At 39.4% G+C, this 60948-nt stretch overlaps 3 protein-coding genes across 6 annotated transcripts; all 3 read right to left on the reverse strand.

Annotated features, from left to right (window-relative positions):
• Positions 1-3819: 3819 nt before the first annotated feature.
• Positions 3820-12795, reverse strand: TMEM267 (transmembrane protein 267). 2 transcript variants are annotated; one of them, XM_014071402.2, is made up of 3 exons: positions 12740-12795; positions 8514-8901; positions 3820-6337 (listed from the first exon to the last, which is right to left on the reverse strand). In XM_014071402.2, exons 2-3 carry the CDS (start codon positions 8835-8837, stop codon positions 6002-6004), a joined length of 660 nt encoding a protein of 219 aa, XP_013926877.1. In that variant the 5' UTR covers positions 8838-8901; positions 12740-12795; the 3' UTR covers positions 3820-6001. The 2 variants fall into 2 exon arrangements, with proteins under 2 accessions (XP_013926877.1, XP_013926878.1); XM_014071403.2 differs by having other exon boundaries at positions 8514-8960; positions 12740-12785.
• Positions 12796-15117: 2322 nt separating this feature from the next.
• CUNH5orf34 (chromosome unknown C5orf34 homolog) lies at positions 15118-33048 on the reverse strand. Of its 3 annotated transcripts, none has more exons than XM_087715073.1 (13): positions 32964-33048; positions 29998-30234; positions 27601-27690; positions 25735-26372; positions 24174-24275; positions 21393-21513; positions 20065-20156; positions 18819-18888; positions 18558-18728; positions 17407-17501; positions 16296-16388; positions 15919-15959; positions 15118-15464 (listed from the first exon to the last, which is right to left on the reverse strand). In XM_087715073.1, the coding sequence occupies exons 2-13, from the start codon at positions 30190-30192 to the stop codon at positions 15223-15225; spliced, it is 1950 nt and encodes a 649-aa protein (XP_087571199.1). In that variant the 5' UTR covers positions 30193-30234; positions 32964-33048; the 3' UTR covers positions 15118-15222. The 3 variants fall into 3 exon arrangements, with proteins under 3 accessions (XP_087571199.1, XP_087571200.1, XP_087571201.1); XM_087715074.1 differs by having other exon boundaries at positions 32821-33039; XM_087715075.1 differs by lacking the exons at positions 15118-15464; positions 15919-15959; positions 16296-16388 and adding an exon at positions 16851-17213.
• Positions 33049-35094: 2046 nt separating this feature from the next.
• PAIP1 (poly(A) binding protein interacting protein 1) lies at positions 35095-60093 on the reverse strand. Its single transcript, XM_087715471.1, has 11 exons — positions 59739-60093; positions 52346-52494; positions 51883-52071; positions 46362-46474; positions 44037-44148; positions 43061-43186; positions 40954-41060; positions 38760-38877; positions 38574-38628; positions 37334-37418; positions 35095-36673 (listed from the first exon to the last, which is right to left on the reverse strand). The coding sequence occupies exons 1-11, from the start codon at positions 59953-59955 to the stop codon at positions 36562-36564; spliced, it is 1383 nt and encodes a 460-aa protein (XP_087571597.1). The 5' UTR covers positions 59956-60093; the 3' UTR covers positions 35095-36561.
• Positions 60094-60948: the final 855 nt, after the last annotated feature.

Here is a 60948-nt window from a genome sequence, read left to right on the forward strand (position 1 = left end):
GGCGTACGAGGGATGTGATGCTGTCCCTTCACTCCTGTGTGAAGAAAACTCTGCAGGTTCTGGAGTCAATCAAAGTGCCCAGGTGTTGAATCCTGGAGGTCGGCTCCAAATGGCTCTTCTCCAAATTGACGGAGAACCCGTGTTGCTGTAGTGCATGATGGTAGCATTGAGATCCTGGCACGTCCTCTGTCTGGACGCCGACATTAACAGGATGTCGTCCAGGTAACAAACGATCCTCACTGGATGAGTTCTGAGTGTGCAGCGACAGCAACCAGGAGTTTGGTGAAATCCTGGGGGCCAATGATAGGCCAAAGGGAAGATCCTTGTATTGATAATGCTGGTTTGCAAACTGGAACCTCAGGAACTTGTGATGCGCTGGATGAATGGGGACATGCAGGTACGCTTCCTTCAGGTCGATTGAAGTCAGGAAATCGCCCTGCCTGATGCAACCCAAGATGGTCTGGAGCAGGAGTGGGTGCCTACCAGTCCTTGCCAGTCCTTGCGGACCGGTTGGTCGGTGAACCCGGAAGTAATTAACTTCCAGGAATGCCGGTACCGGTCCTGGCTCCTATCGCTGCAAAGCGCCCTTGCCGACAAGGCAGCACGATCCGCTCGGCATGTAGAAGCAGCAAAAGAAGGAACAGGGAAGGAGTTCCAAGCGGGGCTTTTCAAACAGCCGAACTCCTCTCCTGTCCCTTCTTTTGTTGTTTGAACAAGCCATGTGGGTTGCGCTCACTTTTCTTTCATAGCCAGCTTGTTTCCAATTGGGGGAGGGGGGAAGAAATTGATTTTTTCCATCCCTCTCCATGGATCCCCACCCCAATTGGAAACGAGCTGGCTATGAAAGACAAGGGAATGCGACCTGCATTGCATGTAGAAACAGCAAAAGAAGGAACAGGAGAGGAGTTCCAAGCGGCGCTTTTCAAACAGCCGAACTCCTCTCCTGTCCCTTCTTTTGCTGTTTGAACAAGCCGTGCGGGTTGTGCTCCCTTGTCTTTCATAGCCAGCTCATTTCCAATTGGGGTGGGGACCCTCCTCGAAAGGACCTGTGGTTCCCCTGTTGTCTGGATTTGTCCCTGAAGGATACCCTATCCTGGGTGCAGTCCTGTGATTGGGAATAGGACCTGGTAAAACTCCCCGAAGTGGAAGGGGAATCATTGTTGCGAAAGGGCTGCCTATGAAAATAGGAGCGGCCTTTGCGGTCCAGTTTCTTGGTGACCGCCGATAAGATCTTTAGTTTGTCCTTGGACTCAATCAAGACAGAGTCCAAGACCTCCCCAAATAGCTTGTCACCCTTGAAGGGAGCCGAAGCCAACTTCCATTTAGCCTTCATGTCTGCCTGCCATTGGTGTAGCCACAGCAAGTGGCAAGTGGTCATATTAGAAGCTATAGCCCTTGATGAAAATTTGGTGGTGTTAATTGAAGCGTCAGCCAAGTATTCGACTGCTGCAATAATCTTGTTCATGTCTTGGCATGACCTAGTATCCCCAGCAGGAAGGTTGGCTAACAGCTTGAGAAGCCAAAATAGGGCTGCCCTGCTGAAGTAGGAAGAGGAGGAGGAAGCTTTCATGGCCCACGCAATGGCCATGTGAGTTTTATGACAGTTTTATGAAACCTTCCAGTAGGTCGGCTGGGAGAACCAATTTGGAAGTTAGCGCCACTATGGGATCATCCACTTGCAGCAGCTTCAAAAGCTCCTCCATGGTGGTCTCCACAGAGTAGAGCTTTTTATCCACCCCACTAGGATTGGCCATTGACCCAGGTTGAACCCATTTTCGCTGGATGACATCCAGGAACAGCTGTGGCACCAGAACCAACCCCCGAGGGGGAGTGATTTCCTTAAAGAGGCCTGCGCCTGTATCCCCTGGTCCTATAGTCTCCTTGTTACCCTGATCAGTGGTAGTCTTGTCAGATTGGGCAGGAAGTCCCATTTGAATGGATGAAGCTCTAGCCTTGGTCAGAATGGCCTTGAACATTGTAGGCTTAAATAAGCCAGAGAATGCGGGGGCGCCGGGGGTCGGGTTCTCGTCCTCCGGCAGATCAGGGGCATCCTGTCTACCCTCTTCCTCATCAGACACCTCGCTGACAGCTGAGGAAACAGGAGGGGAGGCCCCGGAAGATTGAGGGAGAACCCCAGTGTTTTGTCCTCTGGGCTTGGCTTTGCTCAAGAGGGGCAAGAATAAACCGTTGTTGGATGCCATTAGCAATCCCCTGTGATATTGCCTGTTGAACAACCTCCTGCATCGTTGGGACAACTCAGGAGCCTCCCCAGAAATAGGGCCAGTGGGAGGAGCCTCCTCCCCCATTAGAGAACAAGCCTCTTCCATGTCTACCTCCTCCAGAGAGGAAATAGGAGATCTGAGGGATGCCGTGGAAGAGTTGGGAGAAAATCCAAAATCCCCTTCATCCACCAGAGATGGAGAGCCCTCTCGTGGAGTCTCCACCAAGGGAATGTCCGTAGGGACTGGTGGTGGAGGTGGTTCCCTGGCTTGCATAGTTTGTGCCTGGGCACTAACTGCCTTTTGAAACTGTCTCTCTTCTGTCTCCTTTCAGCCAACCTTTCTGCAGCTTTTGAGACCTTCTTGGCTTGGGGCTGTTTCCCTTTTGCAGGGCAGCCTGCACTGTTCCCCTTAGCAGCAGGGTTGGGACTGCTGCGCTTGTGAGCGGGAGGTTCAGCTTGATCCCAGGCTTCAGACACAATCTTGCTGGCCATGGCACACTTCTATCACAGTCACAGCTTAGTTGTAATATTCCCAGTATATGAAATAGTTCTGGAAGTATGCCCCTTTAATTCAGTCCAACTTGCTGTTCAAGGACTGGAGCTCCCCAACTGCATCCTTTTAGGGCGACTGAGTTTTTAAAACTGAGCTTCTATGGGGAGCAGGAGGCCTGGCTACACAAAATTTGAACTCAGTCCTTGGGCAGCAAGCTGAAGTTAACCCATGCTTGGACACTCCAAGCAGTGCCTAGGAGAACCTTGTGGTTTTGGGCTTTTGACATAAGGACATTTACTGGAACTTTTACTGGACTTCTGTGGTTGAAGGCTGATGACATTTTCCTGTCTTTTTACAAGCAAGCTTTTTTATCTGTCCCTTTTGCCATGTCTTCTTATATTTTAGTTCACATTTTATCCTGCTTTATTATAAAACTTGAATTGTTCTAAGGGAGTATTCTGAGTTGGTCTATTTTTTGTTTTGTTTAGGACAAAATATGTTTTGTTTGATGCAATTTCGTATTGTTAACATGTAATGTGTGGGAAAGAGAACAAATGAAACCTATGAAATCTTTGGTTGCGTCTCTCTCAGTCCAACCCACTTCATGGATAGTTATGCAAAAAGCAAGATGCAGGTGTAGATAGTGCTCTCAACTTACAACTATAATTGAGTCCACAATTTTGATTGCTAAGTTGGGGGATGAGACTGTGCCCTATTTTACTTTTTTTCCCCCCAGAGGTCATTAAGCAAACATGGCAATCATTAAGTGAACATGCTGGCTGTTAAGCATGGGGCAGTTTTTGCTAGAAACTGGAAGTAAATCACCGTTTCTGATGAAAATGTCGTAAATTGCGGTCATGTGAATATGTAGCACTGCAGACAGCCCTAAATGTGGGCTGAATGCTAATTGCCCAAATTGGGTCATGTGACTGCAGGAGGGGAGATCCTCCTACACATTGGAACTATGAATCTGGATCATGAGTCTCATTTTTGGGGTCCGTCATAATTTGGAATGTTTGCTAAGTGTCCGGCCACAAGCCAAGAACTACCTGTATTAAGTATACTTGCTGCCTTGAGTTGAAAGAAAGGCTATTTCAACAGCAGGTATTTAAAGCAGTTTTAATGCAAAAGGAGTATTATTGTAAAACATTCACAGGAATTACTGTTCCCGATTCCACTTTCTTATGTATTTTTCAAGACAGGCAAATATGTGTGCATTTATATAAATAAAACAGAAGCAAACAGCAAAACAACAACAAAAGACAATGAGCAGTTGTGGATGCTCCATTACTGGAGGTTTTTAAGAAGAGACTGGACTGAGCAGGGAGTTAGACTAGAAGACCTCCACAATCCCTTCCAACTGTTATTCTGTTAGAAACTATTTATCAAGATTGCTTAGAAGTTCTTGATAGTTTGCAATATTGCACATTTCAATATTCTTTTGCAAACAAAAAGGAATACTAACATTCAATAAAAGCAGAAAATATTTTAATTGGCACCAACTCTTCCAGGAATGTTAATTCTGTTATGATTTCAGTGAAAATCCTGAAAGCAAATGCATTTGTGTTCATACCAGAATGTTACAGGCAATACAATACATTCTTCATTTTAGCTGTTTTATATTCTTTATAAAATGGAAACCATTTCATTTCAAAATGAGAACATCTCTCCAGTGTTCTGAATGTTAAGCAACCTCTCTGCAAGTGGCAAAAGAATATTCTGCCTGTTACTACATAATATTCCACTCATCTACCCCAACTTATATCACTCGTACTTAAGAAATTAAGAGGCATAAAGGAGGACAGTACAAAATATTCAAAGTCAGTATTAGTTTGCACGTTGTGTCATTCATGAGAACATGAATGAAGCACCATTCTTCAAATTGCTAAGGCAGCTACGTCTTTTGCAATATAGATGCAGCCACTTTAAAACCTGTTCCTGGTTATTCTCCAAATGTATCTGCATGCCCAGCCACTTTGCCCACTATTACTGTGTTTCCCCCAAAATAAGACCCTTTCTTATATATATTTTTTGGCACCAAAAAAGGCACCAGGTCTTCTTTTTTGGGGGGAGGGGTTGTTGTTCACTGACTCACCTCACTTGCGGGCAGCAAGGCTTTTTTTATGCAGCCGATAACAGAGCTCGGAATCAATCCAAAACTGTTACCAGCTGCAGAGGCCTTCAGGAAAGCTTGCTGGCTGCAGAAGAAATGGGCCAGCAAGGCAGGTGCCAGACTGTGCAAGGCCTGGCAGCAACTGTCCCAAGGTAAGTAGTAGGGCAGCTCCACCCCCACCCCCACCCTAGCTTAATCTTTACCTGTGCACCCTGGAGTGGGTGGAGTCTTAATCAGGGCTCATTGTGGGGGATAGGGCTTATATTGAGCACACGTGTAAAAATCAAGCTAGGATTTACTTTCACGGTAGGTCGTATTTTCAGGGAAACACAGTAGTATTGTCTGTAAATGCATATAGACACACAGAAATACCGTAGCTTTTGATGTACAAGCCTTGCAAAACATGTGACTGTTTTCATGATTTTTTTTTAATCCCTTCTTTTGTATACCTACCTGTTGGCAAATAATTTCTTCTGATTACTTTGCATAACCCAACCAAAATATAGATTTTTAGGGAGCTGGCATTAACTCCAAAGACCCCTATTTCTTGCCATTTCTTAAAGTGCAGTGTCACTACTGTTATATTTTCCTAAATAACGTACAGTGTTGAATTTTAAACTTTTTATCAGTGATGTTGTTCATATATTAAAAATGGTGCAGATACATCTGACAATATCTATGGCAAATACCTAAAGCAGAAGATACAGGAGAACATCTAAGTAATGCGGAGACAGATAGCATTTTATCCATTTTTCCCCATCTTTCAAGGGAAGCAGCGGGCATCAGCTGTCTAGAAATCTACAGTAACAACTTCTATACAGTAAGCCCTTTAGTCCCGATATTAAACAGATGCCGAATCAGAGGAAATGTATTTTGTTTGCTTTCTGAAACTAGAATCCATTTATTAAAAGGGGTTTTAGCCACTATGTTCAGGCAAGAAAAACAATGATTGGGACCAGCATCTATTTACAGACACTTAAAACAGATAACAATAAAATCTAAAAAAAAGGAGCTACCAATAAATAAAATGTCCCTTACCAGTCACACAAATACCTTGTGCAGCAGTGACTGCAGGAAATCAACGTCATTTCATTAGGCTATGCAACATTAACTTTGACCTAATTCAATAATCAGGAAAAAAATATTTTCAAGAACAGAACCATCTTCAATACCTTTACACATCAATATGAATCCCATGTTTTATTGACATCAGTTCTCTTGTTCCGGTTAAATACAAAAGAAAAGAACAGAGATGAGGTAAAGTTGCGGTGATGGCCACATAAAGCCAGTAAGGCAGGGGAACAGTCTTTCCAAAGGGGCAGAGCCACAGGCCATGGCGTATTCCATCTCGAACATGGTGCGAAGTCCAGGAGATGAACATCATCCAAGGAAGAAAGCACCAGGAATCCTTCAGCTTGAGGAGGTGCATAACAAACTTTAACATCAGACACACAACTGGAATCACAGTAGAACAGTGAAGAAATGGTCTATGTGGGAGAGTCAGGGCAGCCTGAGAGGGAGAAGAAAAAAAAAGGTACAAAAGCTAACATAACGTAACAGCTGCACCAAATTACTTGATTTTCATTTTATGCCCAGGATTATCAAAAGACAATAAAAAATGAGTGTATTAAAAACTTGCTCCTTCTGGGTTTTTTAAGCAGATTGTCCTTAAAGCTCCAGTTCTAGACCAGATGGATATTTTCCTTTATTAAATAAGGCAACTACTATATTTAGTCTGTTTCACCTGTAGTTGGTATCTTATGTGAACCAGAAGTGAGGAGTATAAATTATGATGATCAGAATGAATGGATAAGCCTTCAGTACTTCCATCTATCTATCAAACTTAAAAAACCAAGTTACTTAAATACAACATTAAACCTACTGAATCAAAATTTGTAAATAAGAGTTAAATGAGAATTAGAAATCCTACATACAAAATCAATATATTCAAATTCTTTTTCAAGTATGCCATCTACTGGAAAGGTGTAATAAAACAACTTGATTACTACCTGTTTTAAAATGTTGGAGGGCAGATCTTTAAAAAAATATCAAAATTGAATGCTAAGTTATTTCCCTCTGCTCTGTGGTGATAATTGTTATTTCAAATATATCTTTTCCTCTTAAATACACTATCCAAAAAGAGGGAATACAAACCACAAACTAAATCTTCTTGTGATGGAATTTTAAATTCTTTCAACTATATTTTAACTGGGCACACTTTAATAATAGTTTTCTATCAGGCATTCTTAATAAACTATAATTTTACTATAGCAGTATATTTTTTTACCTATGGAAATTACAAGATTAAAAAGACTGCATATTAAGCCTGATTTCGTGGTTGGCCAATCTGCCTATTAAACAGCATAACAATCCTTGCTATTATTCCAAGGATCTTGAAGTATCTGAAGTGTGTGGAATGGGACAAACAGAGCAGCATTATCAGAGGATTATGCTTGGTTGATTACAGAGTTCTTATATCGAATGTCATGTCAGTTTCCCCCTATTAGCTAAGGAACCAACCAACCTGCCAACCACAACACTGAACCAAGGTGTTTAAGGTCAAATAGTGTTTGGCTTAAGGTATTTACGGTCAAATAAGGACAAGGGTGTCACTCACAAAACAAAAGCAATATAATGCACAGTTTTTGCAAACAATCAGATTGGACTGTTTTTATGGATTCTCAATCTTAATATCCCCACCACTTTTTAGAAAGCTTTCCATTTTTTAAGCTATGGCATTCAACTTGGAAGATGGAAAAGTTGATAAACAATGAGCTTTCATCCTCTCCAGTTTAAATACAGGTGATAATGAAGATATGGTAGTTCTGGAGAATAAAATCCTTTACAGCAGGAGTCTCCAACATTGGCAACTTTAAGACTTGGACTTCAACTCTGGGAGTTGAAGTCCACAAATGTTAAAGTTGCCAAGATTGGAAACCCCTGTTTTTACAGTTATCCCTTGCCCCCAATTTCACTGTGAATTTTTTTTATTGTTTGTTCACCTATGGATCCCTCCACATAATGTACTAAGGCAGGATAAAAGAAAGATATCTAATTAATAAATAAACAAATAAATAAACAAACAAACAAAGCATAATGTTTTTTGTGCAAAGCCAACCAATGTGGTATGAAATTTTAACCGTTGCTTAGCATTATGACTGAACCAGGCAATTCAATAAACTACTATGAAAAATAATCAAGGTTAATGTGTGCTCTCCATGAAACAAATATAAACTCCAGAATTTCCTCTAGAAAAACCTGGGAAGATCTGCCTCTGGGATTAGACAAGCTATGCTATTTCTTTTCATAGAAAATACATCTAATAAAGCTATAAAACTTTGTATATCTATCAATAATATGAATGAGAGATTTCACCCTAAAATCAAATGTAAATTGCTTCCTAGCCTTGGACAGCAAACAACATGAAAAGCTGCCCAAGTTTCTCTTTAATCAAATTCAACACAGGCAAGAAATGTCATATCAAGGTGGCCCCCCAAAAATACTATTTTTATTCTGCAATAAAAGTTGTAATTTAGTCTACTAAATAGATTTGCTAAAACTTGAATTCATGATATTAATGAAGTTGTAAACTAATTTTTGCAACATTTATTCTTTAAAGTATCTTCAGATTTATTTTCTCATAAATATACTGGAAATTTCAGGTGAATAAACTTATGTTTACTTACCTTTAGTGAAAAGGAGCCAGCTAGAATAAAGTGATCCATATCAATCACGGAGGACAGGAAACCAGCTAAAATTACTTCTGTAAAGTCACTTTTTTTCTTGAGTCCAATCACTATGGCCCATGACCACAGTCCTATAATACCATGCACCATATTATCGGACAATGCCCGCAGCCAGTAAGTTTGCTGAATGAAAGGAAATTGCAGAAGTCTATCTGCTAAATAACAGAAAATCCCCAGTCCTAGACTTGAAATAACAGACGCTGTGCTGAACAACTGGAGAAGAGCATTGGCTTTTTCAGTCTCAGACGCCATAGCAAGCAACATGTCTCCATGCACAAAATCTCATTAGGGTATACACAGCCCATTTTCTGTAAAATCTTCAGGCATTCTGTAATTATCACAAAGAAAGCTTAATGAGAAGCCTTGCCAATTCTGATACTCTTCTTCCTTAAATAAGCAAAAATATAACAGAAATCAGTGAACTAATTGTAAATTTTTTAGGTCACACTCCCATAGAAAGAAAACTATGCACCCTGGATACAGTTTGTAACATTTTTCATGTTTTGACATCACCGTATTATTTTCAAAAGTAGGCAATTATATTATTTTCAAATATTGGTAATGAAACATCTCAGAGAGCATCAAACCCCCTCGTCTCATTTTTATTTTACTTTTCTCTCTTAAGCCCTCTTAAATATCTTTAAATGTTTGTTTGTCTAACCTTCCTCTCCTAGCAAAAGGACATATGGTTATATACACGTATTTGCAATTGATAAATTTATCTTCAAAAGGAAAAAAAACCACACTTTTCAATTATTCTTTTGAAGATAAACACAACATATGTGGATGAATTCTTAAACAGAATTGCAAGACTAGTTATAAAGGGAACAATAATTATTAAAATAACATTAATATATTATTATTGAATTATATTTAATAGTATTTGTTAATTTTATAACATGTTTATAATGTCCATATTCACATTATCCAGGCCTTGTCACAAAATGGGATGATACTTTCTGAATGCTGGGTACAAACTACATTTCAGGAGGAAATGATTTTGAAATTTGATTTTATCCTGCATTTAGCATTGGATGATGATATTAAAATAATTATAGTTGCTCTTCTGGAAAGTTCATTTGGCCATAATTAGAAAATGAGGAATCTACAGTATATGGCAAAGTAAAGTTTTAAAAATGAAGGGTTGCTGTGCTTGTGCTTTGGTTAGGAAATTTGATATCTTAGGTTAAAAAAGTAATTAAAGATCCATTTAGAATCATGCAACTAAATCTAACATAGATTGTCATACAAATTTTTAAATGTAAGTGGAAACAGTAACAGAAGGAAACATGAGACTCTGTAAAAAAAAACAGAATTATAGAACAGTACGATCTAATATGTTACTGCTTATTCAGAGTTTTTCATGCACCCCATCTTCCAGCACTCTCAACTGGAGGATTGGGATCAATCAATTCAATGTATTTATAATTGTGATTTTTATACGAATTCATAAAATAGTTTACCAGTTACACTAAATTGCTAGAGATTATATAAAACATTTAAAAAGCCAAGCTTACTGATTTATTCATAGAAACTTTGTCTTTATAGCCATAGTTTTAAAAGTGGCTATTACCACTGTAGCATTAAGTGTTTTTATCTGAGAGCAAATTTTTAACATACTGATAATATGTTGGCCTGTTCTAACTTTCAAAAGAATTGCGTTTTAGTGAATTTAAGAACTATAGCAAATGTACATCTCCAAGGAAAGCTTAACACTATACTTCAAAAACACAGTGTACCTGATAACTGTTATGATAACAGCTTAACTAAAAAGTATGTTTTACTACTGAACAATCACTCACAATAAAAGCAAATTTTCAACTTATGTTCACTTTTCAAATTGCGATATTCCGCTATGCTGATTTTTTTTAAAAGTTATGTAACTACTTTAGAGACCTGTTGCTGTCTAACAGCACAAACTGAACCTGAGATTTTATAGAAGCTGTAAATATCTACAGGATGGGATGCAAAAACCATCATTTTTAAAGATAGCATTTTGATATTTTTTTTATGACTAAAACCAGAAAAAATTACATGCAAACTTCAGCCTAAAAATGTGTGGACTTATTTGTATGGCTATTCTATTCTTTCCAATCTTCCTTTTTACTTCTCTCAATTGTGTTTAGTTATATAATTACTGCTATATATAATCTGTGATCTACCTTAAAACCCAATCCTATTATTGTTATTGTTTTAACATCTCATTTAAAACATATTCCTGTTTTTTGCTACCTTCATTTCTACCCATTAAATCATTTTATACTGTATATACTGTATTTTCTCCTCCTATGCAATAATTGTATTGTTTCTAAATTTAAAAAGTAGTTATCTTTCATCATGACTGTTTACAGCAGTGTTTTTATCTATGTAAAATACCTCCCCAAATGTCTTTTCCAGCTCCTGTTACATGTTAACTTTTATCAATTTCTGATGTTGGTAGCTTCCATTTCCTTTAATGTTGCTCTTACCCATTGATTAATTTCATAGTAATCATACATGCCAATGATTTTCAAACTTTGCAGCTTTAAGACATCAACTCCCTTGTGTGGATTTCATTTCTGGGAGTTGAAGTCCCAGTATCTTAAAACTGTCAAGTTTGGGAAAACACTGCTTTACACAATACAATAAATGAGTATTGAGTTTGAGAACTTATGATGCTCATCATCTAAAATTTGACAGGAGAGAAGGTAAGATAGGAATCCACAGCAGAATTAAACATCCTTTCACTTATGCTGGAAGCACTCATCACATTGCCTTCCAGATGTTGTATATCCCATCCAGTGGTTGGCCCGGGGGCATCCACATGGACATGCCCAGCGCGCGCATGCGTCTTAGAGCCTCCATGATGCTTCAGAGCGTCACATAGGCGCTGTATGTGCCATGTGTGTCACGGAAGCCTTAAAATACAGGTCAGGAGCTCGAGCGGGTGGGTGGAACAGTATCCGGTGCTCCGAGCAGGCTCCGGTATGCCTGTACCAGGGCATACCGCCTGCAACTCACCATTGATCCCATCTCACCCATTCCCATGCTGGCTGTGAATTGAAATCCAAGAAATCCGCAGAGCAAATATATATAACAGAAATAGCAGAGTTGGAAGGGGCCTTGGAGGTCTTCTAGTCCAACCCCCTGCTCAGGCAGGAAAGCCTATATACCATTTCAGATAAATGTTATCTAATCTCTTCTTAAAAACATCCAGTGTTGGAGCATTCACAACTTCTGGGGGCCAGTCATTCCAGGGATTAATTATTCTGTCAATTTACTGCATTCTTGGGCCAAGATGGACTCCTGTTATTTTATGATTATTGTCCAGGTAGCTTTTGTGGCAAACCATTCAAATGGTTTTTGCTTTTGCCTTTTATTTTCTTTTTAAAGCTTTCCAATCTAGTCCAGAGCCCCGGAGACCACTGTCTTCAGTTGTGGGAGCTTCATCACTTGAGACTTTCAAGAAGAGATTGGGCTGCAATGTGTCAGTAATGGTGTAGGTAGGGCCTTCTGCTTGAGGGGGCTGTGTGGGTTGGACTAGATGACCTACAGGTCCCTTCCAACTCTGTTAATCCGTTAAATCCCACCTCGCTGCATCCATGATTTAGTTCCGAGATGAAACCGAATCAATCACAGCCGGCTGGCTGCTCTTCCCATGGTTCCCCCTAAGATGTAAACAGCCACACCATTAACCCCACACAGCCTTAATCACTCTTCCCCGAAGGCCTCGCCTGCCAGAACGGCAGCCGGTCCACAAAGGAGGCTTAGCTGCCCAGGCTTTATCCAAGTGCCGAAGATGCAGGGATGGAGAGGGGGTGGGCGGACTTCGTAGCCATGGCTGACCGTTGCCCGTCTGTCTACGCTCTCTTGCCGTTGAGCGCAGCGAGGACTTCGTTCCCCTGTTGCATTTCTGCCTGGGAAAAAAAAGGGCAGGGACACCCCCCCCCCCCCCCATCTTCTCCTGTCACCCCCGGCATGTGAGAGCCGAGCTCCACACTCGCATCCCTCCCTCTCGCCCACGAGACGCTCCTCCGTTGTCAGCCGCTTCTGCCCCAGCGCCCTTCCGGATGGCCCCAAAAGGGATAACGGCTTCAGGGGATTTGGGAAGAGGGGGGGGGAAGGCGTTCTTTGGCCCCGCGGCCGCGGCATCCACCCCCCTCCTCTGGCCCAGTCGCTTCGCTCACCTCACACCGGCCCCAGCTGAGGCGCCCATTGACCGGCAACGCGCGCGCGGAGCATTCTGGGACGGCCGCCGGGCTGCGGAGATCACAAGTCCCGCCCATCCACCTTCACTCCATCACTGGTGTTTCCCCATCCCCGCCCGCTGGCATCAAGCATCCGTGTGCGGCAAGTTGGGGCTAGCTGAAAAATGAGGCGTTTTTTTAAAAGGCCCGGGAACTAACAGGGATACTCGCTGTTGTTAAGTCTATTTGGGCTTCGTGTTTAGTTTTACGAAAAATTCGTTTTTTAAAAAAAACAAGAGATATGAAAATTCGAGATTTTTAGATGGAAATGGGCAGTAGCTGCCAACACAGTTCTAGGCTGCGTAAACAGAGGGAAAGAATCAAGATCATGTGAAGTGTTAATACCACTTTATAATGCCTTGGTAAGGCCACACTTGGAATACTGCATTCAGTTTTGGTCACCACGATGTAGAAAAAATGTGGAGACTAGAAAGAGTGCAGAGAAGAGCAACAAAGATGATTAGGGGACTGGAGACTAAAACATATGAAGAACGGTTGCAGGAACTGGGTATGTTTAGTTTAATGAAAAGGGGGAGTAGGAGAGACATGATAGCAGCATTCCAATATCTCAGGGGTTGCCACAAAGAAAGAAGGAGTCAAACTATTCTCCAAAGCACCTGAGGGCAGGACAAGAAGCAATGGGTGGAAACTAATCAAGGAGAGAAGCAACTTAGAACTAAGGAGAAATTTCCTGAGTTACAATTATTAAGTGGAACAACTTGTCTCCAGAAGTTTTGAATGCTTCAACACTGGAAGTTTTTAAGATGTCGGATAACCATTTGTCTGAAATGGTATAGGGTTTCCTGCCTGAGCAGGGGGTTGGACTAGAAGACCTCCAAGGTCCCTTCCAACTCTGCTATTGTAAATTGTCATGCAGCTTTCTTGGCAATGTTATTGAAGGGATTTGGCACAGCCTTTTAACAGGATGTAAGGGGTTTTTTGGTCTTATTTTCAAGGCAAACTTGCAACCCTGGGATTTCCTTGTTTTCCCATCCAAGGACCAATCCAGCCTGACTCTGCTTAGATCCACCAGAAAACTTGTTGTGCCACCTGAGACCAGAGGCTATTTGACAAAGACAGTAGGCACCATGGTCTGGGACCTGATTGACTGATTAACATGCCATCAAGACTTTTAGTAACCCCATACATTTCCCCCCATGCTTCAGCTACTCCAACTGTGAACCCATCCACCTTGTTGCTAACCATCCGCTTCTCTTTCCTTCCACCTTTCCCAGCATGACAGACTTCTTAAGAGAGCAAGGTCTTCAGATATCTGAAGTAGGATAATTTGAGCCTGGTCAGTTGTGTCTTCAATTAGAGTTCTGGGGTTTTTTTTTTGGCTAGTTGCTGGTTTTCTTGGTTATTCATGTTCAAAAGCTTTAATATGTTCCTATTCTGCTTCTTCAGCGACCAACTTTCACTTCCGTAATGTCACAGGGAAAAACCATTTCCAGAACAATTCTGTGTTTGCAGGCTTAGATATATTCCGGCATCTGAATATTTTCTCTAAGGCCTTCATGGCAGCTCTACTGAATTCTGGTCTGAGGGGTATTTCTTGACTGCTGATTTCTTTATGTTGAAGGTTGATCCTTCTCACTTCTTTTTGAATCTGTTATGATTAATTACAGGTAGATCTTATCTATATTTAACTTTAGTCCCATTTCCCAATGCCATCCATCCATTTCACCTAAGCGATTCACAGTGGTTTAGAGGAAAGTGATAGTGCAACGTTAATAAAGGCACAGGCCATAAATAAGGCTTTGCTCCTATTTAGATCATTTATTTACTTAAAACATTTATAGTTCAGGAATATATTTTGGATAGTTTATTCAAGAAAAAGGGCCATCAAACCAGTGGTGGGTTTCGGATCCCGTTGCAACCGGTAGGGTTGCAACAGGGCCCAGCGTCCTCCACATGAATGCATGTGGTGTGCGCGCGCACACGTGTGCGTATGCATCTTACCATACAGCGACGCCTCCACAATACTCCAGTTCTCCCGCAGAGCATCCTGCAGGTGCTGTACGCGCCACATGTCTAAGCGCCGAAGGTAAGGAGTGCGGGCGGGCCCTCCGGAACACCATACTGGAACCCGGTGCTTCAGTACGCCCCTACCAGTGCGTACTGCCTACAACCCACCACTGCATCAAACCTATTAAGTCTGAATATAACATTCATTGAAATGCTAAACATCCTAAGGATGTTTCTTAATATAATGTAAAATCTGTGTGTTCCTTGTAACTACCAGTACCAACAAATACTAATATGACTGCAGTTTACTTCTCAAACAATAAAGCATCTCAGTGAAGACACATTTCACATTTATTTGTAATTTAATATTTAATCCTTAAAAAATATTTGTCATAATTTATATAAATTTTATACAATCATCTTTGAAGTTAGCGACCTTTACTTTTTCAGTCAAATTAAAGACGGACAACCTTCCTTGAAATATTTTTGACACCAGGATTTTTTATGGAAGAAGCCAGAAGAGAGTCAATATCATTTATAACTTTTGAAGTTTTTTCCAGAGACTCAGTTATGTTCTTGATACTGATATCCTCTGCCAAAAAGACTTCTTTCTGTACACTTTCTGTATCTAGGCCAGATGACAATTTTCTTCCCACAGTTGAAAACCTACCTGGAATATTGCTGTTGTCAACTAAAACTATAGTAGGTAGTTAAGGAGAAACAAGATACTAAAAACAGCCACTTCTCGCTTTTCTTATTCAAATTAGAAGGAACTTGTTGAGTTGCTTTTCACTGTATCCTATTCTGCAATGCGATATATACATGTATATACAATTTTACAAAAACTTCCCTTTGACTGTGTCTCTGTGATCTTAGAACACAACTAAACATGCACATCACAATTTAGAATTTTCTTTGGGGTATTTCATTACATAAGAATGCAAATCCAGTTAATGATAACTATGGCATAACAAACATTGTCACAAGAAAGTCTGTACCATATGGATGTTATTGTTCCCAGCTATTTTACTGATGCTTTGACTGGAAAACTGAATTAGAGTTCCCAATAGGGCAATTATTGGATGTCTCAAACCAAGAATTATCTATTTTAAAAAGTGTTGTGGGGATTGAAAAGGTATAGAAAAGGATACAATTGAATCGTCTTATTTTTTCAAGCTCAGCCTCAACTGACCTGGGGGAAAAAAGAGAAGCTTAATTAAAACAAACATTTGTTTTATTGGTTAGTATAATATTAGCAAAATCTGATAGAATAGAATGTCCCTCTAAAAACATTAAAAGTTTGTTTCATTGCTTCCTTTTAATATACTTTGGGGTGGGTGGGGGGAGGAATTACTGAAAAGTGAATGTATGTTTTGCTACTAATTTGCAGAACAAACTATACTTTTAATTAAAATGGGGGAAAAAGATCCTTGAGATATCAAGGCCAAGATAATAAATCCAATGAATGGCTTTTACAAAGCATCACTACAGATTTGAGAATATTCAGGGTTGTTTTAGTTAAGAATACCAGCTTTGTTCTTGAATGGATACTTTTGTATTGGTACATGTCCCTCTGTCCTTGTTCAGGCTTTGGCACCATTCCACCACTGTTGTGATATATCTGCATTAAAGAAAAAGGTTTTGTTACATCTGGTGTAAATGGGAAGCAGCTTTTCAGGAGTCCCGTCAAATGTGGAACATCTTATGAGCACCAATTAAGTTAGTAAAAGGTAATAAAAAATAAAGAGCAGAACAAAAGTGCAGGACAGTCAGTAACTTCGATGGGCTTATCAGCAGAATGTATGAGGGTTGCATGTAAGTGATGATGATATAAGAGATAGGAGGGACTTGAGTTTTTAATTGTGGAAACCATTTTGGCAGCAGTAGGACATATTCTTCTTTAAAAAATTGTTTTTTAATTGAATAAACATTAAAAACATTGGACATAGAGTAATCTTTCTGGCTTTGTCATCCCAAACATATTTTAACACAACAACAAATACACTTTCTACTTATTGTACATAACTACATTAATTTTATTAACACATTCCCTATCCTCCTTTATATATTTATCTATGTATTATCCAGTTCCAATTTTACGGTCCTCAAAATGTTCTGTTCCGACTCCTTTTCCTCATTTCCAACCATTGTTACATTTTATTCCAAATTTCATAATATTCTGTCTCGTCTCTATTTTTGATTTCTAGTGTCAATCTGTCCATTTCTGAACAGATCAAACTTTTATTTATTACCTCTTTTTCGGTTGGCCATCTCTGCTTTTCCAATTTTGTGCATATACCAATCTTGCTGCGGTTATCACATGCAGCATTAAATATGTAGAGGGACATATTCCTTGTACCGCTGCATATAATCATTTTTCCTGTGGTTATCAGCTAACTTAAAAGATTGCATACATCTTAATAGTTGTGTCATGACACACAGAATTCTGGAGAAAAAAAATGTAATTCTTGAAAAACTACTCCAGCCATCTATCAACCAACAACTATACAGCTACTTTTAACATCTGCCGTATTTTAAAAAAGGCTTTTTTGCTAAAAGTAATTTATAAAACAACTTCCACCATCTTGGTTTTAGAGAAGTTGAACTGGAGCAAGGCTCCTAAAATTCTCCACAAGTACCTCTCATAGGGCCCAGGATGATCAATCTGGAACAGCTGCTGTGCTCCTCCAGGACAAGTCAGTTTACACCAACCTGCGTTGTTCTGTTGAGGATTCTTGAACAAAAAATAAAATAGGAAAGAATGTCTACTATCCCCGTCCACCGTAATTTATTTTAGGTCATGTTGATTTCCTAGTCTAAACTAGGAGACCAGGTAGCTTTCTGGATCTTCTGCAAGATGGAAGAGTTAAAGACATTAAACCTCACATGGGAAGACACTGAACTACTCGCTCAAGACTGAAAATGCATGCTGTCTGACATGCTATTGGAATGGGAGGAATCCAGAGATGGGATTCAGCCGGTTCGGATTGGTTCGGGCAAACCGGTAGCTCTGATAATCAGCTGAGAGCAAACCAGTTTGCTCCAATGATCCGCTGGCATGCACTCTCTACTGACCTATATTTCCTTTGTTTGAAGCCCAGCTGATAGGCGTGGCAGAGTGGATTGCTATGCCTCAGTTGTTTTACTCACCAGAACTGCAGAAGGTAAGTTTTTGAGCTGTTTTCAAATATACTGTGCGCATGTGGAGTGACGCGCATTTAGCGAACTGGTTGTTACACCAGTTGAATCCCACCACTGGAAGGATCTAATGCTAATGCTAACCTTCTTAAAACTATTTTTTTGTATTTACAGTGTTCCTGCAACATGCATGTGTGTATAAATAAAACATAAAATCAAATCATCACTGGAGGCTTTCAAGAAGAGATTGGACTGCCACATGTCAGAAGTGGTGTAGGGTCTCCTGCTTGGGTGGGGTTGGACTAGATGACCTACAAGACTCCTTCCAACTTTGTTAATCTAATCTTATCTAAAAAAATCTATCCTGGCAGTGTTGAACACAGGGCAAGCATTGGACTTTTTTATGTGTCCATCCAGTCCTCTCTCCCCCCCCCTCCATTAGTTTCCATCCATGCATCTTAAAGTTGCCAAGATTGAGAAACACTGTTTTACAATGTCATATGTTAAATAGCCAATCTTAAAAGTTGTCAAGGATTGTTTATAGTATGGGCACTTGGGGACTTATTCTGATCTGATTCAGTTTATCCATATTTCTTTAAATGATATGTCTTTAAATATGAAATAAACATAATTAACTTTACCTATTGCTCACCTGTGATCTTCCAGAGTGAGTACTGAAATCCCATTCCATATTCAGGACTATCCCATCACAAAATACAGCATGTATTTTCTTATCTGAATATGCAAAGAATCTTCCTACATTAGGAACAAATGTTTCAGCCACAGGGAATGGTAAAACTTCTCTTCCACCTGTCTCAGAAGACTATTGAAAAACAAGTGAAATCAAATAAGTTACATTTTAGTTGTATTAACTTATCTTATGCTAGTATTTGATTATCACATTCATACCTACCAATTTCCAGCAGCAAACATTATAATTATGTGTCAAGGAAAGCATATTCTCAAGATCATGTTGAAGAACTCTAATTAGAAAAATAAAAAAAGACCCAAATTTCATTTTATGTTGCAAGCCTTTAAAACATTTAAATGTATTATTCATACTGTCCATTGCTGTTAATTATTGCATATTAACTTGATCTTAATAATGGTTTGAAGTTCTAAATCAACAGAATATTTTACTACATGTTAACTCACTAACTTTGAAAAAATATTTATTGTTATAATGTTTCTAACCCTCTACCCTATTTATTTTTAGTTTTCCATTTTTTTCTGGTTTTCTTGTTGACTGTTGACTTTCTTGTTATCTGATGAAATAAAAATGCTTGGGAAAAAATAATAGCTACCATCTATGCCCAGCGCCTTATGCTAGAACAGTGTTTCTCAACCTTGGCAACTTGAAGATGTCCGGACTTCAACTCCCAGAATTCCCCAGCCAGCATTCGCTGGCTGGGGAATTCTGGGAGTTGAAGTCCAGACATCTTCAAGTTGCTAAGGTTGAGAAACACTGTGCTAGAATGAGCAGTAGGAGGAGGGGTCTAACGCACAATAACTTGATGATTTACAGTAAAGCTTGGCAACATTTTTAAATTCCTAGCTATTCTTCTTTAGAATCAAGATAGATTTATTTTATATGTGATTCATATACAGGTAGTCCTCGGCCAGCAAGCATTCATTTAGTGACTGTTCAGTTACAACGACACTGAAAAAAGTGACTTATGACCAGTTTTTGCACTTATGACTGTCACAGCATGCCCAGAATTAATCTAGGTCCGTGATGGCGAACCTATGGCTTGCGTGCCAGAGGTGGCACGCAGCGTCCTCTCTGATGGCACTCAAGACATCAGCTCTGCCTCCCACACCTGCACACCTCCCGCCAGCCAGCTGGTCTTTGGATCTCTGTCACGCATGAGCGAGGGTGTGTGTGTGTGTAGCGTGTGCATGGGGGCATGTGCATGCGCAGGGGGAGGCGTGCAAATGCACGGGGGTGTGGTGCATGTGCAGGGCACATTCGTCTGGAAAAGGTTAGCCATCACTGATCTAGGTTCAGGGATTTTGGTACTTTGAACAGTTTTCATTAACTGTTGTCCTTTTTTCAATGTTACTGAAAGTGATTAAACGTTATTTCAAATTACCTAGAAAACTGAGTGGTATAAGCTAAATAAATGAACAAATACTTAAAAGAAAGCAAAGTACCTCACCTTACTGACTGTGTTATTATTGCCCCTAGAGAGTAGAGATTCCCGGGGACATCTGGTGGTAGGCTGCTTACAGAATACATAGTTTCTTCTATCTAAAAGATGAATGTAAAAGAAAAAAAATAACTATTTACAAAAGCGCTAACCAACAAAGTAAGTGCAACAGATCATTAAACTACTGGACTCCAAGTCAACAGTTGTTCATTATACAGTTTAAAAGCAGTTTGTTCCTTTGGTGTTAAATTGATCTCATCTCTTGTTTTTCTGACATATGCCACAGATAATTGTAAGTCTGATGCAGCTCTGTCAAAACTAAAAATTAAAAGTGCAATACTGCCTATAAGACTGTTGATAGGTGTAGGGATTTCAACATGAACATAAAGCATCTCGGTTCTTACAGTAAATCCAGGAATTAATGTGGAAGTAGGATTATCTGCTTGGAAAAAAAAACTGATATTCTAGGAAGATGGGAAGATGGATAATGTAAGAAGGAACCATATTAACCGTTTCCTGTTTTTTTGGAAAAGGTGTTTGGTCACAGACTATGGATAAACACGTTTCTTAAAATAAGAGTTAAGGGTCATCATGTTAGAAGCAGCCAGGAGAACTTGCTCTTTGTTATTTTCTGTTTCATGAAAGGAAAACCAAACATTTAAACCATGATTGCAGATCTAGACATCAAAAATCTCACATCTGATTTAAATAATTGTAAGAACCCTAGGTACAAAGAATTTGATATACAGTATATGAATAAATAAGTTTTAAAAAATCAGTAAATGCACTAACAGTCTATACCTGTGATGGCGAACTTATGGCACGTGTGCCAGAGGTGGCTATGCAGCGCCCTGCAAATCATCGCCCCAGCTCAGCTCCACCATGCATGCACGCCTGCCGCCAGCCAGATGGTCTTTAGGTCTCTACCGCACAAATGCTGGGTTCATGCACGGGGCCCATGTGTGCATGGGCGTGGCGCATGCTGGGGCCGCGTGCTTATGCATGGGGGCCGCATGCACATTGTATTTTGGGGTTTGGGGTATGCATGCTTGCATACGCACGCTTTGGGCGCTCGGTCGGTCTGCCATCACTGGTCTATACATTCTCCTCTTTGTTATCTGCAAAGGGGCAAGAAAAGTACACTGTGTGGTTGCGTGTGCACGCGCCCACACACACACACACACAGTCCCTCTCCTTCCCCCTCTTTCTCTCACTAATTTGTTAGCCATAATTCTTAATCTATCACAATCCTCATTTTAAATGGGCTAGTTCTACTGCATTCCTGAAAAACAGCTATCATAAAATATCCAAGAAAAGGTTTACTTGCAGTTATTTACCTGTTTGGTTTGTGGGTTAATACAATAACGAGTGAAGTATTTCCCCAAAAAGAAACCTTCCGATTTAAGAAGGGATCCATCACCAGGATAAATTTCTATGCTTCTAAGTCCAAGAGAAAACCTAATAGAAAATATGGGTCATTAGCTCCACTATGTTTTGATTATCTCAATAGGCTATGTAGATTAATTGTAAATAAATCTAAGATCTGATACTGGAAGAAGGCTAACAGATTTTAAAAAATCTCTCATAGTCTATCGAGCCATGGAAGAAAGAATTACAATCTACAATTAAATACTGAAATTAAAGAAACCTTAAAAAGTTAAGCAAGTTTTTCCGTTCTCCTGAACAAATAATTAATAAATTAAAGTATTACAAAAAAAAAAACAGGGTTAAGAATAGGAAAAATGTATGCTAAATGTTTTAAACTAGTGGTTGCCAACCTTTTGGGCACCCGGAGCCAATTCCGTGGGGAGAAGTTTTTTTGGTTGGGCACCCTGGCTGGTTCCGTGGTTTCATGTGCTACCTGTACCCCATGGATGGGGCTTTGCTTCTTTGTGCAGCCCACTTTCTGGCATGCTGTGGCGCAGTGCTGGGCCACAGACCAGAGGTGGGGGAGGCATGTTTTAAACCATGAGATCTTAATTTGAAGTGATGGTTTCAGATGGTATTCTAAAGGCAGTGTGATATGTTGTAGGTATAAGATTTCAGATATATTTATTTAAATAAAGTTGTTTTTTTTAAAAAGAAATACTGTATTTTTCGGAGTATAAGATGCACTTTTTTCCCTCAAAAAGGAGTGCGTCTTATACACTGAATGCAGCATTTTTTGCCTCCAAAACCCCGCCTCTTCACCAAAATGGCCGTACATAGCCTCTAGAGAGCTTTTAGAAGGCCAGTTTTTTTGCTCAATTTTAACCCCCCCACCCCCAGCCTCCAGCACTCTATAAGCTTTCTAAAGGCTATCCATGCTTTTTTTTTCTTCTTCAGAAAATGGGACATTTTTTGCTCATTTTGCCTCCCCATCCCCCAGGAGCACTCTGCAAGCCCCCTTAAGGCTATTCATGCCTTTTTGGGGGGGGGAAAGGGCCCATTTTTGCAAAAAAACGGGTCATTTTCGGGAGGTTTGCAGAGTGCTGCAAACTTTTTTTTTAAAATTTGCCTCTTCAATACCTCGGTGCGTCTTAACTCCAGTGCATCTTATACTCTGAAAAATACGGTACTATTGTGCCTCGCCGGCGGCCTGCGGAGGTGGCAGCAGAGTCAGACAGTGAGGAAGTTGGGGAGGAACATGGGCCAGTCCTGGGGACTGAGGAAAGCTCAGAGGAGGGCTCTACATTGGAGGTAGAGAGGGAGCTAGACAGCAGTGAGGCAGAGGAACAGCTGGAGCCTGTTCCCAGTATGCTAATGCGCAGAGCTGCCAGAACACAAGAACAACTAAGAAAGCAGGGTTGACTTAAGAGTAAAGCTACACCTTGGAGGTGATTGGCCCCTCGCATAGGAAACAAAAGAGGGCGTAGGCTTTTGCAGGAAACCATTTGTTCCTTTGGTTGTTTCAAGAGTGGAAAGCTCTGTTTGTGACTGTAAGAGATTCTGTGCCAAATGTTGCATTGCCCTGCATTTGGAAACTAGTTATCTGGCAACTCTCCGAGCAAGATAACGTTTGTGTTGATAACTATTCCTCTGAAACACTGTTTGCCTAGGGTGAAACCCTGCCAAACCAAACCATACCTGACAGGGTCTCAAGACCTTCTTACCCCAAGCCTGGGAAAATTACCAAGTTTTCAATGATTTTCCAGAATGTTATTGGGGTGGACAATGGGAAATAGTTGTCCAGCTAGTCCCCATTGCCATCATAATCCAAGATATGTGGATCATTAAGCGGGAAGTGGATAAGATCCCAAGTAAACAGCAGGGGCGCTACCAGGGGCTAGGGGAAGGCCTGGTGTAGGCACTGTGTAAGTGGAGTAGGGGGTGCTGTGATGTGGCAGCTGAAGGAGGAGGAAGCAGGTGTGTTCAAGCAGAGGGAAGAGGAGGGAAGCAGGATATGCCATGCAGGAAGGCCTGAGATGCTTGTGTGTGGGAGGTGTTACCTGTTCTGACCTAGGCTTCCTAAGAGCATGAAGCAAACTCCTTGTCAAGACAAACCCCTTTTAATAATTTACTGTGAATTCTGCTCATTCACATCCAATAAAGTCTTTCGAGAAAGGATTTACAATCACAGACCTTATCTGGCTTGGAGAGCTGACAGGCCGATATCTGCAAAACTTGTCAAAAGTCGTAGAGTCACAAACCAATTAAGCAAACTAATTGTCTCCTGCTCCTGTTGTGTGCCTCTAGCTCTGCTGGCTGGCCACAACATTACCAGAACAACTGGTGACCTTCTCTTCTGGCTTCCCCATTAGTTTTGCTTGTGGAAAGCCAACAGGGCAGGTCGCAAATATTGATCATGTGACCATGGGATGCCTCAACCATCGTTAAATGCAAGCTGTTTGCCAAGCTACTGAATCATGAGCACATGGCCATAGATCTATAATGTCAGAACTTTGGGGATTCACCTTAATTAGCACTTGTTCAGTGCCATCATAACTTCAAACAATTGCTCAATGAGTGGTTGATAAGTGAGGACTGCCTGCTCATTACACTGGAACACCGATGCTCATTAAAAATCTATCCTTATTATTTTGCATATACTTCAGTACCAGTCTTCTTACTATTAAGTAAGAATACAGATTTATTAGTCTTTAAAACTCCTTTCATAAACACACATAGACTTACAGTACCTGTAAGTAATACCCTTGCTCCAAAGTATTTTGATAGGTTGTGAGTATGAGTGATATCCATCCTCCTCCTGTTTTTGTTCAAAAATATCAGTGAAGGTCCACCTATGGATCAAATCAATTATGTTTTTAAAAACTATTTTAAAAACTATTATATTAGGCATATGTTAGGGATATAATTCTAACGGTTGGGTTGGCAATATATAACTCATGTAACAATGTTATACCTGTTTCTTTAAAACATACTGTAAAATGTGATTGGTTGCTGTTTTCCTCAATCGGCCATAAGAGGGAGCCAGAATGATTGTTTGTTAGATGCTGGGCTGATCTGATCTGAGTGTTTTGGAAGTTGGCTGTTAGAAAGTGCTGTGAGCTATTGTAAGTTTTGAAAGTGCTAGCAAACTTTGAGTACTGAACTGATTATATGATACTGGACTATGTTATTTGGATTATCCCTTAACTGACTGTCTTATCCGTGTATGACTTGGATTGTTTGATGGACTCTGATACCTCTATTTCCACCAAAGTAAAAGCCTATTTAAACTGCAGTGTCTCTGTATGCTGGTTTGTTTGTTCTCCAACACAATTCTAACAATGCTTCTCTGAACGTACTCACTCTCCCAACGGGGAGCTTACCTAACAGCATACATAACACCAGACATACATATACAGTGTTGACAAGAGATTATGAAAGCTCTAATGTTTAGAGATGACTTAGACTTTTAAAGATAGGAAAAATGTAAATATAAGAGTATTAATTATGATTTGAATTTTTGATGTTAATAAATATAATAATAAACCAGCCTGCTTTCCATTGAGGACCTGTATACTGTGCGAGCCATAAGGAGGGGCTGAGAAAATATCTTACAGACCCCTCACATCCTGGAGATAAACTGTTTCAATTGCTCCCCTCAGGATGCTGCTACAGGACATTGCATGCCAAAACAACTAGACATAAAGATAGTTTTCTCCCTATGCCATCACTCTGCTAAACACATAATTCCACAGCACTGTCTATGCCTAAGGATATCTAACCATGTGGCAGGACTGTATTACTATTATCCTTTTCACCTTTCCTATTACAGAGTCCTATTGATATCTTATGACTATCACTTTGTTGATTGTATCTTATGATTTATGGACGTCTTATGATTTATGATTGTTTTTATGTATACTGAGAGCTTATGCACCAGAGACAAATTCCTTGTGTGTCCAATAAACACTTGGCCAATAAAGAATATTCTACTCTATGCTATTTAGATTTTACCATCCAAAGCTGAATGTAATGTAATAAACAGCTGCAAATTATTTGTTTTACAATAACAGTTTTGGCCTTGAAGGGAATATTTAATATTAAGATCTCAAAAATCAAAGTTTGATTAGAATCCTTAAAGGAACTTCTCTCATTTGGTCCTTTCCAGATACTTGGAGACAATGACTTCCATTGTTTACATTGGTATGGATGTTGGTAGGATTTTAAACAGATTTTTAGCTATTTAATAGGAAGTTTTTTAAAAGATGGAAATAAATGATATAGACGTTTTAATGTATAAAACTAGTTTACCTGTGTAGAAATGGAGCATGACAACTGAGAGGTAACGCTGAAGGTAGACAAGTAACTGTGTCAGCCATTCTGCATTCATTAGCAAGATCCAGGCTTGGGCAATCTTTTTCATTCTTTCCTTTATTGGAGCCAGCTTCATTTCCACTGTGTGACTGATGGATTCTTAATGCTAATGACAAAGGGTACTTCCATTCTTCAGGACAGGATGACACTGATATATGCTGTATAACCCTACAGTATTCAAACAAACTCTTCTGGGAAGACTGAGATATCTTATCTTCTTTTTGCACAGCCCTTGAACTGTTCTCTTGTGCACAATTTTCTATAACTACATTGTCCTTCATTTTTGTTCCTAGCAGCCTTGAATGCGTTTTTAAGTCAGAGCTTTGGCTGGAACTTTCATAACTTGCTTGGGTTGACTTACAGGAGCTCCTCTTTGAAAACGATGACGGGATTCTTAGTCCCTCGCTTACTTTGCATAAAAACTCCACCGTAAATTCTTGCTGAAGCTCTGGTAAAGAAAGAGAAGCATGTCCATCTAAAGATGTGACTTTCACATTGCCATTTAGCAGACACATTTCCTCCTTAGCCGTATGAAGGCCAGGCCATTTGGCTTCAGTGACATCTGTGAAAATAACCTGCAGAAGAGATTGAGTTTTAAAGTTCTGATAGCTTAGACCAGGCATCGGCAACCTTACACTCAAAGAGCCATTTGGATCTGTTTCCCACAGAAAAGAAAACACCGGGAGCCACAAAACCCTTCCCGTGCCCGACTATTTCCTGAGCACCCACAAAACTAGCATATGTATTTGAATTAAAGGTTCTGTTTTCTTTTCGTCGCCCATTGGTGCTTGTGACACATATTTTGAGCGACAGAGAGCCGCAGCAGAGGGATGAAAGAGCCATATGCGGCTCCAAGAGCTGCGGGTTGCTGACCCCTGGCTTAGACTTTTCTAAAGCCTTGCCAATGGCAGATCAAAACCTTTGTTCTTCTCTGTTCATATCCTTGTGGGTAATAGGAAAGAATACATTTAGATTAACTCGAGGTGTTCTTTCTGAATTGAGGAAAAGGACAGGACCCTATCTAACCCCATTTCTTCTGGCGTAATGCAAATTCCACCACAACTCTATTTCTTTCTCTTTTTTTTTTCCGGGACAAATTTTCTGATCTTAGAAACAGCCAGTTACCAAGATGGTATAGAGGTGCTGTGGGAATCTCAAGTCACAGCTTCCTCCTCTTTGGAGGTCAACACCGAGTTCAATTTTAGAGAAGGAAATTCACCATCCTATGGAACTTGGCAAAACTCAGAGAGTCATTGTCTCCTGCAAACTCTACTCCCCCTTTGTTGCTCTTTTATTTCCTCTGGGAGGACCATTCATCATCCACCTCTGGCCTTACTCCCAAGTTGACACCTATTCTTTAGCTGTTCCCTTTGTCTGGCAACTCTGCGTATGCGCACACTGGGAACAGGCTCCAGCTGTTTGTCTGCCTCACTGATGTCTGACTTTGAAGGCAGCTGATAACCGGCATATGGCTCTGGCCCCCTCTCTTCCTCCAACACAGAGCCCTTATCAGAGCCTTCCCCAGACTCCAGGACTGGCCCACATTTCTCCCCAAACTCCTCACTGTCCGAATCTGCTGCTAGCTCCGTTGGCTGCTGGCAGGCCACAACAAAAGCAACTACATGAGAAAAGTGTTTTGTGCAAACACAGATAATGTGTACTAATGTTTTTTTATCTTTACTTCCCAATGAATCAGTATAATTATACATTAGTGTCTAATAATCTAAGAAGATAACACATATTAGCCAATTAAATATTTCATTAGAATCTATGTTTGTTTCAAAACGTATACTCAAAACTTACATTTTTCCTTTCTGGAGGAATAATGTCTGAAGGTAAATAGGGTAGCTCAGAGTATTGATTTCGGAAATCTATTGCCCGCAAGAGTTGTTCCTTAAAAAAAAGTAAAGAAAATTTGATTTCATATATTGGCAAAATCACTAACTTCTTACTTTTTAGCATTATTGCTATACAAAAAGCTCTTTTAAAATGCCATCCAGCATAATTTCTGATTTTAAAAGAAAAGAAGATTTTAAAGTGTATTGGAAAGTAAGCAAAATCCATTTGCTCAATCTTCTCAAGTAATTTACTGGCATTAAGGTCTGTATCACACACAGCTAAAGCCGCACCCTACCAAGGAAGATTTATTCATCAATACCATTTTTCCCGATGAGGAATCCTAGAAACAGAACAAGAATCTAATTATTTGGGTAAGCCCAAAGAATTCCTTAGTCCAGCTTTCTGTTCTTGTAAAACAGATGTACCTAGACACTTAAGGGCTGCCTAGAATTAGGACATGTGTAGGACAGATCATAATCACTATCTAATAAAATGAAATTCAATGGTGAAAAGAGTAAGGTTCTACATTTAGGCAACAAAAACGAAATGCACAGGTACAGTATAAGTGGTACCTTGCTCAACGGTAGTAACTGTGAAAGGGATCTTGGAGTCCTAGTGGACAACCATTTAAATATTAGCCAGCAGTGTGCAGCAACTGCCAAAAAAGCCAACACAGTTCTAGGCTGCATAAACAGAGGGATAGAATCAAGATCACGTGAAGTGTTAATACCACTTTATAATGCCTTGGAATACTGCATTCAGTTTTGGTCACCACGATGTAGAAAAGATGTGGAGACTCTAGAAAGAGTGCAGAGAAGAGCAACAAAGGTGATTAAAGGACTGGAGACTAAAACATATGAAGAACGGTTGCAGGAACTGGATATGTCTAGTTTAATTAAAAGAAGGACTAGGAGAGACATGATAGCAGTCTTCCAATATCTCAGGGGTTGCCAAAAAGAAGAGGGAGTCAAACTATTCTCCAAAGCACCTGAGGGTAGAACAAGAAGCAATGGGTGGAAACTAATCAAGGAGAGAAGCAACTTAGAACTGAGGAGAAAATTCCTGACAGTTAGAACAATTAATCAGTGGAACAACTTGCCTCCAGAAGTTGTGAATGCCCCAACATTAGACGTCTTTAAGAAGATGTTGGATAGCCATTTGTCTGAAATGGTATAGGGTTTCCTGCCTAGGCAGGGGGTTGGACTAGAAGACCTCCAAGGTCCCTTCCAACTCTGCTATTGCATTGCATTGCATTGCATTGTATGAGTTTGAGCCAAAAAAAAATCTCAAGAACACAATTTTAAATCTGGGACCAATACAATCTACAAGAACATCTTACGCTTTGGGGTACTACTGTTTAAAATTCTGGCTATTGCCCGTTTACTACTATTTTACAAACTCAAAACGTGCAACTCTTTAATTGGATTGTCTTCACTGAATATCTTTTAAGCCTCCTTATACTAGTAGGCCTCGATTTACAAAAGTCCATTTAGTGACATTCAAGGTTACATTGGCATTGAAAAAAGTGACATGACCATTTTTCACAATTTAACCTTTGTAGCATCCCCATGGTCAAGTGGATCAAAATTCAGATGCTTGGCAACTGGTTCATACTTATGACCTTTGCTGTATCCAAAAGTCATGTGATTGCCTTTTGCAACCTTTTGACAAGCAAAGACAACGGCAAAGATAGATTCACTTAACAACTGGAAGACAACCGCAGGGATTCACTTAACAACTGTGGCAAGGAAGGTCGTAAAACTGGGCGAAACTCACGTAACAAATATCTCCCTTAACAATATAAATTTTAGGTTCAATTGTGGTTGTACATCGAGGACTGCCTGTTTGTGAATGGTTATGTTTTTTTTTAAATGGTTGTGTTTATGATTTGGTTATAGTAGCACTTATATGATAATCACTAGGATTGTGATAGAAAGAATTGGGTTATATGGACCCTTAGTCTGCTGGTATGTCAGTGATGAATTTGCCTTCTTTGCTGACTTTTCAGAATTGCCAAACTTTTGCTTAGTCCCAGGGGTGAAATTTAGCAGGTTCTGGAGAACCGGTAGCAGAAATTTTGAGTAGTTCGGAGAACGGGCAAATACCACCTCTGGCTGGCCCCAAAGAGGCTAGGAATGGAGATTTTGCAATATCCTTCCCCTGGAGTGGGGTAGGAATGGAGATTTTGCATCACCCTTCCCCTGCCACGCCCACAGAATGGTAGTAAAAAATTTTGAATTTTACCACTGCTTAGCCCTTTTCTTTAGACTTTAAGCAAAAGATTTTCTACTACAATCCTATTATCCCAGAACAGGCTATCTTTTTCTCCTGCTTAGAGGGAAAAAAAAAGGTTTGGTTTACCCGATAGAGACTAATAGCAAATGGTGTCCTCTGGCGAACTCTTTCCGGTGGCTGTATTGGATGCGCAGAGGGAGGAATCGCCTTTTCAAATAAGAACTCTGACCCACACGGAGAAAGGAGCAATCTGGAGCCATCTGCATAGTGGATTTCCACTGAATTATCTTCATAAAGGATCATGAGACTTTCTGACCCCATCACAACCACAAAAAACACATACAGTGTTTTTACAAAGTGAATCTGTGAAGGAATCACAATTGATTATTTTAGCGTATAGGTGTGGATTAGAAATGGTGCAAATATCAGTAATGTTACAGGTAGCCTTCACTTACCAACTATATGTTCAGTCACCGTTCAAAGTTACCATGGTGTAGAAAAAGGAGATTTATGACCAATCCTTACAAATTTTAGTCACACAGCATTACCTTGATCATGTGATCGCAATTTTGGTACTTTGCAAGAGGTTTGCATTTAACCGCAGTGCTCTGCGATCACTATTTGCAACTTTCTCAGCTGGCTTCTCACAATCAAACTCAATGGGAAACTAGAAAATTGTGGTCATGTGATATTGCACTTAAACAACCGTGGGTGATTCACTTAACAACTGTAGCTGAAACTGATGAACTTATGTCGTAAGTCAGGCACAGTCATGCCATGTTTCACTTTACAACTGTCACTTAGCAATAGAATTGCTGAAAGAATTGTGGTTGGTAAGTAAGGACTATGTACAAATGTGTACTACACTTTTGTTCAGCACTATGAACTTTACGAAAGTCTTCAGCAAGTAGCACAATCTCAAGCTCTATACAGCCCCCAAATGGCTGAGTTCATCCCCAAAGCAGTTGTCAGATTACTGCTATATATGGAAATGCATTGATTAATTTATTATATTAAATCAGTTTCAATTTCTATCCTAGATTCATTCTTTTTTTTAAAATCTGGCTCCACCTATTTGTTGCTGCTCTTAGTCTAAAAAAGTTAAGACATCCTTATCCTTTTCACCATGATATTAGGTGAAAAGAATGACTTTTGGGGCATTGCACTGTTTCTTCTTGCTTTCTAAAGCATTCATTCCTAGATGGGATGGTATATGGGAATGTGAAAGTAGATAATTAAATAAATACTATTAATTTTGAATGGAAATTTAAACAATGTTGGGAATTTAAAATGTTAATGATTGGGGAAGGGGAATTTGTGAGATATTTTCTGGGAAGAAAAATAGGGTAAATAACTGGAAAAACTGCAAAAAAGGTGAAATACAGGAGATACAGTGATATTAACTATGTGTGAAAATTGAATAGTAAATGATAAAGAATTATGAAAACAATAATATTGTGGAAGTTGGAATAGCAAAGCTATGGTTAAAAATGTTTAATTTGTAAAGATGAATTAATAATAGTTGAAGACAAAAAGAAAAGGGTGTTTAATAATGATATGTAAGCTTAAATGAATTAATGGAAAAAAGATAAAGGATTATAGAAAAGAGATGAAAATTGATAAAAGTGGGAAAATTAGAATATACTGAAACTATGATTATGAGTATGATGCATAAGATGTGACCTGGATCACACTCTGTCCATAAAGTATGTATGATGGGTAAAAAATGCAATAAAACTTGTCTAAAAAATAAATAAAATAAAGCATTCATTCCTCTTATTGTTGAATTTATGCAAAAGTTGAAGTTCAGGTCTAGGTGTATCCATGATATCAACAGGAGCCCACTGTCTTGTAGACTGTATTTTTACTACATTTATAATTAAGATTGTGGATCAACACTAGAAATAGAACCTATATTTTTGTGGGGCTCTTCAGCAGTTGAACTAACGGATAAAAGACAGAAGGCCTTCCTGAGATATTTATTTGGAAATATAAGTAAATGGCTAGGATAGCTGCACACACAACTATTTTGATCAGAATTTGAGCACCATGGAATCTGTTCTAGTACAATTTCCTGCAAAAATTGGATCACCATGGAACTAAATGTGATTTCACATGCTCAATAAACCCCTGCCTAGATTTGCAGATATACCCACCTTAATTAAACTATTTTTTAATAATTTACTTGGAACAGCTTACATCCCGCAATGAAGCCTGTAACACCATCAACCAGCATCTTCCTATGTCAAGTCCTTGTGAAGAGCTTGATAGGTGGATAAAATGCCAAATCTTGTCTAAATATCTGCCTGACTGTGCAATGAATCATAGTAACTTGGTCCCAGAGGTTATTGACACATTGGGTACCATACCAAAAAAATCTTGCAGGGCACTTAGAAAATACACACATTGACAACAAAATTTCCATCTGGCAATCACCAAAGGATATGCATTGCTGGGATTCACAGATATACTATAGCTATATCAATAGCTATCCTAAGTTCTTGTGAATAAAGAACTAGCAGCTGTGACATCACATTGTGGTCAGAGAATAATAATTTATTGAAATTACCTGTCACCCAACTCTCAACGACTCTGGGGGGCTTACAACAAAGACATTAAACAATAAAGTCAATTAAAAAAATAAAGATAAAAAGATAGCAAGCGCTATGAGGCCAGGTGTGCTTAAACTACTACTACTGTCCCCACTTTTTCGCATCCATTTCCTGTGTTCATAATCATGTTTATACTTATATCTGTTATCTTATACATGCTTAAAAAATTAAATTAAACCTCCAAAATAAAACGGTGCAAACATTTTCAGGGGGAAAGGCTAATCGTACATTAGCTCTTACTAGCTAGAAGTTCGTTTGCCTGGACCTCTCGCGCAACACGTTCGGAGGACACCAGAGGCGGGAGAAGTAACTAAAACTGAATCAACTGTTTGCTCACACTCTAATGTGTATTTCTTCTCCAGCAATCCGCCGAGACGAGAGCCTTCCAACACTCCTTGCGTACTCAGCCTCGGGAAGCAACGCAGCGCCAGTTGATCTTCCCCTGGTGCAAACAGGGAAACTCAGGTTTAAACAACGTACCTCGTTTAAGGGCAGAATCAACTCCACTAAAGTCCTCGTTCCTGGGTATACGAGGAGCCGGGAAACCGACCAAAGAGCGCGGGGGCAAAAGACTCAAAGGGGCGGCGCTAAAGAGGAGGAGGTCAGGATTCAAACGGACTAAGGCGCCTCTTTAGGGAAGGCGGAGCTTGGGAGGGACCCAGAAGAGTAGGATTTTTTTTCCGGATTTGTGGTGGCTTTCTCTGAGTTACCAGTTTCTTTGAACGGTAGGCGCTTCTCGCTGCTAGTCCTTCCTGGATCAGAAAGGCTATGGGATTCTTCCCCCAAGGTTGAAGGGGTTGGAGATCTACTATGATTTTGTATGGAGCCATGGTGCGCATCCCCGGGGAATCAGCTTGTGCGTTTTGAATAAAGCAAAAGGCACCTCCATGCTTGTCAGCGGATGCAATACTTGGAAGCACCGTCTAGGGCAGGGGTCCCCAAACTTGGCAACTTTTAAGACTTGTGGACTTCAACTCCCAGAATTCTCCAGCCAGCTATGTCCACAAGTCTTAAAGTTGCCAAGTTTGAAGACCTCTGATCTAGGGCTACGGGTCCAATTGTTTATACACTAGGGTAAAGATCCTCGCACATATGTGCTAGTCCTTCCCGATTCTAGGGGGCGGTGCTCATCTTTTATTTATACGGTAGTCACTGTCATTTACTGTAAAATGAACAAATAACAAATAATCAACACTTGATTATTCCCTCACCACTGTCTAACTATTCACTAAGGCTGCATTACTATTAGTCTTCTCATCGTTCCTATCACTCATCTCTTCCCACTTATGACTGTAATTTGGTTGCTTGTATCTTCATATTTTATGTTTACATTTATATTAGATTTATACTGAGTTTTCTGATTGCTTATTTGTACCCTATGACTATCATTAAGTGTTGTACCTTGATTCTTGATGAATGTATTTTATTCTTATGTAACAAAGAGCATATACACCAAAGGCAAATTCCTTGTGTGTCCAATCACACTTGGCAATAAAGAATTCTGTTCTGTTCTGTAGTCTCTGATGGACAATAAGTGAGATATCGAGTGTTCTTCCTTTCTCATAAGGCAAACTACCCACCCACCCCCCAACTGAAACTTTTTCACTGCTAAAGATTTGGGATTCCATCTCCCAACATTTATTTCCTCTGTCTTCCGTTATGTAATTTTTGTATTATAAAATTTGGTAAGCCATAATGGCTGAGTTCAAACCACACATTAAATGATGTATCCAATTAACTTTGTTAGATTGTGTAATATACTAACCATACAGTCCTTAATATAAGACTTAATAATATAAGAGCCAAGATGCCGCAGTGGTTAGAGTGTAGCAATGTAGGCTACTTCAGCTGACTGCTAGCTGCAGTTCAGCAGTTCAAATCTCACCAGACTCAAGGTTGACACAGCCTTCCAGCATTCCAAGGTGGGTAAAATGAGGACCCAGATTGTTGGAGGCAATATGCTGACTCTGTAAACAGTTTAGAGAGGGCTGTAAAAGCACTATGGAGCAGCATACAAGTCTAGGTGCTATTGCTAATATACTAACCAGTTCACACCATACACTAGATGATATGATGGCGGCTAGTTTGTGGTTGAAGTATGTTGTATAAATACTGTTCCTTGAAGAGGATTTACTATTTTGTACTGTTGGAACTAAAACACATACATACAGGGAGAGATCCATGTGGTCCTCAGTCTTTCAGTTTTTTTTAAAAAAATGTTATCTCCTGAGGATGAAGAGTCTGGAGTCCTGAAAAGCAGGTGCAATGTAGCTGTTTCTGACCTTGATTTTGAAGAGGGCGAACAAGGCTGAATCCAGTTAATATTTCAGCAGGAAACTATCAAGAAATGTACATTGGGCCTTAGGCTAGTCAGGGAGATTACAATTGGAAAAAAAAAAACATCCTGGCAGAAGGCAATGTGAAAACACACACACACAAACGTACACACATGTCAAGAAAATATGGATATATACATGTAGTCATCAGGCCTTAAATGAGACTTCACCAGCAACTCTAAAGATATTACTCATCAGGACAGAAGGAAACAAGGAAGATTTAATATTCTTTCTTAATAAAAATGAAAGCACTAGAAAAGTAAATAAAACGTATCCAACAACAACAAACTGTTTATTTTTATTTTTTGCAAAATATGGTGTTAACTAAATGCTAAACAACCAGAAGATGTAATTTTATACTAACTCATTTAACAGACACAAATTGTACCAAGTTATAACAGTGCAATATTAAACAGCACTATTTACATACATATTTACAACTTATGTCTTTATATAAGTTATTTAACCTACTGCTCAGGAAGTTCAACACATTTGGTGTTAGGAAATAAGATTCTAGGTAATATAAAATAGTGAATAAAATGTTAAAAGTATTCTGGACACAATTTTAGAGAGAAAAAAAACCAGATGATTTAAAGGGAAGACATAATCAGTAGACAAATTTCTTTGTAAACAATTTACTTGTTAAATGTGATGGAAACTAAAAAGAGACACGAGTGCTTTCTTTTTAGTATGCATTTCAAAGACACAAATTATGAACTTCGAACTAAAAAAATAGCTTCTTTAAAATTTCAAAGTGAAAATCAACAGAAATGGCTGAATTCAGACATATTCTATTTTGAAACCTCTAAAACAGCAAGTCCTCAACTTAGGGCCCAATGTTGCTGGTGTAAAAAATTAATTATTCTCTGCAAACATGAGCAAAGGTCAGAATTTCTAGGCTGCTATCTGTGGATCAGGATTTAGAAAGCATCCTAAACCATTTTGGGAGACTTTGCAATGTTCTCCTTTACCTGATGAACCAGATTTTTAAACCAACATTTTAAAGTAATCCTGATTAGCATTAATCATTGTTTTGTCTGACAATAAACAATGGCTAAAGCAGGAAGTATTAATATGAAAGTGGGTAAAGGAATAAACATGACACATTTCTGATCATCTAAAACCATACTTCAGAAGATGACCAATATGACATCTAAAACACAGTAATGTTGAAGACAGATTTGATGAACTGAAACATTAATTGACAATGTAACTGTTTGAAAATTCAATTTTTGTGCCCAGCTCCAAATTGTCCTTGGCTGGTTACAATTTTAATGATTTGTAAAATATTAAGTAAATAATTTGGCAACTTCATGAGCCTAAAAATGTGGGGTGAATGCTACAAGCTATCCAAAGGAAAGAATGTACAAATCCATTCCAAAAGCAAGTCAAAATGCATTACTATTGAAAGGATTTTACTTCAGAAAAGTGTGAATTTTAATACAAATTTAATCTAACTTGAACTTTTAGATTAATGCGACGCGCCAAATAAATTTGTTACAGCAAAAACACTGCTTATTTAACTGTACATAAAATAAACTATAATATTTACATATTATTCAAGATAAAGAATTTCACTTTACAATTGCTTCTTTTTGGCAGATTCTGTTTAACAAGAGGGAAATTGCATACTTGGAAAAACTTAATTTCCTTTGATATGGATTGCAGGATTTTCCATTTGTTTCCTTATTGTCCATTCTATGCTGTTTTATTTTTTTCAAAAAACAAACTTTATGTAAAACTTATTGTTTCCTCTTGCGTTCAGATTCTAAGCAAAATTTTTCAAACGCTTCTTCAATTTCTGGATCCATCTCATCATCTTTTTCGTCATCGTCATCATCATCATCATAGTATCTGCAATAAAATTCAGGTTAAATACACATTTTTCAAAATTCAATTTTTAAAAATATTAATAAAAAATACCAATAATAATGTTATGGATATATATTTGTATAAGTTGAACACTGGCAAGCTCTCATTGCACACCAAGTTTAAATTTCTTAGGTGCAAAGAAGTTCACATTTATAAATGTTAGCATCACTTATGAGCAAGAATGGTCAATATAAATTCCCAAGTACAAAACAAGTATTCTTTCCAACAGGAAACCATCTACATTCCAGCTGCTAAGGTCTCCGCTGCACATTCAAATACAAACAGAGGAATTTATAGGATCCAAAAAACAGATCAGATAAGGAACTGAACAGAAAGACAGAAATAATAATCTTAAAGTAACTTTTTTGCTGTAGGGCCTAAAATATTATGAAAATATTCTTTTAAAAAGCAACAATTAGTAAAAAGAGCTCTGTAGATCTCTTAAGGTAAATACCTTAATGTTACCATTTAGTAGAATATCAGTAAATAAAACTGAAAGAAGCAGTTCGAATTCTAAAGTATTTTCAAAATGATAAATTTTGACAAAAATATTCCTGAAAAGTAGTGACCAATTAGGAATGTTAGCGATCATGCTAAAACGATTCTGTCTGCATCACTAGTTAGACTAAAATAAGAACTTACTGGTCTCCAGCTCCTGTTCCATTTTCTTCATATCCTTGAAACAAATCTTGCCTTTCAAGAAGTTCTTGATATTTTTCTTGGTAATCTATAATATCAACATTTTATGAAGTACCCTATCCAAGCTTATTATTATTACAGATATGTATTTGATAATTTGGGTAAGCTCTTAATAACACAATGATTTTGCTTAAACGTATCATTTTATTCTACTTCATCATGCATATCCTGAGCTTTCTCTTCCCCTGCTTTTCTTCAAATAATGTTTGCACTCAAGCAGCATAGGTCTCACTAAAGAACTCACAATATACTGTACTGTAGCAAGGTTTTCTTACTGCCAACAAAAGTAAACATCTGCAATGCACAATAAAGTGGAAAGACACGTTCTGTGCTTTAAACCATTAGTCAAAAGCAACTAAGTGCTAAACAGTACAATTATAAAAAGTCACACGAAGAAAAAAAGGGCTCCAAGACTGTGGATGTAGGATGCAGGTATGGAATAAAGCATGACTGATAGCAATCATTGATTGATTAACTGTCATCAAGTACTCTTAGCAATTCCATACAAATAGTTCTTGCTTAGTGACCTTTTGGTGGTGCAGTGGTTAGAATGCAGCATTGCAAGCTACCTCTGCTGACTGCTGGCTGCAGTCAGCAGTTTAATTCCCACTGGTTCAAGATTGACTCAACCTTTCATCCTTCCGAGGTCAGTAAAATGAGGACTCAGATTGTTTGGGGGGACTCTGTAAACCGCTCAGAGAGGGCTGTAAAGCACTATGGAGCAGAACATAAGTCTAAGTGCTATTGCCAATCTTCACATTTAAGACCTTTACAGGTCTGTAAAATAAAGGAAAACTGAAGTAAGATTGTAAGAATGGTTGTAATAGCTTTGTTTAACAACCAAGTTGCTAGTTCCAATTGTGGTTCCCAAATGAGGATTACCTATAGATGGATTTTCTCCATAACTATCTGTCACAAAACTTTGTATCTCTAGGTTTATTTATCTTTGTTAATAATTTGTCTACAAATGACAGAAACAGCAATGGATTCAATATGCTGCTGCTGTGACTGCAGACAATGAAACTAGCATGACACTTAGGATTCCATCTGAATGGATAGAAAGCAGTTTCTGGAACTTTTAATAAAGCTCTATCTATTTTTGTCTGCCTTCTTTGAGAGCTATAACATTTAGATTTAATTAACTTCTACTTTAGCTATTATTTGCAGAGCAAATAGAACATACCTGGATCTGCTGCAGTGAAAGGCACACCCTCTGATGTGTAAAATGTTGGTTCATTCTAGAATTAAAATATACTTTGTTTATTTTTGTTTCTATTTTTTAATTTTGTGTGCTTTAACATTTTTATATTTATTTCAGTAAAGCTATCTCAGGGATAATCTACGGAAGAAGAATACCAGTGTACTTTACCATGAAGTAGTTAGGATCGTTTTCTGGAGTTGCTTCCCTGTATGTTGAAGCAATATGTACCCTTCCCCAATTACTTGACCGCAGTTCTACTAATTTTAATAGCATTTGCTTTACATCTCTGTAACAGAAAAGTAGAAAATAAAAATTAGTGTTTACCGTTAGAATACACCCAATTTATTATAGCTTCTCAAAATGTAAATAAAATTTAATGCTAATGCATTGTCAAAGAACAACTTTTGTTATCAGTATTCTCATACATTAAATATAGGTATTAAATGACACATGGCTTTGAAGAATCTACACTGTTTAGGTTGGTTAAACAAGAGTTATTTAAATTTAGCACTTCTGTTGATTTTGTTCTTTCTGCTGCGTTCAAGGATCCATCCAGCCTCTTTCCTTATCACTCTTTAAGTGTACCATCTTCTCTGAAATGTTTGTGTAAGCATTTTCTTAACTCTATCAGTAATGAGAAAAGCAGTTCTGGTCTTTCCCTAATATCTATTACAGGCGATAATTCATACACCAGAAGTAGCCTAATGATCTAGGCGCGGTCTAGGCAAGCAATAGATTGTGCAGACATGTGCTGATGTCCACGACAAATAAGAAAGAAGGGGATATCATGGACACCCTGATCACTGCAAGACTAAAGACAAATGAAGTTTCTTTAAGGGTATAATGCAGGGCTAGTAAAAATCATATCCTGTAGAGAATAACACATAAGGCTTTGCTAGGAAGCACAGGACAGTTCATTTTGGTCTACCTGATTCTTACTCTGCTTAAGCATGGAAATGAAAAAATAAAGAATAAATATGGAATTAGAATGTAGAATTATTTAGGGAATATATGAAACTCTCAGGTTATTATTTGCTTTATTTATTGATCCAGAGGTTACCTAACTTTGTCATTTTGTGGCACCCTTCTGATGCAAAGGGTTCCACCACAAAACCGCGATGTCCTTATCCGCGCCGACATAAGTGCGGAGGCAAATCCGCGGCGTCTGAAGCGCTAAGAAAAAAACGACCCTACCGCCGCGATAACAGCGCGGTGACAGAAGGGCGTTCTACATGCTTCGTTCTTTGCCTCCAAAGGTAGCCCTCCTCCTCCAGCTGACAGCGGCAGCGGGAACGGGGCAAAGCGGGCTGCCCAGCAGCAGCAGCCCGTGGGAAGGGTCCAGCTCAGCCGCAGGGGGCAGCAGGAAGTGGAGGAGGACGTGGCAGCGGCGGCGGCTGAGGCTCTCCCGGGCTGGCGAAGCGGGCTTGCCCGGCGGAGGCAGGCTGCCCTCTTCTTCCTCAACAACATCTCCTTGGACGGGCGGCCTCCACCGCCGGCGCCTCCCCCGGAGGAAGAGGCAGGGCGGGCGGGCGGGCGGCGGCTGAGGCTCTCCCGGGGCTGGCGAAGCAGGTTGCCCGGTGGCAGCGGCCGCCCATCCAAGGAGATGTTGTTGAGGAAGAAGAGGGCGGCCTGCCTCTGCCGGGCAAGCCCGCTTCGCCGGCCCCGGGAGAGCCTCAGCCGCCGCCGCCGCTGCGTCCTCCGCCGTCGGCGGCCCTGCTCGGGCCCCCCGCGGGCTTCCTGCTGTCCCCCGTGGCTGTGCTGGACCTTTCCCGCAGGCTGCTGCTGCTGCTGTCAGCTGGAGGAGGAGGGCTACCTTTGGAGGCAAAGAACGAAGCATGTAGAACGCCCTTCTGTCACCGCGCTGTTGTCCCCGCGGTGATGACGCGCAGTGATGACGTCGCAACTTTAGTGACGCGATTTAATCTCCGCTATTTTGCGTAGCGCGGTTTTGTCGTGCCACGGATGCAAAGATAGGATGCTGCAAAATTACAGAACTACAAAAATTAAAATATCCTACAATGCCATGTGAGCTCACTGCAGTCTTCTATTAGTCTTAAAAATTACACATAATATTATGTCACTATTCAAAGTAACTGCAAGGAGATTTTAAAGACGGCAAAATATACCTATTTCCTAGGATCCTCTAAACATTTTTACTCCGTACATTTATTGAAAGATGTGTTATTTAAAAATGACATATATTTTAACACACACTTCACAGTCCATTTTCCTACAATGATAATTTTTGCAGGAAATGAGCAAGACAGCTACAAACTGAACTGTACTTTTTATTACATTAGAAATTACACAAAATGGTTTTACATTACAAGGTAACTGGGAAACGATTGAATTTTCTTACTACCTGCTGCAATTTGCGTCTAAGACAACATTTTCAATTTTCTGTATTATATTATCCATATAAGTACTTCCTTTTTCTTTCCATGCATCTTCAAGGACAGATCCTGTCAACTGGGGAACAAATAAAAGCAATGACTGAGAACACGTCAGATTAAAATAATTTGAAAAAGCGAGTTGCATTCAGAATTGGATAACAACTATGCTTTCTAACCTTTTTTCGATTACAGTCGATGCTTCTTGCAAAGCTACTTTTATTTATATATTTATAAAATGCATATGGCTGCCCAATTCAAACAAAAAGTTAACAACAAATAACACCCCCCCCCAAATAAAAAAACAAGCAGCTCAATACATTTAAAAAAACCTGAAGCAATAAAATGCAACCAGGTTAAGCTGCACTGCAACTCTACTAATTGATGCTCCACTCATCTGGACTCAAATGCCGGGGAAAAGAGTCAGGTCTTGACAGACATTCCAAAAATGTGAAGGGCCGCCAGTTGTCCGCCAGGTATGAGGGCAATTTGTTTCAACAGTAAGGGGCCCAACTCAGAAAGCACATCGCTAAAGTCCTAAAAGGTGTCGGGAGTGAGAATGGGCCTTACTGGAGCATCTGGGACAACCCTAGAGAAGGCAACCCTGCCTATAACCATGTCCTATGTCATGGAGGGCTTTATAGATGATGTACAGAATCTTGAAGCCTTTTAGAAGCTATTGCAGCTTGTGGAGTAGAGGAGTATTCAGAGCCTATAACTACTGGAGCCACCACATTCTGGACCAAGAGAAACCCTCCAGATCTTCATCAAGGGAAGCCCCATGTACAGTGCATTGTAGAAACTGTTGTATAGTAAAAGGTAGTCCTCGCTGTTACGAATGACAGCTCGGCAGCAGCCAAGCGCGTCTTAGCCAATCAGACGCGCCTGTCAGTTGCCGAGCTGTCAAGCGCGAGTCTGCTGGAATATAAAAGGGCAGACTCTCTCCAACCGCCACCCCGATCTACCAGAGCAGCCGAACAACCCGGTATACTCGGAACTGCTTCGCTGCCTCTTCTCCACAGACTACCCGGTCTACTTCTTGTTACATTCATTTAGCCGCGCACACAGCCCGGTCTACTAGTTACCTCTTCTCCACAGACTACCCGGTCTACTTCTTGTTACATTCATTTAGCCGCGCACACAGCCCGGTCTACTAGAGTTACTTTGTTGCAAGTTACTGTTACTTTCACTCAAGTTACTGCTACATTAAAATTGGTTACAGTGTTACTGAATAAGAGCCTCTGTCTTCATTCTCAAGTTATAATAGTAACCCTAATGGGAGTCAAGGTATGAGCAAGGCCCCCTAGTCCAGCAACTGGCACAGAAGACAAAGTTGTTCAATAGCCTCCCTGGCTGTAGCTGTCGTCACTCTTCTGGCAGGAGTTGTGACCTGAGCAGATGCACACTGAAATCTTGAGCCTAGTTCAAAAGTCAAAAATGTAAACTCTCAAATTCTTAGACAAGGAGGGTCTCAAGACCTACCATCAGCCCTTCAAGGTAGATCAACCTAGGAAAGTAAATACTACTTTTATTGTAAGGTACAGAATCTTACAAGTCTGAATACTTTATGAGAACTATGAAAAACTTTTATTTTTGTGAGAACTAGGGAAAATCCTGTCTCAAACACTTTGTCCAATTACATCTCTGTCCTGGATTCGGGTTTCTTTTGTCTTCTGAGTGTTGTCTTGGTTGTGATTCTCCTGTTCCAAGGTTACTCCTTCCGGTCATTATGCCTACAGCCATTAATATTTGGAAGGGTTGGCTGAAGCCTATTCTTCCACATCCAAATACGGGAACAGAATTTTGGCAGCTTCGCTTGGACAGCCATGGGTAGAGATGTAGCTGGATTATCAACAGCATTTTGAATGCTAGGATATCCTGTAATAGGACAGGTTGTCCATGGACTAAATGTAATGTTCAACCCCCCATTTTGCCAGGAGAGCTGAATATATTTCCACCGGTTAAAGAAACACTTAATCACACTACAGTATTTATACTAATATTAATAAACACCCAAAGAGGCTCTATTAATAATTAACACAATTGTTTTTTAAAAATCTCAGAATAAAAATGTCTTACCTTCAATAGTTTTACTGCACAAATTAAATTGCTGTCCAGAGGATTTGAAAAAAGGGTATTTAATAGCTCATGAAGTCCAGTTTGAAGAATGTCAGCTCGAGTTACTAGTCCTTTACTTCCTTTTACCTATAAATATGTAAAAATAATATTTGCAAAATTAATATTGAAAATTAAAAACTATTCCAAGTTCTTATTACTCAAGTATTTGGTATTTTTCTATATTAATTGAATAGCTGATTATATAATAGAATACTTCACCTCAAGGCGGCTAGCTATTTTCCTCAGTTCAAATTTTTTTAGCTGCCACTGGTAACCCGGCAAAATATTTTATTTATTAAGAATCACTCTCGATAGTGAAATCAGCAGCATGTAAATTTAATAAACAAATACAATTTAACTACCTGTTGGATTTAATTGAATGAGAGAACTCACAATTTTATACCTAAGAAGATATAAAATGCCTACTGTAAGTAGTATGTTGCAATTGAGTCTAGTGAAATAGAAAAGTTTGATTCATGACTGTTGTACTGAAAGGTATCGCTCTAGCAATAAAATGATCACGACAATATGTACAAGCATACTGCCACTTCATTTTTATAACAACATCTCAGGCACTTCTTCTGAATGGTTATATTAGGAAATAATAAAAATCTCCATAAATAAAATTTATTTTTGTAAATATAATGGAAAATATGCTCTCAGCATTTTATTCAATTGTTCATTTAAAATAATAATGTGCAAATTAGTGCAAGAACACCTAGTGGTTTTTTTTTATAAGGATGCAAGCATATGACAATTAAGAACAAAATTAAATAAGAAAGAGTCTAATAAAAATTTAAATTTGTTCAGAGTTTTCTGATTTGCATTGAGTTACAATGCTCTACAGATGAATTCTTCAGCCATTTTCCTTACAAATGTCTGGCCAGAATTATAGATTGAAAGAAGCAATTCAATCTGAAAGAAATTTTTTTTTTACCTCTAGATTTAGATAAAGTTCAGCCAAAAACAGCACAAATGCATGAAATCTTTTCCTTACAGCATCATCCCCTTTGGCAGCTCCATCTCTATTTTCAAATTCTTTTTGACACCTAAAAGATACATTTTTGTACTTATTGGTAAAATTCATAAAATGTGATTTAAAAACTGACGCATATATGATGTTAAAGGGTGACAGGAAAAAGATTTAACATTTATACAATAAAGTATCTTTGGTTGCAAAGTAACAAAACATTAAAATAGATTATGCAGCTTGATTATATACTTTATTGTTGCTTGGGCTGTCATTTCTGAACTCCGTTTATTCCTGATGATGTGGTCAAAGTTTAAGAATCATCGTAACTATCATCCAACACCATGAGTGTCAATAGTCTGCTTTAACATGACCAAAAAGGGACTCCAAGGAGAAGTAACACATTTAGGGGATGATTCTATTCTCAAAGTCTTCCACTTCCTACATAACACAGTAAAAAAAAAAGGCACTATGTAGGATAAAGTTGTGAAAAAGTATTTCAACGGAGTCCCTGAATAATACTAAAATATATAAACAATGATGGCTCCATGTAAAACTTCAATCTGATGTATTTAGAGGCAATAGCATTTCACCTCAGAATATCTGTTATGGCTTTCACTCAGGAACAAATCTGGACGTGGGTTTTCAATATTAGGTAAAGAATCGTTCCTTTTCTCCCTCTCCCAGGTAGCTTATTCTGCTCTCTGTGGCTGATCTTTCATCAGAGGTTTTCCCCAGACCTATCAGTAACTTCTCCAAAGAAAGAACAGGAAGCTGGTGGTTGCAGAAAACAGTATTGTAGTAGTTTTTCTCACTTATCCAAAATAAAACCTGGCATTCATGACTTTCAACAAACTGCTAGAAACTGTTCTGACCGAGGCTTCCCAAGATCATGAAGCAAACACCTTGTCCCAACAAAAAAACCTTTTAATTTACTGCGAATTCTGCTCATTCACATCCAGCAAAGTCTTTCAAGGGAGGATCTACAGTCACAGACCTTATCTGGCGTGGAGAGCTGGCAGGCTGCTATCTCCAAAACTTGGCAAGGAGTCTCGGGGAGTCATGAACCAATTAAGTGAACTAATTGTCTCCTGCAAACGCCACAACAGAAACCTGTTTATCCTCCCAAATGTTGATTTAGGATGATGTTTGACCCCTTTTAGTTTGGGCTTTTTAAAAATTCTGTCTCCTTTTTCTTACAATACTTGTTTTAATGTTTTATCTGTAAACTGCCTAGAATTGTTATGGAGTTAAGCAGCCTCAAAACTGAAAATAAACCAATGTTTATAGACAAACTCAGGCTTTATTTTCTTGATTTGATGATGTCCTCAAAGGCAACATTCTTGACCTCAGGGGTGAACAAAGGAGCTTCACCTAGTTTATCTGCAAGATGAGTCAGAGTATCTGTTTATTCTGAAAGAAGTAAACAGTCTGAATATCATCTTACTTTCATTAATATTCATTTATAAAGTTTGTTTACCTTTGAGAATATAAAAGCAAACAGCACAACATCATTGACATTCAAAGTCTCAGTCTCCTATGTTTTGCTTGTTCTTCCACACTTTCACTCAAAATTCAGGTCTGTGGCAAGCAAACCTCCTCATTGCTTACAATAATTGAAACAAATAATGTCAGATATCACAAAAGCTAAAGATTTTTCCCTCTGAAATTTGCAGATGTTTTGATTCTTTTTTAGTTAAGATATTTTATTCACTTTGATATTTCAAATAATATTTTTGAAAGAAGCAAGTTGTTCATTTTTAACAAAACAAGAAATGATTTTAAAAGTTGAAACAATAGTTCTGAGCAATGCAAATCTAGCACACTGTATTACCATTCAATTTTTTTCTAGCTTTTTAAATAAGCTTGGAAACTGATTCTGCTGCTTTAAAGTATTTTATTAATAATGAACATCTTAAAGCAGAAACATTTTTCTTCATGCTTGATTGGAAGTCTGGAAAAAATGGACTGCTTTAATTAATAGTTGAAAGGGGTTGCGTTAGCAAGTTCTTTGAATCGTTTTTAAAGTATGCAGAGCTCTAATGCAGGATACGCACAGAATCAAGATTGACAGTCTTTTTTCTGTCAATGGCAGCTTCTTTCAATATAACAAGATCTGCAAACTTCCATTTCAACCTCATACAAGTATCTTACGAATTAAAGCTAGTAACAATGCATAGAGAATTAATTTTGGAATAAAAATTGTTCTGAAAAGTTCCTGGGAAATATTGAATCAGAGGGGTTTTTTTTGTTAAAATTCACACACATATACACATACACACTTGTACTGACCTGGAAAGGAGTAATTTTCTAAAGTTGTCATTTTGTGGATTAATTGTGAGGTGATGAGAGAGATAATTGCATAGCCGTGCCCCGATATAGGAAAAATTGGGGACAGATGTAGCCTTTCAAAATAATCAGAAAAACAACCAGAATTAGACATTTTCAAAAGTTCTGTGGTGGTTCTATATTTTCTACTTATTTCAAATATAGGTAATATTCTGAATAGTGTTTCAGGTGGCAAACCTCTTTGGATTTTTGCTAAAACTTGACATCACAATAAAAACTGGATAGTCATTAATAGAACATTAAGGTTGTATTTGACTTCAGAATTGAATTTTAAGGATGGGACTTGAAAGGGTTTCTCAAAGATTTAGGAGTTCTTACTCTCTCATAAAGAGACTGGAAAGAAAAGATTGCTTAGAAGTTAGGCAATCCTTCCTTTAAACACACATGAATTCTCCCAAATTATTAGTTCACTTCTTTAAGAGAACCAGTTAGGTATAATGATTAAAGCTCCAGGGTAGAAATCAGGAAACCATGGGTTCTAGATCTGCTTTAGACACAAAGACAAATGACTTAAGCCAGTCACCCTCTCTCAGGCTTAGGAAGCCCCTTCTGAAATCTTGAAGGGACTTGTCCAGGAAGTAGCAAAGAGTCAAATCAACTCAAAGGCATATGAACATTACTAGCATCACCTAATCTTTTATTTAATAACAATTGTGAAGACACATTATACAACATGTACATCAATCTGTTGAATTATGAATTCCTGAACCATTTCATTTTTTTACGAATACACAGCTTCCTTTCCCTGAATGTCAATTTTTTTAAAAATTGAGAAACAAAATTGCCCTTGCTAGTTTCACTTTCCCTTAACAGATAACAATTAAAGTCCTTGCTAAAACAAAACAGAAACCAAATGCACTTAACATAACATACCACAGAATATTTACAAACAAATGCTGCTTTGTAATCAAATGCTGAGTTCCCTAGTGGATTCATGTTCTCAATTCATATCCTTTGTCCTCATTTTCAAAATATACAGACGGCCTTAACTTTGGTAATTAACTGTTCTTTTTCTACAATTACTATCTTTGACAGTATTATTTTGCTACATTTATGCAGGAGATGTTTTCCAAGATGGAAAAACCAATTCCTTAAATTATGAACATATATAAGATAAATATATGTCTACAAATAGTCCTTGACTTATGACTACTCACTTAACAAGTACTTGAAATTCTAATGGATCTACCTAGAGGATACTTACAAACTGAATTCAGAATTTCAACATTTTCCCTCATGGACACATGCCTAAACTTTGGGCACTTGGCTACTAGGCTGCATTTATGGCCATCTTCAGCATTCCATGCATGACCGGGGATTATGACAGTTTTGCTGAAAATTAGCATGTCCTGTTTGTGGCAAAACCTTTGCTCATAGCAAACCTTTGATTTATTCAATGGCCACTACAAAAAAGGTCATATAATTGGTTTGACCAAACCATTTTATCACGGTCATGAGTTATGACTGTGATTGGCAGGCTCCATTACAGTCATAATCTGAGGACTACCTTTATAGTAAAAGGATAGAGAGAATGTTTAGAATACTATTTTAAAATTTATCCATAAAAAAACAATCTATTTCTGGTTTGATTAGATAAACAATGAGACAATATTAACAAACATCAGGGTTTATTATTATTATAAGGTACACCAAATCAAGAAACCAAGACTGACTGTCCTAATAGCTGCTATTTATTATGAAAGCATTGTAGAAAACCAACCTATTGCTCTTTTATATCTAGTTTTCATAAATTTATATTGAATTAGCTATATACTCCTACCTAACTCTCCTCACAGAAACAAGGTTCAAAGGGGGCATTTAAGCTATTGAGTACAACCTCTGCTTAGGTCAAGAATCCAAATTAAAGCGTCCTTGACAGATGGCTGTCTAAATTCTGTCTGATCATATCCAGAGAAAGCAGCTTAGGTCTCCCTAGATAATCTGCTCTGGTCAAATTATTTCCTACCATTCAGTCAGAACCTGTTTTATTTTAACAGAAGACTATTACTCCATAGATAACAGATCCAATAGAAGAGAATATATGTAGTTCAGGGTTGAACTGTGGAATCTCTGAGCATGGCTGATTGCTTGCAGATGTTTCATTGCATTACTAGATAATGTAAACCACTTAGAGAGAGGTATAAAGCACAGTAAAGCAGTATATAAGTCTAAGTGCTATTGCTATTGCTAATATCATGATCTCCTATCATGATCCTAATATTAGCTAGCTGATGATAAAACATATGCAAGCAAACGAAGAGCACCTAGGTCTCCAGAGAACAGATTTTTGCTGCCTTCTGTATAACACATCTTGATAATTTTCACTATTTTTATTTGCTCAGTCTCAGTTTGCTCACATTTTTCTTAGGAGTCTAGAGCCCAGAATAGGACATTCTACTGAAAATGAGACAGTGAAATGATTATTTTGTCTGACTGGAAATTATATTACTGTTGGTGCTTCTTTTTTCTCAGCAAAGTACTTTAGATCTTTATTGAATTCAATTTGTTTACAGCCCATTTCCCTACATTATAAGATTGCCTTGGACACTGGCAATAATTTTCTCTGGAATTTGGCACATTCACAAGAAACATAGAACCTGATTTGAATGAGTAAAATTCTGTTACTGCAATCATAGCATTCTAAATGGGATGAAGCTTCTAGCAGCCTAAAGATTCCAATGATATATTTATTAAATTTATTGCGATCTATCTCACTGTTGAAGTGATTCTGGGAGGTTTATAAACTGTTAAAAACTGATATAAAACCATTAAGATTAAATAGAAATTAAAAATCAAGAGGTTAGATGACACAGGAAAGAACAGGGGTGGATCTTTTACCAATCCTTTCAGTCATTCCCAGCAGACTGCACCAGCGCTATTAGGACCCAGATCAGCTTGCAAAGCCAGGTTTTAAGGCTCTTCCAGAAGGCCAGGAGGGTGGGTCTTGACTTCACCTCTGGTGGGGGAATATTTCAGAGGGCAGTGCCCACAAAAGGATGTTCTCCTGGACCCTGAGAGCCAAAATTCTTTGATATACAGGATCTAAAATAGGCTTCTTTTGCTGGAGTAGGACAGGTCAATCCCATTGGGGTGAGATGGCTCCTCAGATACCTTGGACATAAAGGGCTTTGCAGGCATTAACCAACACCTTGAACTGGAGCTGCAATAGTGCAGCTCACTCAGTGCTACATGTGCTACCGAGGGGCATCTAGAACTGTTTGTGCTGCTGTGTTCTGCACCAGTGATAAATTTCCAAATACTCTTAAATGTAGAGTGAGTTGCGGTCAACCAAGTGAGAGATGACAGGGCATGAGTTACTGCACACAGAGCCTCATAATACTGGAAAAAGATATAATGCTGGATTCAGTCCTGGGTTTCTTTCTCCTGCCCTTTCATAAAGAAGTGGCCTTTCCCTCTTCTTAACTCTAAGTTTAATCCTGGCATTGCTCTATCAATATGATCTTGTATTTTGTTTCCACCTAAGCTTTAGCTTTTGTAGTTTTTATACCATTCAAATATTTGAAAATAAAACCCTTTCTCTCTTTATCTGAGTCATCAGGGAATATATTTAATGACCAAACTATATGGAAGTTCATTTGAAAAATACTCCCTCAAAACAATTATTAACATTCTTTGTAAACCTTTCAAGTCACCAAAGGACCCAACTAATATCCCATCCCATCTTCAACTTGTTTGCCAATAAGAATATCACGGGATATTTTGTCAAATGCTTAGCTGAAGTCCTGATGCATTAAAGTCCATCCCTTTTCCACCATGTACTAAGAAGTTATTACCCCCCCCCCCCAACACACAAAAGGATTGCCTAGCACATTGCTGCATTATTTTCAAGACACTAACATACTGGTTTAATATTTGAATTAGAATCTTCCGAAATATTGATACCCCCCCTTTTGAAAACAGAAATTTCATGGCTTTCCAGTCATCTGACACTTTACATGCTTACCAGAATTTCTCAGACACTAATGAGAGGTTTAGACAGATCATCATCCAGGTATTTTATGACACTAAGATGCAATACACATGGGCTAAAAATCTGAACATAATTCAGAACCAGTAGGTATCCCTTAATTCAAATTGAAATGTGCCCCCTTTACTGATTCTTTACAATTGCCTAATGGAATCCATATCCTTTTTTTCAAAAACAAGACAAAATAAATGATGAATTTTGCTACTCTTTTGTCATTTCCATTGAGGGGATGATAAATTGTTTTCTTCTCTATTTATTTTGAATATATTAATAGAAGCTCTTTTTATTATTGTTAGCATCCTTCACTTAATTCAGATAATTTTTGTACTTTAGCCTCCTGGACAACATCGCTACAAGATTGGACTATCTCTGTGCACTCTTGATGGTCCATTCCTTCTATCTACATATCCTTGTGATTTTCAGATTCTGTAAAAAGCATTCTGAGCACTTTAATGTCTTCAACTATCTTTCTTATTTTTGTTGTTGGAACTATTTGCAATTTAATTTTAATAACTCAAATTGTAGTAGGATTTCTCAGTCATCTTAAGTTCTATTTTCACATTACCTTCTCCATAATAAATGTTATTATTATTTCCCTATTATAATCTGTTTTCTTGACATCCTAAATATAAATGTGAGAGCCTTCAGCTTTAATTTCCTTTAAAATCAATAATTTGCAAGATAGATGCCAGTTTCCATGCATGTTTCTATTACTTCTGCTTTATATACGAAAACTTTCCTTTGGTGAGATTCTAATAAAAAAACAGCTGATTTGCTGCTTTTTTTCCCCTAAAAATAAAGCCTAGAAGTTTACTATACGCTCTTTCCATTTATTTTCTTGAACAAAAAAATTTGGTAAACATTTCTCTGTTATGCTAGATTGCACGGTTCTTTCATATCAGGTGTTAAAGCAGATAAAGCACACAGTTAATTTGCTATTAATCAATATTCAAAAGGAATGCTTCCCTCTATTCTTTTTATATTGCATAGGAAACCTTTTTTTATCTCAAAATCTCCAATTGGTCTAAGCTTTTAATGATTTGAGGTAAAGATTTTATAGCATTACACGTTTACTTATTTTAAAGATTTATATGACTACCCAATTTGCAAAAAATGGACTCTCAGAGGCATACATCAACATCAAAAATCACAATAACCATTAAAAGGTTACATAGTTGTCATACACCTGTTACATCTGCAAGATGAAGCCCATTCTGCCCCTAATGCCTGAGAAAAAACCTCGGGGGGGGGGGGGGAGGAGAGAAGGAATCACTATGCAGGTGAAAGCAGAGAAGGTCTACCTCCTAAATCCTGTGAGATGACAATGTTTCAAGGAAGGGACCTGGAGCACATGCACTCTGCTGAGGCATGTTTGGACAGGCAGAAAGAGGCTCCTCAAATAACTTGGTCCTGGGCCATGTACTCCCTTGCTTTATTTACACAAATTTCTAATGCCATAGCTACCCAACACATTACCTGTTGATATATGAGTTCAACAAGTTCTTGTAAAGCTTCGTATGTAGTCACACAGCCATTTAGAATTTCTGCAAAATGTGCTATTTCAGTTTCAAAACAGGCTGGTTGCTCTGCAAGATGATTCAGAAAATCCTGCACATATTCTGTTGAAGTTGGATATCCAGCATAGTCATCTTCTAAAGAAGATCCCTAAAAATAATAATCAATATGAATTGGTTTGCTATCATTAATTTATACTTAAAATGTCTCTATATGTTCAGTTTACTATTCAAGGAATAGTAAGGGAATAACATTTATTATTTTTTTAAACATCTTCATTTTTAAATCTACATCAAAAGGAAGATTTTGGAATGAAATAGATGCATTCACAATAGAGTGAATGTATTTCCTATTTTTAAAAAAAATAAACTTATACATTTCTTTATTTAGGTGGAAGAGGTGGAGATAAATTCTTAATACTTACAGTGTGATTTTGGGTGTATCCTGATGGGTAAAATTCAGGAGCATTTACTGACAACTTTGACATTACCACTGGAGCCACAACCACATGAGGTTTAGTTACTGCTGAGCCTGGATTATTTTTTTCTGGTAACGATGAAGGTCTTGCTGGCTCTGAAAAAATATACAAAGCCTAATTAAATAGCTTTCATATGCTGCGCTATATGTCAGTTTAAAACTACCATTATCTATTCTGGCAGCAGACAAATACAATCTGCCATTATAAATTACGAGCTCAGAAAATAATTAGGAGGTATGTAATAAAAGATTATATAAATAAACCAGTAAAATATATTAAGAACATTTATTGAACAGGTGAACCTTCACATATGACAGGATGTTTGCCTTCCCCCTTTACATACCCTCAAAATCCACCATAGAGCTATTTTAAGGAACCTAAAACTAATGGAAACTGCTTCTGTAAACAGATAGTGAGATGGATTTCACTCACTATTTTTCTGTTTAACTATGGATATGTCATCCTTAGTGATAAATTCCTTCACAGATACTTTACAATATTAGACTCAATTATCAGTAAAAAGCAATTAAAAATCAAGAATTGTTGCCTGCCCTAGGCAATATCTGAACCACTAGGAAGTCAGTAGGCAGAAAGTTTTCTGGAACAAGAGATGGGTTAATAATAATACATCTAAAAGAAGCAAGAATGCTCTGTGACACTGGAACTACTGCTAAAAAAGTGGTTATCTAGTACCCTCTTAACTGATCTTATCTAATGAAGTTATATATGCATGTGACACCAGAGTTTACTTGGCATTCCTACTTCTCTACTCTTTATTGTGTTGGCAGCCTTTTCCTAGCATATTTGTTTAATTTACTGATTCTGTGTCTCTAAAATCTGAGGGTGAGGAAACAATCTTTAATTTTTTATAGATAACTTTGAACATTTATAAAATGCTCAACTATGTGGGAATTGATCGTCACCATCTTCTTTTTTCTATGAAGTGCCACACTGCGATGATACTCTGAATGATGTCGGTTCTAATACTTAAGTGGAAGTAGTGGCAGTGGAATCTGTATACACATATTTTTTTAACTTAAGCTGCATTACTTGATAATATTTTCTGCTTAAAAAAGTTCTACTAACTCTGCACAAAACGTGACCAATCAGGTGTATTAAAGAAGATCATGACAGAGTAGGGAAGATCTGTTGAAAAAGGAGGTGGTGGTGGCTGCCTTCACTGCCCAGGCCCAGGCAGCTGCTTGATGCTGCTTGAGGGTGAGGTCCGCCTTCCTGTCCTCCAACTTCAGAGCCTCCTCTGGTTCCCCTGGCAGAGTAGGGGGGGGGGGCGGTATGTAGTACCAATACTGGAGCATCAGTGGAGGGCTGAGATAGCACCCCAGCCATGTCCTTGTCCACATTGAAGAAAGTCTTGTCTGTGGAAGTGGGCATGGGCCCTGCTGTGGGTGCAGCCCATTGGCGCTTGACCGACTCAAAAAAAGCCTTGGGAGTTGGCAACGTGTCGGTCTCAATGGCCTGCTCATCAAAGATGGTTTCTGCAGAAAACCGCTGGTGCTGAGGTGGTGCTTCTGCTGCTCTGTTTCCGACCTTGGCGGCTGCTTTGGTCTTGAACAGGAGTAACTTATACAATGAAGGGTAGAACAACCCAGTGAAGGCCGGCTTAAGAGGGGGTGCGCCTTCATCTTCGGATAGTTTATCCTCCCTAACTTCCCTCTCCCCGCAATCCAGGTCACTGTCCTCTTGTGATGAGGCTGAGGAACTAGAACTGTCTTCCCCCTGGGTTTCCAGGCCCTCTGGTATCCTGGGAGAGATGCCACTTGAGGTTGCATTTGTGGCTGCTGAAATGCCGCTGTCATGCATTGCTAGAAGGCCCACATCACCAGGTCCTGAAAATTGGGGAGCCCTGTGGGGGGTTGCTGACTAGAACACATGCCCATCTGTGTGTGGGGACAACCCAGAGGTGGCAGCCCCGTGGGCTGGGCTGAACCCCGGGAACCCGTATGTGTGGGGGGGATTGCCACCCCTGAGGAAGACCCCAAAGACCTGATGTGTCAATAGGGATCCTTGCTTGCAATGTGGGTGCCTCCCCTGTAGCCCCACCTATTGTAGGGACTCCAGGGGCCTTCCCCTTCTGTCCCAGGCCTCGGATGGACTTAAGGCCACTTACCTTTTTGTAGAGTTGCTCCAGCTTCTTGTCCCTTCGCCTCTCATACTTAGAGGGTTTGGAAGGCTTCTAACCACCCTCTGCCTCCAGCTCTGCCCTGGGGGAAAGGTGCTTTTTCTTGTCTCTAGCCTTTGTCCCCCCCCCCTCCTTTCTGGGCAGCCTCTGGGGTGGTCACTAACCTTGGTTGATCCTCTGCCCCTCTGGTGAGGCTGCTGACTATTGCTGCAGGTACTTGAGTCCTGCCAGTCTCCTCGTTGCTGCTGGGTGCCGCCATCTTGGAACACGTGGCTCCTCCCGGCTTCAAAATGGCGCCCGTGCCAGGAGAACAAAGGGTGCCTCTTTTAAATCTCCTGTTCTGGCGGCTTGTGTTCCAAAGAGCTGCCGTGCACCTCTGCCGCTGGTTTTTCTTTCTTCTGCGTCTTTCTGGTGCTGCAAGAGGCTGGGCTCTGCCTGTGGACTCCCTCCAATGAAGTGGGCCATGTGGACAATGGCGCAGGCGCTCTGTGGCGTTTGGGAAGCCGCGGTTCGCTGCTCAACCCAGCGGGGAGCAGCGGAGCACACCGGTGCCCGGCAGAGTTCCTGCGGCAAGGCTTACCTTCTGGGCGGGAATTGAGCGCCGCCCTCGCTTGCCGGTGGCCCGATTCGCGCCCCATGGCACTTGAGGAAGCCACGGCCCACTATTCGACCCTGTGGGAAGCGGAGGAGCGCTCCGGCGCCGCTGGCGCCTACGCAGCAGAGCTTGCCTTTGGAAGGCTTGTGCCCTTTGTTTTCTGTTTGCCTAGCAGATTTCCTGTTCTGAGTGATACTTGTCTCAGATGCCTGGGCAGCGTGCCGCCCCCAAGGGGGCTTTTGGCAGAGCTTTCTTCCACTCAGGGAGCTGTCTAGTTCGCTTGCAGCTGCTGCTCTAGAGAGTGAATATCCTTTTTCTTCCTTTAAAATTCTTCAAAATTATTGGAGATCCAGGATGGCAAACCGCCCAGTTGAGGGACTGAGTCGATAACTGGGCAGTGCCTAGTGGACCAGGGGCGTGTACCAAGAGCTTATATGATTCAGTCCAATCAACGAGAGGATAAGTCAAGCCATCCTGGATACTCCTCCCCTCACTATGGAGAACAACAGGAAATTTTGTGCTTACAAAAATACCCGATTTGGTTGTGATCAAAAGTGTTTGTGAACAGAGGTTCTAATGTACAAATAAAGTAAGAAGTGGTTCCTGATAGGATAAAAATGGCCAATAGCAATGGAAACGGTTGATAAGAGCCGAGGTGGCGCAGTGGTTAAATGCAGCACTGCAGGCTACTTCAGCTGACTGCAGTTTGGCTGTTCAAATCTCACCGGCTCAAGGTTGACTCAGCCTTCCATCCTTCCGAGGTGGGTGAAATGAGGACCCAGACTGTGGGGGCAATATGCTGACTCTGTAAACCGCTTAGAGAGGGCCGAAAGCCCTATGAAGCAGTATATAAGTCTAACTGCTAACTGCTATTGCTATAATTTTTCTAGGTAATTCTGTTCAAAGACAGCTGTCTGCAAGAATACATGCGATGGGGCTGTAAGAATCTCGCATGCAACCATTTTCTAGATGCATGCCAGTTATGCCCATTTTTGGACCTTCTCAGAGTTACCCACAACCTGATCACCTCCCACCTGACTTATTATAATGCAATCTACATCGGGATGCCTTTGGAGTGTGTGTCCGGAAGTTTTGGTTGGCTTAGAATGGAGTAGTCTGCAATTTTGCCTTGGGGACCATGAATGGACATGGAGCCGATCAAGGGGTTGGTTTATGTTGCTGCTGCTATGTGGATGGGAGTATGGGTTTTTATGTTTGGATTTTTAATGTTGGAAGCAGCCTAGGGTCACCTAAATAAATACATTTGATTATAAATAAGGTTTTTTTTTGCATTTTTAGAATTCAGTATTAGAATTTGTGGTAATTTAAATGTAAATTACTATCAATCAGAGGAAAAGTTGTATCAATCTTATATTCCAAGATTTTTCTAAATATTCCTAAGAGAAAATGTTTGTTTGCAATTTTCAAATCAATGGAGTAGAATAAACCTAGTGACCTGAACATCTATAGCAGATTTCAACCTTAAGAAAATTATTGAGTCAGTGTGAAATCTGTAAGTCTCATAGAAAAATACCATTTTTAAATACCAAGTAATAACTGACCTTATATTATCATCATTAATTCTGTTCACACACTGTTTAAAGTACTTAAAGTACATAAAGTACAGTGTCACTTCAAAACTGCAATATAAAATTATAGTGCATAATGATTTATGTCTGTATAGTACAGCAAGCTAATGCAGCTCTTTTCCAACAGCATCCCAAAGACAGAACTGAGGAATTATTGGATAGGTAGACTATCTGGCTGATTACCTGAATCAAAAAATCTTGTCCTTCTTATCTCCTCCAGAATGCTGATTGAGAATTCTGGAGCTGTAATGGCAATCAAAGGGCACTAATGTAGGAAGGCTGTTTACACTGCTGTACAATTTTTTAAAGGCAGTAATACCCAAGGGACTTCTCTGCCCTAAAGACTTCAACCTGTGTACATCTGATGTGGAGCCAGAAAACAAAAGTTGTGTTAGTTACTAACTGGCTTGAGTGGAGAATAGCATCGTGCATTTCTGCCAGCAACAGTGTGTGTGGATCATTCTTACACTAGAGTACTGATGATATTACCAAGCAACAATGAAAATGTTAATATGCACTGCCCTCCTTATTACAACCAGTCCAGGTTGTAATATAAGGTATAATCACAGGATGGAAGAGGTAACATTTTAAAACTAAAATGTTACCTCTTCCATCCCAGTACAGATCCTTATACTGTCTGGCTTTAAATATTATTTAAAATATACAGAGATCTTTCAATGTTGGAAGAAAGGAAGCCAAACATTGAGCATCCTTCCAATACCCAAAAAGATATGACTATCAAAATGAGAGGTAAAGAGTACAGATAGGATGGATCAAGAGCAATACTGTATTTTATTTATTTATTAGATTTGTGTGCCACCCATTAAAACATTAAAATGATAAAACAAATAATAATAATAAGCAAAGGTTGTATAGATACTATTTTCTGAAAAAAAATAGCAATCAATTTGTTTTAACAGTATTTTAAAAAGCACATATCATGATTATTTTAATAGTGCCATAAATATTTATGGTATTTGACAGAATTGAATAAACTATCCTTCCCCAAGGAATAGATTTTTCCCCACAGCAGGAATTTATTGAAAACACACATTTTTCTCTTTTTTTCCACACATTTATAGCTTGATAATATCCTTGTAAAGGATAAAAATGGGGAAGACCTAGAGATGGGAACGCCTGGGAAAAAAACAGAAAAATTTGGGAAAAAACACGGTTTCCCCCATTTTTTCCATTAGTCTAGAGTCTGAACTGTTGAGAGCTACGAAAGTTGGTTTGGAACATTTTCAAGTAAGTGAAAGTCAAATTTATTTAGAAATAAGCTAACGATTTTAATAGAATCTGCTTCTCAAGCAGAGTGCAACATGTAAACATGGTTTACACAGGTTTTAGATTACTATTTATTCTTAGTGTCCTATTGTGCATTGTAAATTGCTTTAAACATAATTTCAATTTATGTTTTTTACATGCCTAGAACAGAACTACTTGAATATCTTAATTTTTTATTAGGATTGATTAAATATAGTTGTATTAAGTTTAATTCATCCCTAAAAACTTGAGTATTCAGAATTAAGGTTTTTTTTTTGTATTTTTATTCACGTTTAGGATTTCACAGAGCCAACAATATACAAATTTGGAACTGAATTCTACTGATTGAGCAAAACAATGTCCAATTGGCATAAAATTTAGCACCAGGAAGGCAAAAATAAAAAAAAATGAATTATTTATTTATAATAAATCTCTTATTAAAAGAGTACTGTCTTCATATTCATATTCCCAAGAGATACAGGTATGAATGGATTCATGCATTGAAAGGTCAAATTATACATACCTCACTATGTAATACCAGAAGTTACACAAATATAGATCAATGACACATTGTTACAACCTTAAATATCTATTCCAGGGCATTTTAAAGGGCAATCACAGGAAGCAGTATATTCAAGGAATAGGACTGCCAAATGCAGCTGAAGCTAGTCACCCCCGGAAATATTTTTTCTACAACATGCATATTCTCACACTACTCATGAGTCCAAATAGCCTTTCGTAAGTTAATAATTCGATTTCTTGAAACCTTCGAAGTAATGGAAGGATGATTAAAGACCTGGAGACTAAAACATTTGAAGAACGGTTGCAGAAACTGGGTATGACTAGAGTCATAACTTTGTTGCTTGTATCCTTACCATTTATATTGACATTGTTTCTTGATTGCTTATTTGTGCCCTATGACTATCATTAAGTGTTGTACCTTATGATTCTTGACAAATGTATATTTTCATGTCTTTTTATGTACACTGAGAGCATATACACCAAAGACAAATTCCTTCTGTGTCCAACCACACTTGGCCAACAAAGAATTATATTCTATTTCTATTCTAAAAAAAAAATCAGATTTCCACGAGCAGAGATGTTTCACAAAGAGGAGTAATCACTACAACTTATAATTGTTTAATTCAGAAGTCCCATTAAATCCACTAGCATTTAAACAAAAGCTAACCGCTATCTAGATTTGCCCCCCTAACATTTGCAAATAAACACCCAAAGCTTACGTTTGGATCTCATCTAACGAAAAAGGCCACATTTCACTTAAATTGCACACCGAAACACAACCCCCCCCCAAAAAAAACTTAAATGCCAGTAGGACTACAGCAAAAGCCGGGGGTTAAATTAGGGACGCTGCGTGTTTATTTGGAAAAAAAAACCCTCAGTATATTTGCCACAAAAACTGCAGAGCTCCCAAACGACTTGGAAACCCAGGAACGTGGCGAGCAAGTTAACAGGGGGCGTTGGGAGACATTTGGTAGCGGGGTGGGAAGAAGGCGAGAATCCATGCAACCTCCGCCCCCCCTCATGGTGCATTAAGGAGGGGACGAGGTTAGAGAGGAGTGTGGGACGGCCTTTTTCCTCACCAGGCTCGCCTCCTCCTGTAAAGAGAGGGAGAGGCAAAGCGGGGAACGGTCCCCAGCGGCCCAGCCTGGAGGCCAGAGCCCCCCACCATTTCCTCCACCCAAAGGGGAGCGAAGGGGACCCTTTGCAGGGGGCGACGGAGTGCAGTACCTGAGGCGGCGTTGGTGCCCGGAGGCGCCGTCTTGGGCGGCCGGAGAGGCTCCTGAGGACGCGCGAAGCCCTGCTTCAGGAGCTGCTCGGGAGTCCCGAAAGTGCCTCCGCCGCCGCCGCCGCTCCCCAAGCGAGCCCCGCTTTCTGGGGCTAATGGGGCACCACCCCCTCGGCCTCGACCAGCGCCGGGAGCCCGGTCGAAGCCGTTGTCGGACATATCCGCTCTCCGCAGCCGTTGCTTCTTCTTCTTCCGAGTGGGGAGGAGGGGGGGGCAGCAGCAGGGTCCGGGCCGCCGGCCGCCCTCGCCCCGCCGCTCTTCGTCCTCCCCACTCCGCTTCTGGTCGCAGGGCACGCCGACAAACGAGAAGCAGAGCGCCTCTAAGCCATCCCTCCGCTTTTGCCCACAGCACCTCCCAGCGCCCCGGAGGTCTCTGCCAAGATGTCGCCAGAACAATCCAGGATTAGCGACCCGGCAACTATATTACTGTACAGCAAGAGGTCCCTAAACTTGGCAACTTTAAGACTTCAACTCCCAGAATTCTCCAGCCAGCATAGCTATTCTGGCAGCATAGCTATTCCTAGCATAGAGAATTCTGGGAGTTGAAGTCCACGAGTCTTAAAGCTGCCTCTGCTTTACAGTACTGTACACACAAGCGAATTTCCTCCAGGCAAGCGGCTGAGCTCGCAGCGCCCTCTGTTGGTACAGCGGGAAGAGCTTCTTCCGGTCGCGAGGCTGCCGCTGGGCAAGCCAATGTTTTCTGAATGCGCTATAGGGGCCGGTCCCGGAAGGAGGCTTAGACGCTCTTTGTCAAGACTAAGCCAAAACAAAAGAAAAGCCTTTGCTTAAAACGTTTTGCTAAATTTTCGGTGTGCTGAGTTTATTACATCGACCTGCCAATGCAAGCACTACAGCTTGTTCGGTAAAGACAAGCGGGAGGGTAGAAGAAAACAAAGGAGAAGATAAAGGCACATTTAGATTTTTAGTATGTGTGAGACAGCCAGGGATATCAATGCAACACGTCTCTACCACCTTTACAAAGTGCCCCTTCAAAAGCATGTAGCTAAAAAGTGCTAGGCTTGATTAATACACATTCTTCACTGGCACTTGGAATTCCATTTCCTCTTGTCATTGCTTGATCAACAAAACGTTATGAAAACAATTGTTTGTACACAAGGAAAGATGTCTTTCAAGCAATTTGATAAACTCCTT

The sequence above is a fragment of the Thamnophis sirtalis genome, unplaced genomic scaffold (genome assembly GCF_051295495.1).
Source record: "Thamnophis sirtalis isolate CommonGarterSnake01/CBP01778 unplaced genomic scaffold, rThaSir2_p1.2 scaffold_5, whole genome shotgun sequence".
Taxonomy (NCBI): Eukaryota; Metazoa; Chordata; class Lepidosauria; order Squamata; family Natricidae; genus Thamnophis; species Thamnophis sirtalis.

What these genes read in the sequence shown, in the direction of transcription:
- TMEM267 (XM_014071402.2), bottom strand. Translation starts at nt 8,837, where the DNA reads ATGTTGCTTGCTATGGCGTCTGAGACTGAAAAAGCCAATGCTCTTCTC. An exon ending in CTGGCTCCTTTTCACTAAAG is followed by an intron (nt 6,338 to 8,513) that starts GTAAGTAAACAT and finishes TCTCCCTCTCAG; the next exon opens with GCTGCCCTGACTCTCCCACA.
- PAIP1 (XM_087715471.1), bottom strand. Translation starts at nt 59,955, where the DNA reads ATGTCCGACAACGGCTTCGACCGGGCTCCCGGCGCTGGTCGAGGCCGA. An exon ending in GATACACCCAAAATCACACT is followed by an intron (nt 52,072 to 52,345) that starts GTAAGTATTAAG and finishes TATTATTTTTAG; the next exon opens with GGATCTTCTTTAGAAGATGA. An exon ending in GGAACAGGAGCTGGAGACCA is followed by an intron (nt 36,674 to 37,333) that starts GTAAGTTCTTAT and finishes ATTTTATTGCAG; the next exon opens with ATACTATGATGATGATGATG.
- CUNH5orf34 (XM_087715073.1), bottom strand. Translation starts at nt 30,192, where the DNA reads ATGGGGTCAGAAAGTCTCATGATCCTTTATGAAGATAATTCAGTGGAA. An exon ending in TTAACCCACAAACCAAACAG is followed by an intron (nt 20,157 to 21,392) that starts GTAAATAACTGC and finishes TTCATCTTTTAG; the next exon opens with ATAGAAGAAACTATGTATTC. An exon ending in AAAAATAAGACGATTCAATT is followed by an intron (nt 15,465 to 15,918) that starts GTATCCTTTTCT and finishes TACCTACTATAG; the next exon opens with TTTTAGTTGACAACAGCAAT.